Here is a 70,784-nt window from a genome sequence, read left to right as displayed (position 1 = left end):
CTATCAAGCACATTCATCTTGCCTAATCTTCTTTTCCAGGATGCATGCTGACTACCCCTTAAGCAATTACATATATCTAAATGTTCTGTGTACATAATTGCTCTCCATGTATTTTCTGCCACTGAGATCAGATTTACAAGCCTGCAGTATTCTCAATCTTCTTCTAGTCATTCTGCTTCTATTAGATGCTCACTGGTGCCTAATGCTGTACTTTGCCCTTTAATAAATTATCAGTAAAATACACACTTTTTGTGAAGAGAAAGTAAAAATGGCCACCACTAAGGCTCAAGAAGGAAAACTTTCTAAACAATGTGTACCTACTCCCACCCAGCCTAGAGGCTTTTCCTTTCATACAAGCCTGACAATTTGGAAAAGCCAAGCTGAGAGAGCCTTTCTCAGCAGTTCCATGGCTGGGGGGCAGCCGGAGGGGCTGCCCATGGGGCAGTCGAGCAGCTCCTGACCCGCTGGCCACAGCCCCTCTGCACCTGGCTGGGGAGCGGGTGCTGCAGGAGCCGCGGGCAGCCCTGGGGCAGAGGCCCGGGGAGGCTTCCCCAGCGCTCCCCCGCAGAGCCCCTCTGGCCGCTGGACCCCAGAGCGCTCTGCCCTGTGTCAGGGCTGGCCCACGCTGCAGCCAAACCCAGCCAGCGCCAGGGAGAAGGGGCTACAGGGCCAGCGGCACCTCAGGGCTCTGGCATCTGCCTGCAGTGTACCCTGATGATCCAAATCTGTGTGTCTGAGCCTGTCACTCCACTATTAAATACATTCCCTTGCATTTTTCGTATCTGTTGAGTATTTGTTCTGTTTCCTACATTATCCCTAGTAGTTCTTGACCTACTCTTTGCCTTCTGCATTATATCTCTCCTTTGCCTACTGGAAGTCCTCTGAAAAATCAAGCAAAAGAGTTTGCTGACCTTCCATCCAACTCCACACGTATCGCCCCAGAAAGACGAAGAAGTAGGAGTCCTTTGCTCTATGCTGTGAGGGGCCCAGAGCCAGTCTTTCCAGATTTCCCCTCCTTTTGTCTGGACTTCTTGTTTCTACCTCACTCTCTTCCCTTCCTCTGTGTTAGTTTAACATTGACCTTCAGAAGTGAAGCCTCTCGATCTGTGGGGTATGCAGGCACTTACCAGGAATGTCCCCATGGTCAAAGTTTGATGAATCAGGTTTCTAGAAGCTGAAGAAGCTGTCTGTGCTTTTCTCCCACTAGAATAAACTAGAACAGTTCTCAGCAGGAGCGAGGAGGACATTGTGCAAAGCTCCCCACTTAAATGCGATGAGTAGATAATGTAGAGAGGGGATGTCAAAAGTACAAGTGAAGATTCAAATAAGCATTTTGCATCCAGTTCACATTGGCTGGATACATAATATTCCTTCTGTGCTTTTAAAAGTCAGGTTGAAATGAACAGTACCCTTACGAAGTGTGCAGGCTATGTGTAAATTAGAGACAAGCACTGCCTGCTGCAGAATGCTTAGAGACTTAGTGTGCATGATGCATATTTGTGCGTTCTACTCCGTGCCTGGCTCCCAAACAGCCTTGAAGTGCCTTTGTAAAATAAAATTGTGTAACGTATTGAACATTGCTAACATCTCAGTATGATGAAATATGTCTGTAAGACAGAGGTTTGCTCTTATGGTATTGTTATTTCCATCTTATTTGCATAAAGAGATAAGATGGATATTATACATGTTAATATTTTAGTTATTCAGTTAAGTATGTCTTCATTTACACTAATGTTATTTAACTTGTTTTCAGATAGAGGACTTTGTTTATGGATACTGGTTATCTTATACGTTCACTGTGTCTCTTTATGCTTCTTTTGTTCATAGTATTTGTTTCCTTTGTGTATCACTATCATCAGTGTATACAGTTGCATTTATACTGGAGCTAACTATCCACTAAAGACTTGAAACAGTCATGCACAGACTTGGTTCCTTTTGTATTGCCTGTTCTTGCAAGGAACACTAAAACTATGCCAAGACTGTTGATTTTCAATTTATATTAATTATTTTGAGAAAATATACAGGACATCATGCAGAGGAACATGGTTTGCTTTCATTTGGACACTTCTTTTCACAAACTCAAGTCTTCCTACTGTCTTCCTGTGAAAACTGAACTTAGGCAAAGTAAAGCCTAAAGCATGTTTGTTAATTTTCAGTTCTTCAGACCTCCGCTATCTTTGGAAGCTCCACTGCTGCAGAGCATGTGCTGCTCAAAACATTTCTCTTCCCTCTCCTGCTAGAATACCGAAATATATAATTCATCTTGACCTTGTGCCTTGTCATCTTTTAATACTTCTATTTGCCTCTCTGCTCCAGCATAACCATAAAACCTTTTAACATCTCATTCCAGTTTCCAGAATTTGACCTTCTTCAGTCTTTCTCATGAATAACGGGCCAAATAAATTCATTTAGACTACTGACAGTGCCAGCATCATTCATCTTCATCATTTCTTACTGGATTTTCCCCTTGGCTATTTGCTGCTTATAAATATAAAATAATGTTTGACTTATTTCTACATGTTCTTAATTCACTTAACTTTTTTCTCTCATGGGATTGTAGGATAATCCAGGTCAGAAGGGACCACTGGAGTTCTCTAACCTGACCTGCTGCTCTAAGCAGGGTCAGCTCTGTGGTAAGAATAGATGGCTTTACTCCATCTGGTGTTGAAAAATCTCCAACAACAGAGACTGCTTAGCATCTCTGGGCAACCTGTTCCAGTGCTCGACGGTCCTCATGGTGTGAAAGGCTTTCTTTATGTCCAGCCTGAACCACTCATGTTTCAGTTTATGTCCATTGCCTCTTGTTCCACAACTCTTCAACACCTCCCCGTCTGCCAGAACCCCGGAGCCTTTCCTGCAGAGCTGCACCTCAGCCTGGTTCAACTGCAGAACGTTCTTCCTTCCCAGGTACAGCACTTGGCATTTGTCCTTGTTGAATTTCCTAAGGTCTCAGTTGTCCATTCCTGCTGCCTGTTTAGACCCATCTGAATGGCAGCCTTGCCCTTCTGCATACCAGCTGCTCCTTACAATTTGGTGCCATCTGCAGCCTTGCTGAGCACACACTCCATTGCCTCCCCCAGCTCATAGATTCATCCTATTTGTTTCTTCCAGCTGTTACAGAGAAAGAGACCATTTTCTTCACAGTAGAAACGGTGCAGTTGGCATTGTCCTTCCTATATTTGTCTGAGGGCTGGTGTTTGCCTCGGAGATGAGTTCTCCAGGGTTGAACTAATACAAACTTCAATTGTTGAACTGGGATATTTGTGCTACCTCTTTATATCTCCTGAGCCTACAGAACCAAGTGGCTAAGACTGGAATACAAATCCAAGCTTCTTTTTTATTGATTCTTTTCCCTTCGCTCCAGTGAAGCTTTTCCCCCCGTACCTTATTTGCCCATACATCATTCAGGACTTTGCAAACTATTGTCCTGATTTTCCTATATTCTAATAACTCATAACTGGCAAGCTACTCACCACTAGATGATGATTGGTAATTCTGAAAATTAGACCATTTGCTTGTTGACTTAAAAATAAAAATATACTGGTTGAATCAACAGGGAAGAACATAACCTGGTATTTGAAATTATAAAGTACAGGGCTGTTCTGGAAACTTCCCGCACAGGCAATGGCAACAAGCACAAGCTGTGCATCAGACTTATCAGAAAATAATATATACATGCTAATACATAAAATGAGGATCAGAAACTCCAGGCATTTTAATAATTCCTACTGATGTCTAAAATGATTCGTGTGCTGGAGTACTGCTGGAGGGAGGCAGAGGATAGCAGAACATCAGAAAATGTTTTTTTATGTATAACCAGGCATTAAAAGTACATCAGCCTTGAAGGTTCAGAAGAGGCTTTTCCTGGACAAATGGGCCAAATGTGTCTTTTCTATCTTCCGGCAGTGGGCCAACCTGAAGGACCGAGAGCCTTTTACCACAACTGTGAACCACGTAAGCTGTTCCCTCAGCTCAAATGGTAGAGGCCCGTGCATTGATATAAGAGGACGTTCTCCTATAAAATGTTTCTCTAATTTCTCTACTCTACTACTAAGTAGTGTGTGAGTTTTCCCAGATTTCTTTAAAGTAAAATCTACAAGATGTTTAGCTCCTCCTTTGCCTTTTACCAACAAAACAAGCCCATAAAATGCAGTGTGAGCCCTATCTGCGCATATTCTCACTAGTACAGAATTGTCCCTGGGGCTGGGTAGAAGCAGTGGCTTTGGTGATGCGATCAGGTCCATCCCCCTGTGATGGCACTCACTGCCACAACCACCAGTTCCTAGACTGCAATAAAAAAGATTTGGAACTTAACTGCTCCATTCTTTGGTGCTGATATGAATTACAGTAACCCCAACAGGGTACTATCAAAACTTAAAAATACACATAAGGGGACAATCTACATCCTTACCTCTCATCAAGGTACTCCCAGGCATCGATGAAGTTTTATGCCTGTGTTTAAATGTAAGCATAGTAAGGAACCCTACTGAAATCAGTAGAACATGAAGCACAGACAGAAATATTTTCTGTAATAGTTTTCTTAAGGTAATTCCTAATCCCTGCTGTCTTCACACTTTTTCATTCTCTGTAACTATTAAGGACAATTTTTCATGCTGGCAAATGCCCTATAACATTACACAGCAGTCATTATTTTGGAAGCTAGTGTCACTAAACAGCCAATCCTCCTCAGGAGCCCTTTCTCAGGTTTTAAAGAAGCCATTTCAGACAGAAGTCTCATTTCTCTAAGGTTTTAATTAAATACTAATTCAGGCAAATAAGAGTTACAAAGTAAATAAACGACGCTGCAAAGCCACAGGTTCTCTGACCTCAAAGCTACAACTCAAGGTCCCTCAGGACAGTGTTAAGCTTACCATTCCATTTATCTCTGAACTCCAAAATCTCATCAAAACAGTGTATATTGTAGGAGGCTGTATATTTCTATCTTGTTGTACAGTTTATCTAAGATCCTGTTACACTGTAATCCCCTAGATACTCAAGCATTTTTATATATGAGTGACTGGTTGTAAAGTAACACATTAAACCAACAGCTTAAATAAAGATGTGACACTTAAAGAGAATACCCAGTTTTGATTTAACTATAGAGCATGTGGAAACAGAATGGTTAAAAAACTTGGATAATTTGTGTCATTAGTGAGTTAGTGTAAATCAGCCTCACATAAATTAGGTCGGAAATCACTGATATAATTTGAAATTAAGTTATCTGACCTAGAAAAGAACCAAAACATAAAATGCTAATTTAGTTTTACTTTCATTTTGTTTAGGGACAAATCTGTATGGTCTTTATCTGATATTTATGTAGAAATAAATCAGAAGAGACCAGACGATATAAGAAACGTCATTTCATTCATGAAAATCAGTTTTTCGGGTTTAGAAGGCTTGGAAGATAAAAAGTGAAGTCCATCTTTGCAGTCTGAACAGAAAATGAGACTTTAAAACCAGTCACTTTTACTTCTTTATCCCCTTAGCTCATAGAGGGCAATGAACACATGAATATAAAGATCAAGTAACCCTAGAATGAGGATTCAAGCAGGACTGACTCTATATTGCCATACTTTCACAATCACTAAGCTGACAGAAATTGGCACTGCTTCTGAAAAAACAAGCCATTCTTTCCCCTGCATACAAAGATCGTGCGTCACGCAATCACAATGATTTTGACCCTGAACAGTTCCCAGGCTCTTGTTGACCAGATACGTAAAGATCCACGGACCCAGAAAGACAAAGCCAGAGAAGAAAAGACCGATTCTTTCAACAGCAACATAACTTCAAAGTGACCAGACAATTCCAGTACTAGTTCCACTGTCTTGCAATATCGATAGTGCTCTTAGGTATCTATAGCCAAAGGAGGGAAATGTCATGAGGGGTGTCTGTCTAGTAATAAAGGGTCTTGCAGGCTACATTCTCCAGGGCAACTTCAACTACGCTTTACTGGGGGGGGGACGCTGAGGACACAGATCCCCTTTCACAAGTTATAACTGACTGTAGTCTTTTCTTCACAGAAATGACAGCTATAACTACAAAATTTTCATTTGCTGCTGGGACCCTTGAAAGAATGATTCCTCATTCTTGACTTGGTATGGAAAAGGTAAGAGGAACTGTTGTTTCTGTATTTTGGTTTAAACATTTAAGTCAAAGATGACAGACTGTTGCTGATTTTGTAACTTACGTTTACAAGCTACAATTTTCACCTTTTAAGCAATAAGAACATTTATTTTTTTGTCAGGAAAACTATGTACTGAACAGACGTGACATTTAAGAACATACTTGCCTTTTGCCTTTGGAATGTCTCACAGCCTTCAGATTACGCTAATCAAATTAAAAAACGATAGTCGGATGGAGTTTGGCGTTTATTTTTTAAAGACTACATATGGAGCAAGATGGAAAACACATTGCTAAATATAGATTGCTAAATTTTCTCATTAACATGCTGAAATAAGGTCTATATTTATCTGAACAGAATCCATATCTTAACACACATTTATACAAAAGAATTTCGTATCTCAGCTTGGGACCTCACACATTGAATTATGACAGCTCGATGTTCATGATCACTTTGTCAGAATTTAGGCAGAACTACCCCAGAACTCCTGGTTAAGAGGATTAACAAAGTGAAGCTTCAATTTGGGTTATACTTTTGAGCCATGCTGTAAAAGTTAATGCATGAAAGGAGCTGCCCGTTTAATCCAGTTATAGTCAGTGTGACTTACTTCAAAACCTTTTAGGTTGGTTTTACTTACACTTCAAAATAATTTTTGAATTGTCAGAACTGCACCCAAGACATTTTTTAAAGGCACTAGTAAGTAGACCCTTGGACTGCACTCTAGCTGGGAATATAGTTTTCATTGAACATAGCCTTTGAATTTATCTAAACAACTTTTTGTGGAAGGGATGCAGTAGGAGGTGGGAAAACTCATATTGCCTTAACATTTGATTTTTATGTGTCCTGGGTCATCCAACTATTCAAGCATGCAATCACATTTTTTGATACATCTCTTGTCACCTTTGTATCTTCCAGTCATACTGTCATACTTAGAAACTTACTTCGGAGTTACAACACTTAATTGCAACTAGCTCCAGAACCTTCTTTTTCAAATGAATACATTGTCCCTCTTTTCGAAGTGGAAAAATTAAGTATTGGGCTGGGTAACAACATATACAAGGTGCAACACGTACATAAATCCAACACCTTCTAAAGAAACATCTGGAATGCTGCTTTGGAAGCAAGAGTTCTCCAAACCACCCCTTCCTGTTTGAACTGTAAATTTTACAAAACACAAAACCAATTCAACAAATGTAGAATAACTTAGGAAAAAAAAAAAGCCCATACTTACTTTTGTTTGTTTTTTTTGCCTGGGAAGTTCTATGTACCTAGGATGAAATCTAAAGATTAATCCAATTTACGAGTGGGCAAAGTTGAACCACCCCACTTAAGAACCAAAAGCACTTCGAAACTTGGATAGTTCACTCCTATATTGCAGTGCTCCAAAAAAAAATTGATTAACTGCCATTTGTTTTCAGTTTCAAGAGTATCCATCAGCCCTGCAAGGTAAGTGAAGCAGTTATTTGTCTGCCTGTGTTGCCTGCAGCAGTTGCAGTGGTCTTAAGAGACCACTGGCTGCTGTACAAACCAGGGCAGGTGGAGGGGTAAATCATACTTTTATTTGGCATTTCAGTGTTAAAGCACCAAGACTGGGAGTCACTTACTTGCTCAGCGTGAGAGAAATTCAAAATTGCAATTCTCTCCTCCCAGTAAAATGCCCAATTCATCCCTATTAGGCGCTTTACATTTGGGAAACAAGTCGTCCTTTTTCCTCCTTGGTCAAACTGCTCCATTGACAACTATGGATGCAGCACCCATTAGCTTATACCAGCTGAAGGGAATGGATAGTTAGAACACTTTCCTGTAGGAGGAAGAGACAATTTTGCATCACCTTGGGGTAAAAAAAAAAGGGCACTTTCATTAAAAGAAAAAAAGAAAAAAATCATTGGATACTGCCCTAGTTGGTACTGTAACATCCACATTTTTTTTTGCGGATCTAGCAAAACAAGCAATCTGAGAACAGTTTAACAAAAATCATCAGTAAATCTAGAATTGCTTTCCAAATAGTAATGTATTTTGCCACATTTTTAAAATGGAAATGGAATAAAGATAACCACTTAAAGAATTATTTTGCTACTTGACTTTAATAAAATACTGTAACTTGATTATGTATGCCAAGGAAAACAAAATTAAAACAAATGCAATAGCAAGCCTACTGTCCACATCTCAGTGTTCCTCAGTTTTTTTTCTTCTTGTACCTTTTAGCCCCATCTCCAATTTTTCATATGAGTTTTAAATTTACTGTGATTTTTGAAAAAACATGATGTCAAATTTAATAAAAACTTAGCTGCCTGCGAGTGGAGGGGATGTACTCGGAATCTTCCTGATCAAGCACTGAGGCCCAGGATGTTTCAGGCTCTATTTTCGAAACCTTCTGTACCTTTTTTTTTTGTGCGTACATTTATCATATCCCCTAGGCAGCAGCACAGTGACAGCAAAACACCAATCTAATCTAACCCAATCTAAACTAGCTCTGGAAATAGTTCATTGAATTAAGGACGATAAAAGAAACAAAACCAAAACCCATCACTGAAAGGGCACACAGATTTCAAGAAGAATTGCAAATATTTATGATTCAGATGAACAAACCCTAATGACAAAGAAAGAATCAACAACTGTTTCTCATGCTGGCAATAGATATTTATTGTCATTTTGGAGATAGGTTACCATGTGTATATCAGGACTTCAGACTAAAAACAAATGTGGATTATCAAGTCTTAGCATATGCCAGTTGGAAATTAAAGAACTCAATGTAAAGCTGACCTTCAGAAGATCTTCAGTTGGTCTGTGTCCCAGCCCACCTTTTTTTTTTTCCCCATGAAAAGCTAAACATTTCTCTCCTCCCCCACCTTCATTTCAACCTCAGAAAAATAAATTATCATCCAAATGCATCTTTTCCTAGTTTTACTAGTAATCTGCTGGCAAGCTCAGAATATTTGATTCTACAACTTGAACAGGAAGCTAACCTGTACATCATCCACTTTGCCGGGCTACCGAGTCCAACTTTAAGGACTAGAGTTAAGCAGATTAAAGATTTGCTTATATTACACTATTGTGATTCCATTATTACGGTGCAAACCTTCAACATACGTGCTTTGCTGTTCCAGGACAAGCTACATCAGTGCAAGATCTGACAGTCTGTGCAAAAGAAGCCACAGTGCTACGAATTCTTAAAATACCTTTCCTCTCCACCTCACATGTATTGACTAACATACATCTGCCTCCCACTAATTTCAACAATCCTAAGTACTGCCCAAAAAAAAGAGATAGATGAAGACATTTCATGCTTTTATACAAAAAGCAAACAATCTTCAACTCCAATCTCCCCACCCAAAAAAATAACCCAGGTCAAAACTATTTGCTCCCGCTCTCCCAACCCCCTTCTAGCTTTTATATGGCGCCAATAAAACAAATGAATACAACTTACTGTACAAATATGAAGCTGCAGGCATTCAAGTTACAGAACATTCTGAAGATATTTCAAGCATAAAAAGTACACTTGATAATTGCAAAAATAAAGTTTCACTTTTTTAAAAAACATTTTGATCAGAGCTCAAGCAAAACATTTAGCGATACCTAATTCAGTTTAAGTCCATAAGAACACCACCTTCAGAAGTCAAAAACAAAAAAACTCAGATTTTTGGTGATAAAGTAACTGAATATGTCTTTTAATGAAGAGAAATGGTATATACAACAATGGCACAGACCTTAAGCATCAACAACAGAATTCAGCCAAGAGTAAGTCTACAAGTGATCTGAGTCATTCTTAGCAGCAGATGGTACTGATTACTGAGAACCATAATCTGCTAGGAATAGATGTTAAGTTAGATTGGTATGAATGGAAGGAAAGATCCATGACATCAAATAGGCTCAGTTTTTGACACTGAATTTTTTTAGGCTAACAGTTTCACTAGTGCAAGACCATGTGTTTACCTGATTAAATGAAAACTCATAAATGTCACAATTTAAGAACACTCATACAAAACTATTTTTTTTTCTTTTAAAAAAGTGCCACATACCATACTTTTACTAAAAAAAGTTACAAACTAATGGAAGACTGTCTGCCTCCATCTCTTGTCAACAAGGAAAGGCCAAAGCGATTCCTTGATCCCAGCTCGAAATGGTGTTCTCTGACCTATCCCCAGCATCTCCAACTTGGAGCAGTCTAGCTGAGCATTCCTCGGACGAAGAGCACCCACAACTGGACAATCAGTAATCTAGAAAATAAACAGAAAAAAACCAACACGCCGAGTAATCAGAAATGACAGAAAAATATTTCTTCTTATATATGCTCATTTTGAAGTTTCCCTTCATAGCTTTCTATACAGGTGTGTCCCTCTCCACCCCTCCAGCTATTTCGTGCATTGCATATTTTTGTGTGTGTGCTGGTTTTTTGTTTGTTTGGGGGAGGGATTGTTTGTTTGCTTGCTTTATGGTTAAGTTCATTTTGACATAAGAGATATCAGGCAGAGTGACACGACATGTCTAAATTTGAATTCTTCTCACTCAGTTACTGCTTACCATTTATGCTTTTCCATGTTTTATTCCTATTTTCACCCTGTGACTGTAATCACAAGATAAAAAATGCTCTAAAATGTTGACAGAACCATGTCTTCATCAATATACTTGAAGAGAAGTATATTTAGGCAGAAAAAATTCAGACCAACTTAGTGTTCTCCATTCTTTTTCTCTCCATCTTCCAAGCCACATTCCAGTTCCAGAATCCTTGGAATTTATTTTGGATGTATATAAAATCTTACATGTTACAGTCTCACAACATTGTCCGTATGTCTTTTAAGAGCAGTCTTACTTTTAAGTGCCAATAAAACTGCAGGACAGGTGTTTTAAGCAAAGCAAAAATTATTTGAATTTAAGTGAAGGTTTTCAGAAATAAATTTGGACATTGTAAAGTTCTTACAGATTCCTACATTCGAGTTAATGTTTTGTCAAACTGTAAGCTTTTTTAAGGACAAAAATACAATGAAAAATATGGATTTACTTGTGACTAAGGGTAATTGTTCTGCAGAAATACTGTTACACTACAGACTGCAAAACTGGTTACTGACTGACCGGGTAATTTTCATATTTCAGCAGGTCAAAGCAGCTGTTGTTTTTCCCAGTTAGATACCAGACAGCATCCTCGGTAATACATCTGCTGTGCTAGACATACGCAGATCGTCCTGAAGAGGAAGCATATTTCTATAGCTAGTGGGAGACCTACTACTTAAAGTACAACCATCTTTCTATGGGTCAAACAACACATCACTTACTGGTCTCAAGTGGCTGCTGGGGAGGTTGAAAGCATCGGCAATTGCACATGCCATTTCATATTTAGTCATCTGTTCATTGCCAGACCAGTGAAATGTTCCTTTTACTGATGGATCCTACAAAAGAAACAGAAAGCACAGGTGAAAAAAAGCAGCTAGCAAGCTGTCAGACTGATTCCCATGCAAAAATTCTGCAGAACAACCTTCCAGCGGGGTCCTATCCTGAAAGGAATGTTACAGCACCTCACTGATGCTCTAGAAATCTCTTGCGCATTTTCAGAGAACCTGACTAGGGACTGAGACTGAAAATTGGTGTTACATATATCTGACCTGACTTTCCACAAACAGTTTAGAGTCTCTAGAATTAACAGAAGGGAAAGGAGCGAACCAACCAACCAAATACCCAACCAATGCAAATAGCTGGGGAGGAGGAACTCGGCTCTTCTGTACAAATCACTCGAAAACAAATGCAAAAGCCACCACACACATTCTGAATGTCAAACTGCAAACCATGTGGAAGTCCTATCAAACAAATGGATTGTATCACATCCATTGTATGTGCATGGTCCATTTTTTTCCAAGTTACACATATGAAAAATAAAGGTGGTTGGTTGGGTTTGTTACCTTGCAAAGGTGCTAATCTGAAGATGCTGTTGTGAATAAACACATTCAAATCTTTAAATCAGGTGGCTTGTTTTTGCCACTTCAGCGTTCTTAATACAATATTCAAAGGCATCTTTGAGAATTACATTCAACCACCACGGTTTTTTTTTTTAGTCCCAAATGGCAATTTGTAAAAGGTATATTAGAATAAGTTAGGTGTTTGCACTTCTCTCCTGTATACTAGAAGACACATGACAATTTTCAGGGGATCTGTCCCATCAGTTCACTCGCTTTTGTTTCAAATATCAGAATATGCACATACCCATGTAACGATACTGTCATATTACACTAGTTCTTTCTTCCCTCCTAGTGTTCCAGAAATGCAAAGAATAATGCAAGTTATATGCAGTTCTCAGTTGTTCAGAAAGCAAGCCGAGAACTCCAACTGATTTTAGTCTGAAAAGCCTTGATTGTTTAAATTCTTACCAGCATTCTCTTCTCCGCTAGCTGTCTGCAAACAGCTGCCACATCCTTCACGTTAGTAGGAAATCTTTGTTGCCAGTGGTCCATGTTGGCAGATTTATTACTGAACTGAACTTTGTCAAACATAACAGTCACAGCACTTTCCTCCAGTCTTTCTACCTCTCCATACAGGACAGGAATCCTAAGTACCGCAGCACCTAAAAGAAAGAGTATTTTTAAAGTACTAACATTGTTATGAATAAGTATGAATGCTGTAGCATAACTTGAAAAGTGTTAAGAAATATGTTGGTGATATTAAGCATCAACAAAAACCAAAGAAAATACAATTAATGTGTTGGCTCTCAGAATATAATTTTAATTTATACCAACTAAAACCTTTCACAAACACTAAGTTGATATAAACTTATTGCCATTTACGCCACTGATTTCCAGAAAGTTAGCAAGCTTTCATGAACACTGCAAGAGAAAAAAGGAGGCTTGTTTCGGTTAGAACAAAAAATTAAAAAATTAAAAAAACAACTGTAACTATGCAGCTACTCCAGCACTCCACATCCTCCCTGGGTAAGAGCACGAACAAAAATTCCCACCAAACACCATATTCAGGCATCAATTACAAGAATTTTTTTCCCAGAATGTGGAAGCCTCCTGCATAAAGGAGGACATTATTTACCAGAAAAATAGACATGAACCTTGGAATTAACAGAAAGCTTGACAAATAAGGAACAGGCTCACAGAATACAGTAGTAAAGAGTTTCAGATTTCAACATAGAGATATGAGAAATTAACAGTGAAGAAGTGCAAAGAGGAGGATATTTTATGATGGAGTACATCACACTAGTCTATCTCAGTCACGAAGACTCAAAAGGCCTTTTAGAGGGAAAAATCAAAGGCTATGAAAATTAAAAGTAATACAGATATTTTTGCTTAAAGAAAAAAAAATAAAATCAGTCCTGAAATTACAAGCATAAGTCACCGAATCATTGCAATTCTTAGATTTGTAGGGAAATGCTACAGGTATTAGAAAGACAAAATGAAAAAGCTAATACACCAATTATTCTCACAGAAAAGTAAACTGAAAGAAGTCCTTAACAGGAGAAAAACAAATACAAAAAACCCTCCAATATGATGCTGATTTCCTGCTGCTCTAAAAACACTTGTCACTCAGCAAATTTGTTCTTCCTCTCTTTAAATACTGGTTAAAATCTCTTATTTAATATCTTCAGAAGTATTCATCATTTGAGAAAAAGACTACCCTCCTGCTGTTCTCAGGAGCTGAGCCCTGGAGAGCATTAGCTTCAGCCCAATGGTTCTGAGGACCTACTGAAACTTTTTATTTTTATAAGCATGTGTACTGGACAGAACTTGTATCTCCTCCTAACCAAATGTAAAATATATTTTAAAAAAATATGCAGAAAACCCCAAATTATTAGTGGAGATTGTTGCATTACGCAACAGAAACGGATAGGGAAGTTCTTCACGCAACTACAGATATTTGATAGACCGAACTCTACCTATACAATATGACCAAATCAGCAGTTGGAAGACTAATATGTGTAAAATATTTATATTTGTATGAAACAATAGAATTGACATTTTCGAGCATCTTACTCAGCACCATCTCCCAATTCCTTCTGCTAATAATGGCTCTGCTGCAGCCCACGGCTGCCTGACAGATCACGCTCAAAAAGGTTATGAAGCCCAACTGAAGCGCTGAGCTGGGGGAAGGATCTAGCAAGATACCCACACGTACTTGAATGTGCTGCAGTCCCATCTTCATTAGCAATCTAGAAGAGGGAGCAAACAGCATCATGGTCAAATTCAGAGATGATGAATTAAGAGGTGGAGTGAATAACTATTTAAATAGAGGCCTATCATTTTCAAATATAGTATAGATTTACTTACTGAAAAGACCATCATACTATTTTATCAATTGCTCAGTTTGCTGGTTAAGCAGAACTGAATCACAGTGCTTCTCTCCTTAGAATCTGTGAATGGAAGCTGACAGCACACCAACTAGGAACAAGCAAACCTCTCTTTTATACCAGAAATAAGTTTTAAATGGAAGGAAACATGTTAAGTCCCAAGTTTTTTCCCCTATTAAGTACAATTTTAAAAATTACGTTCATATATTTTGAATGCCAATTTTCATTTAAAAATATTTAAATAATAAATTTTAAAAATTAGTTGCTTAAAACCAGAAGTATGTTACTAGCCCTTTAGGAAGCGTTACAAGCAGGAATCTGACGTGTGTGGTAAGAAGTGGGTAAAAATAAAATGGATGGCTTGATGGCTTATGTAATGAAAGCAAAACAGGAAACCAGCAAGAAAACCACAAGAGCGACAACAAAAACTTATGTTGATTTTATCTGCATAGTCATTGAATCTCAAGTCTGATTTTCCCTTGAAGTAAACACACCTTTAGAAGAACTGCAATACACCCCCCTAAATAACAACAGCTATAGATTAAGTGTGGTAGAGCTTGTGCCATTGCAAACATATGATGATGTAATTTTTAATATTTCCTTAGGAATAGTTGATTCACAGTAGACAAAGGCTTGTGGATGTCTGTCAGCAGAGACTAGTAACACAAATGAAGATCAGAACAAGTAAGAAATAAAGCTTTAGCCAACTTATAAGTAATGGAAATCGTTTAAGAGCAAGGAGACTGACTCCTAATCACATTCTTTCCTAAATCTCATTTCCATGGTTTTGCAACTTTACCACTGACTTATGAGTCTATTAAGCTAACACAAAACTAAGTAAAAATAGAAAGCCGCTTTTCAAAATGTGCAAGTGTATTCTTACCTTCATTATTTTCCAGGACTGCTTTTTCACCTTCCAGTTTGGTTTTACCATATAAATTCAGGGGATTTGGTACGTCAGACTCTTTATAAGGAGGGCTTGTTCCATCAAATACATAGTCTGTACTAATGTAGATCAGAAATGCTCCAACTCCAGCTATGAAGAAAATGTTTATACATAGTCTATTTTAATTCATGCCTTGTTTGAAATGCCAACCAACCTTGAAAGGCCCTCATCTTCTATCCCCATTCCTTCCCGCTGCTTGGTCTGTTCACTGATCCTTCACGCAGACATGCACGCTACTCTCACAAAAAATGGAGCAATGGCACACTGATGGCAGAAATTACATTCAGCACTTAGAGTCGTATTTATGTCCCTGGATAAATAAATGCTATATTTTAACAAAAAACCAAATCCGTTAGGTGGTCTCCTTACCTGCCTCTTTAGCCAAGTTCCCTGAAGCAGCCACATTGAGCTGAGAAGCAGCATCTGGTTGACTTTCTACAACATCTGGCCTTCTCTCAGCAGCACAATGCACTATAACATGAGGCTGGAAATTAAAGACTAATTTTAAACAACAAACATTGTCAAGAGATTGCAGCTGCACCCTAACTCCAGCAATGAACTCTCTCGGGCAAAAAGGCATTTCGCTAAGTTGTGAGAAGTAGTAAAAGTAGTAGCCGTATTTTTAATCGTGACATTCTGAGGAGCATGTTTTCCTTAGGAAGTAGAATAGAACCATGCTGCTTCAAGATACCAAAAAACCTGATGATTAATTTTGCAGTCATGATCTTCAGTAGCTTTGATTTTACAGCAAGATCTAAGTGGTTTTCTTTTTATTTCTGTGTAATACTATAAAATACAGTAATAATATATATCTCACACACATAATGGTACTTAAAAAAAACATCCGCTGAACTATTTTTGGATAAACCATTTACACATGGCCTATTTGACATATGCAGACTAACAAGATATTTAAAGTAATCTGATAGAATGGCATCCTGTATAATGTATTTCAGGTTTTATTTATTCCTCCTGCAAATTAGATTGGAAAAAGGGCAAACTTCTTACTGCACGCTAAACATATAGTTACTGCTGTTGGATTCAAGTACTCCTCAACTTCAAAAGAACTGCCTCATATTACTATGTCAATAACTCACAGTTATCTTTTTCTTTCAACTATTTACGCAAGTGTGCTGACATGTACATCTGTTACTTGCAGTCTACAGTGATGACAACAAAGTTCAGAACTATCATATCTACAGAGCCGACCTATGCTCCAGATGCGGCAGAGAAGGCAGCCATCCACTGTTGAGCTCTGCCAAAGCGTTAGCCTCTCCAAAGCCACAAGAACTCGTATCAGAACAGTACTATCAACCGATTACTAGACGCGTGAAGTACCCGATCCATCTACTTCATACTCCAGAAACTTACCTGAAAATCATGGATAATGTCATGAACTGCAATAGAGTCCAGAAGATTAACCTGTTCAAATCTGGGCTGAGCTCTCCTGTATCCACAGCCAACTGCATTCCAATTATTTCCATTGAATTCTTTGAAAACAGCTCTGCCAAGAAGTCCCGTGGCACCAGTAATCAAAACTCGCCTACTGGGAATATCAACGTCTTCCTAGAGAAATGAGAACAGGAAAAGTTGTGTGCCTACTTTCATTTATTGGTTTTTTTTTTTTCCTAAAAAGTATGCAAAGCTGCAGTCAGTGCTACCGTATTAAATAGCTTTCCTTGACACATGAGTGCTCTGCAGCATCTTGTGGAACACAAACAACTGGGAGCACCAATACTGTACCTAGCCAAGTATTTAAACATATTTTTGAGGATAAGGTAAACAGAACTTACATGGGAAAGTCATTTACTTCCACGACAAGAGGGGGAAACAAACCGCTAACAGAGACAGAATTTTAAGTTCACTCAAAATCTACTAACTTTGTGCAATTTGAAATGACGGAAATAACTTCTTTCGAAAATGGACCCCAACTATTTAACACGTAGGGTCCACCTCCTGCAACAAATAATCGTGCACAGACTGTGCCTGCTAGAGGCTGCAGCGATACAACACAGCTCGCTATGGGCCTGCCTACAACAACTGTAAGAATTGAACGCTTGAATTTTATTTAATAGACCAGTAATTCATCATTATTCAACCCAAGTGTCTAATAATGAGTAAAACCAAGACACAGCTCTCTCTTCTCAGTTTTACAAAATGCATCTGAAAGTGATTTGGTAACTTTAACTCTTAATCTACACAACACGCTAAAGCTACCACACGCTTCAGTACTTGAGACAGCTGCGTACATCAATGCACACAAAGTTTGTTCCTCTCCACCGCTCACTAGACCATCAAGTTTTCAAGACAGCAGATCTAAGATTCATGTCTGTCTATGCATTCTTTATTTTCCTTTCCTGCTTTCCATCTATACTTATCACGGAACCAAAGTCCACTAAAAAGAAAAATAAAAACATATGCTCACATGCCTGTACAGAACTGCAGGTGTGCAGAATCCATAAATCTTGGATTTCCTGACAGCTTTGTCCACAAGCACACTTTGTGACAATTGATTATAATTTTGTAAATGCTCTCTACTATGCAATTCAATTAGCCCAGTCACTTCGGAGCATTCTTACATTTTCATCATTGTGACAAATGGCTGCTTTTTGATCGAGATACAGGAAGCAACAGAGATAGTTTTCAAATAACCACCTGTGTTTTACCCTTTAAGTTAAAAAGCTTTTGTTCCATAAAGGTATACGCAGAGGTGCATTATGGAAACAGCCTATCCCCCCAAAAATTGCTTAAAGTTCCCAGCACACTGCATGTGTTTTCCTCAACTCCAAATCTTCAGGCAAAGGATGATTTGTTCCCATCAGTACTGGATGAAAAAACAACAATTCATGTCTGGACAGTTTCCTGAAAATGACAAACTACAGCAAGTCATGTTTTAAAAAGTCACCTTTATCTTTGCAGTCAATTTGACCTCATAACACAAGTTTATTTACAATTTTTTAAGCCTGCCCGTGCTTGTCTGAAAAGCATAAGCGAGAACATACAAGTACTGTTTTCTGTATTTGTTATACACTTTTTATCTTAGCAAAATGTGGATAGAGCATCATAGGACAGATTATTGGTGCTTCTATAGCCAGAGGACAACTGCTAATAAAGGTCAATAAAGAGCTGCCAGTAAAGGTTTTCTTGAAGAAAAAAGAGTTGAAAACTTCTCCAAAAACATCAGACTACCTTTAACAAGTAGAAAGTGCCCAACACAAAACCAAGTCATTTGTAAAATCTGTCATTTTTAAGCATGTTTCATCCAAGGTTTTCTTCTACATATCCTAAAGAGGACATTGCATTAGCAGCACAGCTTGAACTGAATGATCACGGCTTTCACCCAGTTAAGTACAGCTTGCATGCTGTTGCTCTTGTCTGCAAGACAAACTGCTTTCAGTAACTTGTCTCTCAGAAACCAAGAGAAGCCATAAATTCAACACAAAGTAACTACCACTTTAAACATATTTCACCTTGCTTGAAGTTAAACATCCTAGTAATACAAAACCTGCCCAGATTAACTCTTTCCCTACACGCTCCCTTGCTCCTGTGCAGAATGGAGCCAGCCGCAAGAGTATTTCTGTCTCAGACCTCGTAACTGCGGACAATCGAGCCTGGGAGGGTCTGTCATGGCCCCCAGGGGTTTCGCGTTCCCAGCTCTGCCGGTTGCTGATGCTCTCCAGGCTGCAGAAGCTGCTGCTGCTGCCTCTCAGCCGTCCACAGGTACACAAGTCACTCCCGATGAACAGCATCATTTACTTCAGAGCAGCAACCAGGCTGTTCTTAATAGTGAGCAGAGCTAAAAACTTAATTCCTGTTACTGACTTTGTCTAGCAAGGAATTAATCATGGTCCTCTAGAAGACAAGGAGGCAAAAAAACCTATAACTACTATCTAGAAGCATCAGTACTTAACTGAAGCCACGTATGGCGGAGCACGTCCTCTCTAACTTCTGCCAATATACATTTTTTTTTCTTAAATATGGCTGGAATATTAGTAACATAATGCAACTAAAAGACAAGACTGCTCTTAACTTATCCTGACGAGCTAGAAAGTACACTTGGAATTTGCGGTAATTTAGTAGGTACTCTATGTAAAGAATAAACAACATTATACGATTCAAATGTTATCCTTTTGCCTGCAAGTTTTATAGGCTTAAACACACATTCTTGTTCAGGTTAGCCTATCTGCTAACAAATCTTTTACACGTTTCTCAACTAAGCAGCAACCATTTTCAGTCATCCAACGTGCAAAAAGTTCTCCTAGCTACTCATTTTGAATGCTACTTAAATGCACAATTTTGAGCTTGACAATAAAGCATACAATTTGATTTTTTTAATCCGATGTTCAATGCTCACTAAAAAGTTATGTTAGAAAAGGCATTGTCCTCAGCAGTCACATTCACGTAGAAATACACAAACAACAACATCGTAAGACTAAAAAATGGCATTTATTAGAAGATTGCTTTGCAGACACTACCAAAACGCAAAACAAGAGTATAATTTACAAAAACAGTAAAATGTGATGCACTTGCATGTGAAACCAAAGATACAAATATTTTTAAGCTTTATAGAAACAGAACTTGACAAAATCACGATGAACTCAAAAATATGAATTTTAAGAAACACCCACTAAAAACCAGAAGCTGCTGGGATAACACAGATTTGCGATATAAAATGACAAAAAGGTCTGGACAGGGAAGTCGCTCCAAGACCGCCCTCTTTATTCGGCTTTGACGTCACCTACAGCAACGAGGAGCAAAAGCAAAACCCGCAGGCCCCGAAGTGCCGGCCCGGCGAGCGAACACAAGCGAGCGGTGGCAGAAACTTGTCCTCAGACTCCTCAAACTGCACCTGCTCGGCGGCACCAGAGCAGAACGCGACCGGAGAAAACAACGAGCCTACGCGGAAGCACCGCACGGCGCTCCCGTTACAAATACATCTTTTCTATGCAATAAGGCCGCTACGATTAAGCGGCTTAACAACTAAGCGAGCTTCCCAAACCTAACTTCTTCTTGCAAAATACAAAACGCGGTAACTGACATAAAGATCACGTGAGAAGATATAACATTTCTCGGACTTCTCGAGCTGGCGAGTGACGCCGCTCCGGGCGCAGCGGGAACTGACACCGCCGGCCCGCGCGGGGCCGGGCCCGCCGCGCTCCCGATCCCGCCCGCACAACCGGCCCGCGCCCGCCGCACTGCGCCGCCCCAGCGCCCCCGGCACAGCGGCCCGGCCCGGCCCGGCACAGCGGCCCGCCCGCAGCGGCGGCCCTGCCCGGGCTGTGCGGAAAACCCCCGCGGAAAGCCCCCGCCCGCCGCCGTTGCGCAGCGGGCGAAAACCGCCTCGCCGCGGGCTCCCGGCGACGCCGCTCACCTCCACCAGCTCGCAGCGCCCCGGCACGAAGCGGATCTTGAGCTCCTTCTCCCGGCCCACCATGGCGGCGGCGCGGGGGCCGCCGGGGCCGCGGCCTGTGCCTGGGCCTCCGCCTGCTCCGCCGCAGGGCCGGCCGCGCTGCGGGAGGACGGGCCGCTCGCCGCGCGCCCTCATTGGGCCGCGGGGCCACAGCCGGCGCAGGCGCCTCCCGCCGCCGCGCGCCCATTGGCTGAGGAAGGCTAAAGGGGGCGGGGCCCGAGCACGGCCTTAAAGCGGCCGTGGCGGCCGCGGAGCTCCTGGGCGGGGCAGCGCCGCCCCAGCCGCTGCCGGGCCTGCGCGCCGGGCGGAGCGAGCGGGGGGTCCGCCCTGCGCCGGGCCCACAGCCCGGCAGGGACGCCGTTGCTGATGCCGAGGCCCGGGGCCGGGCGCGGCTGGGACGGACCGGTCTCGCCCCGGGGGAAGCCAGGGCGGCTGCGGAAAGTTTGTCATCCCCCAGAACGGGAGGGAGAGGCGGGCCAGGGCCACCCGCCTGGAAACAGCCCTCGGTTCCGCGGGGCTTGTAAAAGCCTTTTATATGAAATAGGTGACCCACGGAACGTGCTTCAGCAGTGCCAGCAGCCCCCTCTTCAAAAAAGAATTTTAACTCAGTTGCAACAGGGCTTACTTTTTAGAAAGACAGTTTAGATACTAATTACTAATTTTCTTTTCCTCATGGGAGAGAGGGGAATAAGTCACCCTTTGCCCACGGACTTTGGACATTTCAGGAGTGTTCAAGAGCAGGAGGGGCAGCTGCTGTCCCTGCAGCACAAGCCCCAGCGCAGCCAGAGCTCCCCGGGCTGCAGGGCTGCATTTGGACTTGGAACCCATCTGGCTGTTAAGAGATACTGTTAATATAGCTCTGGCACATATTCAAGAGGAGTTATTTCACTTTCTTTCTAAAATGTACAAAAACAATGTATGTTTTCTAATTGCCTTTATCCACAGCTTTATATAAAAGCAACTGGTAACTCCCATGGCGAAGGAAAGCAAGCAACCACCACTTGTAGTACTAATGCTATACACAGAATTTTATGCTTACAAGATGACCAAGTTTATTTTTTAAATCCAAGTCCTTGAAGTACCATGAATCTGGATACAGAGCGGTTTACTGTGACGCTCCGACCCCCCCAAGGCAGAGGCTGTGTGCATAACGTCATTGTAACAATAGGACTAAAGTTAAGGAGACATATAAGAACTAATGGGCAAGACACATTCAGTTATGTTCACACTTAAGTCTTCACCTGATGAAGTTATGTCAGCTTGACTTAGTTAAAACAGTATCTAATTGGTAGTCAAGGGAGAAGACCAGCTGATACTGCAGGAGTTAACACACAGAAATCAGTCTACTAAGACTTGAATGGAAACATTTTAAATGACCTTTAAGACAAACAACTGACATTTATAGTTCAATAAAGTACACATAAATAAACCACTCTAGCCAGTTTCTACCTTCTTCGAATGCAGACACCTTATTTTTTCCTTTTAATAAGCTATGGACATATAATTCCCTCTCACTAATCTTGGAATTCTATTAAAAAGAGCAGTTACTCATAACTTGAAATTCAGAAGAAAAATCTACAAATACATATTGAACTCGTGAGCAGCATTGAGGTAACAACTGAACATAGCTCATGTCATACCTCTGCATCCCAACACAGGCTGACCGAGCTCACGATACATCGTAGCAGGAGCAATGGACTGGAAGTTTGCCTTCCAGGCTGACAGCAAGAGGCAAATCGGGAAAGCATGAACACTGGAGTCACAAGTAGGAACCATAAATTGCCCATAAATCTGCACATTTGTCACCAGTATAAGATTCAAAAACTGTGTGTAATTTTTTCATAACAGAATATAGTCCATTTTTTCCCTTAAATATTTACGTTGAATTCAGTACCATTCTAGCTTATATTTTAAATCTATTATTATTATGTTCACTTTGAAACACTACGATTTCATGGGATAAACAAAAATTTTATTGTAGTCCGTATCACAGCCATTTAAGCATAATGCATCAGTGGGTGACTAAATGCAATGCTCATTAAATTAACACCACAGACTGCAATTCACAGAGGCTCAAGTGTCTGCTCCTGTTTGCTTTTCCCCAGATTCTGTAATCAAAGTGAAGCAGCAATCTATTAATGCAAATATCCAGAGCCTTACCTGCTCCCGTGTCGCCAGCATTTCAGGCATTGCCACAAACTGTGGCAGGAATTATCAGCCTAGGAAGATACTGCACTTCAACTGTGCATTTCCCTCTTTGCCTGCAGAGAACACATGGGCTGGAAGCAGCAACAGCTCAGTTGACCTTTCAAACCAGAAATGCTAATCCAAGCCCTGTATCACATGTGGCTCTGAATCCTGTTAAGCATTTGGTTTATTCACAGTAGTACCATTTAAGCAGCTCCGTATTAACTTAAATTGCAGCCATTGTGTGTCTAAAATCTTTTCAAAGCACTGGCACCAAGTCTTTGGCAGTTTTCCTTTCATGGAAACAGGAGGAGGGCTCTAACTAGGTCAGCCAGGTTGAGGATTCCAGCAGCTCTTCATTTTATATCTACATTAAGTACAACCCAGAACTTGCTACAATACAGCCAGGTGGATGATGAGAGAAATATTTTGTTAAATTATATATTTTTTTCAGTAAAAAGGTATGTTCCACAACACAGAAGTAATTGATTCCTGCAGTGAATACTCAAGTCCATTGGGCTACCAGTATCAATGTTCCAGTTTTTAATACTTATTTCATAGAAGTTGACACAAAGCACTCCAAGTTTCCCCTTCCACTCTTTACTTCTCTCCTCAATCTGCTCTACATTACTTACCTATATTTTCAAGTTAAAACAAAAATCAACATTGCCATAAGGCTTGCATAGTTATTTGTGAGAGTTTCCCTATTCTTTTTGTCAATATGCTCTCCTGATAAGTCTCTAAAAAGGATTTAAAATGACACCTAGGCAAAACTGCCAATTAAGTAGCAAACTTTAAGAATTAAGACTATACAAAAAAAACCAAACACACCACACACCAACCCCAAAAGTACATAGCCATCATATAAGCACAGTCCTGTAATGCCTGCAATGTTTAGCTTCACTTGGTATACTTTCATCCTTTCACAAACTTGCTTCTTTGATGTAGGACATGTAGAACACCAAAAGTGAGGTTCAGTTAAAAATGTACCTTAACTCAGTGTCCTTGTTTCCATGTTTGAGTTTTAGGGAACTTCCTGTTAACATTCACTTGCCTTAATCTCTTGAAATAAAAGGCTCATTTACCTTTTAAAAGAACACATTAAACTTCCATCTGTTTTGGCATGAAGGCTTCTCATCCAGTGTTGACACTCTGACTTATGAATAGTGATTTTGCCTTTAAAATCCCCCATGAGTAGAACATCACAGAAAACGAGCAACTTTCAGCAATGCTGCATGAAAGATTAACCCCATCTTATGAGAAAGTCTTCAGTATAATAGCTGTGGAGTGGTACTTGTATTATTCTGTTTCAGGTTGTGTGTAGGTTTTACTCCCCACCAACCAGCCCGTTGCTCTGTCCCTGCTGCTCATTAGATGGACTCTGGTTCAACCACCTGCTCACTTCACATCCACCAACTCATGGATATACAGGCCGGGTAACACCAGGATCAAACCCATGTTCTCGTCAAATGGGTCAGACTAATGCACATTTCCTCCACAATTTTGTTTTACTCCATTTAAATATTTTAGACAAAAGTTTCATCACTTTCTCCAGAAGAAGAACTCCAGCATGAAATTACTTCAGCAACTTCCTGATTAAGATCTCTCTCAACACTCTAGGCAAACTGGTAAATGAACACTGAACATTTCTCAGTTCAAATGCCTGAAGTTAATCCTCATCCTCCATCTTCACAGGTTCAAGTAATCCATCAAATACACAAAAATGACATTAACAGACAAGACCTGGCAGTTTCTTTCCTTAGACTTAATACCTAGGAAAGGAGATACCAAAAATGCATAATATGAATTCTCCATAAGCCTGTAATGTCAGTACAAATGGCAATATATTCAACATACTAATCTTTGTATATATATGGCAATATATTTGTGTATATATGTATATATGGCAATATATTCAACATACTAATCTCTCTGCAGCATCCATATGCAGGGTATTAGTAGAGGCACTAACAAGAACAGAGTTCTTCCTTTCACTTAAGTTCCAGTATTTACTTACATATTAAGAGAATTTTACAGGAAATGAGAGGATAAGGAAATTATAGGTTGTACATAATGTACAGTTCAGCTTAATTATTTCTTCTTGAACACTAGAGAATACATAGGCTTTGAGGCAAGACTGACATTGGGCTTTGTTATGAAGATTTATGACTAGAAAAAAAGAACACTAAGTCAATTACACTACGTAATTAGATTTGGGGTTTTATCTCTGGTTTATGAAGGAAATAGACAAATTATTTCATTTAAAACTTTTATTGGGATAAAAATTCCTTATTTTAGATGCAGTCAAACAGGTTCTTTCCACCTTGCCAAAATTCAATTCTGTACAATTGGTGCACATACAGTGGATTCCTCCTATCCAATTAAAACAAGTTCTGTTGTTATTCACCATCACATAGCATTGATCAATTACAACAGCTGCCTATAAAAATATTATGACAATTTAGTAGTCCAGTGAGCAAAGCATGCATAAAATAGACATTTCTGTTAAGACACTAATCTTAGCCACAGTATGCCAACCTGTAGGTAAATGCAGTCAATTTGAGTTCGACCTGAAAATCCTCTCCTAAAGATCAACAGTTCCAATAATATCTAGCCCCTGGATTTAAATTAGCACATCCTGGATACAGATCCCATTAATAATATCAAAACTGACTGTACAGTGCAATTTTCTACATTCATTCTGTATTATGTAGACCACAGAAGAGGGGTCTTGGCAGCATTCCTGCCATTGGTATTAAAACAACCATAAATGGCAAAAGTAATTTAACATAAAATTGCAAACATGAGATAGATGCAAAAAACCATCTTTCATTAAATCAGATTTCATTTGTCATCCTCATTCTCCAGCGCTTATTCACCTTTTCTGAACTGAAGCTGCTCTGTCAAAAACAAGCTAAGCAGTTTCAGGATGAAAAAAGAGTGGAACAGTGAACAGTTCTCAGTTCAAGAGTGCAACGATGTTACCAGGAATCTGGAACAGTCACCTATGGCTTCCCAGTATCACTGCAACCATAGTTTTCTAAGAATATATTGTTTTACACCATTCTCTAGTACTCCTACTAATTGGCAGTATATACAGCATCCAAGTTCACCTTGAACAAGTAGTCTGTTGAAGTTTTCTGTAGTACATGGATTTATTAGCAATTTATATTTCTTAATAACAAGAAATTAACTTCTGATTTTATTACCTGCAATAGAAAAAAGACTACTAAGTTTGGGTTTTTCCGCTATTGCTCCCACCACATCAAATAATTATTTGTTTGCTGGGGGGGAAGGAAGGCATCACATTCCACATAAACATGCAAGCCAGAATTTCAGACCCTGAAGTATACTGTAAAATGAAGGTCTGGCTGATATCTATACCTTTCCACACTCTCTGCTACACTGCTTCCCTTTGTGCACCCCTACGCTCTTGCCGCCTTTCACTCCACATCCTCCTGCGGGTCTTTTGCATCTTACTTTTCCACCTATGGAGTACAAGGATGGAGTACAAGGTCCTGCCAGACAGCAGCTCAAGGACCAGGGCTCAGACCTCTGGAGCAACTTGACCCCCACCAGCCACGCAGGAGACCCTGCCCAGGGCAGGGGGACAAGGACCCGTGCTGGGAAACACACCAGCAAGTTGGAAGTGCCCCGTGGATGCAGCCTTCCCACATCTGCTGGGAAGCACACATGAAATGGCACTCTCCTTGCTTCTCCAAATGCAGCACTCTGCAAGACTGTCATACAACCTTCCATTAGGTTTAAGAGGTACAAGAACATGGTTACATGAATATTGAAGCTTACCTTCTTTAAAAGGAGTTTTTGGAGGAACATTTTCCTTGCTGTCATGCTGAAAAGCTTTGGAAGGATCAAAACGCTTGATACCCTGAATTGTACATAGCTGCTGCTGAAGACTCTTGTTGGTTTGCTTTTCTTTAGCTAGCAATGCACGCAATTTTGAAACATCCTGAAGAAAACAAAATTTAGAAGTAAATTTAATAACAGAAGAGACTGTTGCATCATTTACTGCAGTGGCCTTTTTAACTAATGCTAAACACAAACATACCCAATTTTTGGCAATGTACACCAAACATATAGGTGTAGAGAACCCAGCACCATTGTAGAAATGCTGTGTACCACCACTAAGCAGTAAGGTGGCCTGAAACTTTGAGGTGCTGCTTTCAGTTTTTAGTTTACTAATCTAGAACCTCCAAAAGAGAAAAGAAAAATCAAGCAAGCTAAGACTAGGGGTAGTTATTTGCACTGGTGATCCCTCTGTATATGATATAGTCAGCTGAAACTAGAACAGATTCTCTTGCTGCTTCTGGAGGCCGGTGGTTTGTTCTAATCTAGCTTTTGCAGGGAATTGAAGAACCCTAGAAAGGAAGTAGTTTGCAAGATTCGTGTATAAATATTTAGAGCAAAGGAATCAGGCAAATGATTAACTTAGAAATTTCCAACTTTTCACTTCACAAACCTGCTTCAGGTGGGTATTCTCTTCCTTCAACTTCATAACATGCTTGATTTTTTGCTTCTGGTTCTGGTGGCCAAGTAGTTTAGCATATGCATCACTTAGTTTACTCAGTTCTTCTTGGGCTGCACCGTGCTCATTTAAGAGTGCATTCTTCTCTGCTTCAAATGCATCTAGTTGTTGCTGAAATACATATTGAATCCTTAAAAATCTCCAAATTAAACACAGCTTGTTACTGAACTGAAATCTACAAAGAAAGATTGGTTTGGGAAGGGGAATAGCTGGCTTGAGGCATAGTAACTTAGGAAACCATCGCAGGATAAATGCCTTAGAATAGGAAAAAGCACTACTATTTCTCAAGAGCAGAACTTGAGTCAGCTGTACAAGTCTAAAATCAGATATGCATAAACTTTTACTTCATAACACACCTGAAAAGGCTTAGTTTTGTTACGTAAATCTTCATAGAGATTACGCCAGGTCTTTATCTCTTCTTTTAAGCTAGAGGTTACATCTTCATTTATGTTTTTCCTAAAAAGAAGTAGAGTTTCATTATGTTAATTGTTAGCTTTCAGCACTTCACACTAAAACTTCGTGCTGTAATATGAAGGTTTAGTTTGATACAAGTCACCTTGATCTTTCCGCTTCAAGTTTTCTTTTCAGATCTTCAGTTTGCTCTTCCAGCTTTTCCTGAAGTTTAGCCATTTGTGCAAGGCAAGACTCTCTTGTTCTCTCTGTTTCTGCTTCTTTCAGTGCAAGCTTTGTCTGGACTTCTAAAAGCATCCTGAGGAAAATATAACCCATCCTTAATGAACTCTATTTTTTTATTTAAACACTGCTCTAAATCTGAAAGCACAAGTAACCATGATTGAAAAACCTATTAATAGAAGAACTGAAATAAAGGTTTGCACAAATAGTGCTACACGAGAAGAACAACAATACAAAAAGCAATCAAGTTCAAGACACAGTATTTGAAATTTCTCCTACAAGGAAGCAAGCAGTGTTTTCGAAGAACACAAAAGATGTTTCTTATTTATGACTGTTTAATGCAGCAGCTTTCAGTGGAAGACACTTCAGTAGTTAGACTTCACATGCAGATGTTCACTCAGAAACTAGTCAAGATTGTTCAGTGTGGATGTATTCAAGGGTTCCAAAACTCTACACCTAAAGCATAGTCTTCCCTCTCTAACCTCAACTACTTGTTACATCATTTAGATGGAGACTGAGAATCCCTTCCCTGCCACACTCAACCTGCAAATTGAACAGGAAAAACACTCTTCAGCTGTTTTTCTTTTACCAGCTCTAATGGAAACTGGAAGCAATATTAAGTAGGTGCGAAAGAAAGAATGGGCAAATTCTTAAGCAGCACAGGTGTTTTAAAATAAGCTAAGATATGCTGTAATTGCCCTTCAGACTATCTTAATGTACTGGCTGTGGGTGAAGACAACAGCAGAAGCATTACAAAACTTTGAGGCATTTTATAAATCAAAGAGACAGAGTAGGGAAGATGATAAATGCCCAACTCAGTTTGGCTAAAACAGCATTTTAATTTATCCACATGCAACAGTTCAAAAGATTAGAGCACCCTTGTTGACTTAAAGCCAGCTTCAACTTCAGAAGCCAGCTACAAACCACATTGTAACAAGTGGGGCGGGAAATCTTCCAGCACATACACACTATGTTCCACAATGCAACTCCCACCCCCAGTAACCACAGTTGCCTAAGGCAGGTGATCACACACCAGGACCTCCGAACAGCGAACTCCCACTCTTCCTCAAATAGTCATTACTTGCCCAGAGCAAGGGATTGCTCGTGCCCTGCACAGTGAACTGTGAGGAAAACACAGACCACTAAGCTGCTGCCAGACAGTCACAGGAACATATCTTCAGCTGGCAGACTACAACAACTGCTTGGCTGTCACTACTTAGCTGCACTGCTGTGCTTTCTCTTAGGCAGAGAGAAGGTCTTTGTTTACCTCCCTGCAGTGTGGTAATTCATGGGTAGTTAATTGGCACCTGCTTGTGAGCAGAATTTGGGTGACCCCTGCATTAAGTATGTTTTTCTGCCCCTGTGGATCTTATTTGTGGAACAGTGACTGTAACTTATATTTCTGATGAAGACAATATCCCAACATATTTCAGTTAAATATTTTCCTTTTCCTGTATGTTGCACATAAAGGAAAAATTCAAAGCAACTGACCAGTTTTCTAATGCATATAAAGGTAATGAATTTTACCAATTGATACTTTCAACCCTCACCACTGGAAAAAGGAAGAACCTTCAGCTTACACCAAATATTCATTTCATTTGATAGAGTACCATGTTAAGTTCTAGTTAAGAAGGCAAGCCTTAGTTGGCATTCTTTAGCTTAAGGAAAAGTTAGTCTGTCTAGTACCTTGCACATTCTTCTTTCGCTTTGTTTTTAGTGTTCTCAGCTTCCTGAAGCAGCTGTAGATTATCTCGGCCTATTTTTTTTTGGTTGTTAACTTCTTCTTGCAGAGAGGTGTTCTCCAGTTTAAGACTGCATATTTCTTCAGCTATTGTCTTCTTATAGCTGGTATTCCAATGCAAATAAGAAAAATCTTGTTACTTTAGACAGAATACAGATGGACATGTTCAAGCCTTACAAGAGCAACACAAGGTCATGCTAACAAGAGATTTTATAATCTGGAGATATGGCAGTGTTCTGGCACTGATAAATCCAGAGTTAAAACAACCCACATTTCCTTAGAGCCATAAGCAGTAACACTGACAAATTCTGTGATACAGATATTTTCATATTTTGGTGTATATTTTAACACACAGACAACCTACTATCTGCAGCTTACATTGGCAAATAACCCACTGGATCCTTCCTGAATGCCTTGCATACTCAGCAATAACAGTATCACTTCCACAACCTGAATATTTTGGGAGGAAAAACATGAAGAGCTGTAGGAGAATCCTCTCAATTCAGTACAAGTTTTGAGTCTAAACAAGGTCTTTTTGCAAGAGGTTTTAGTGCAAAGAGAAAACCGTCGTAGTTGCAACTCTCACTGAGATTAAAGAGCACTCGAGTATTCTAACTGGTTATACTTTGGATGAAGAAACATCCAGTTTCCTGAACTAGATCCTGAGCATGTCATTACACCTGACTAGTACTCAAAAGGAATAAGTGAATTTCTTCATGTCAAGTAGTCCTTCACAAAATCCTCTGCTCTAATGCTGTACCAAAACTCGTACACAGTTTTAAGTACCAAGGCACATGAACAAACAGCATATTTTATTGTAATCTTTGAGACAATCCCTATGCTAGGTCTTAATGAAACTTAAATACCTTTCAAACTCAGCAACAGTCTCTCCAAGTTTACGCAGTGTATTGCTGTGCTCTTCCTGGATTTGCAAAATAGCATTGCTCTGCATTTCTTTGATTTGCTCCAGCTCAGCATTCTTCCTGAAATAAAAATGCAACATTCCACTCTGGAGATAAAGATGTCTGAACACATTCCCAAATACTGTTATCAGTTACAGAAAGCTTGCAGTGGCAGCAATAAGTTGTGACAAATCAGTTACTTTTCTGCCACAACTTGTCACATATTAGAACACAATAATCACGGCAGATTTCATTAAGCATTTCCCCTTCCCTTATTTTCAAATATAGCTATAGAACAGATCAGACACCTAATAGCAAACTTTCAATAAGTGACAGGAAGAAACAACTTGCTTGAAAGTCTTTCCTAGTCATTGACCTCTCCAGGGCAGTAACACCCAGCACAACACATATGGCTTACCCTTCACAGCACTATTACCACAGTCCTGGCATTTTGAGCAACTCTCAGCTCACTAATGAAACAGTTTTAAGACAATATTAAACTGATTTGAGTCTATCAGATTCATTAGGTCCTATCAATCATCAACCACCAGCAAGAATTATATTTAGATCTGTTCAGGTCTCTAAAACCCAAATTAGGCTCAGAAGCCTTGTTTATGGTACTGATGTAACATTTTTCCTTTGAAAGCTTTAGAATCAGAAAGTTTATTTCACAAACCCTTTCAACTTTACTTCCATCTGTGCAAGTTCAAGAGCTTGGGATTTGATTTCTTGCTCCAACTGCTTCACCAACTTCTCAGCTTTCTTCTCCTTAGCATGCAATTTATTCAGCTCATTCATTGTATCATTCAGCTCTTCTTCCAGAAGACGTCTCTCATGTGTTACTTCATCTTGAAACTCTCGTAGCTTCTCCTGCAATGATGCAGATGACTCCTGCATGCCAGAGTGTGACAGATTTTAAAGCTACCCGTACTTTCCTAGATAAAGACTCATTTGCAGTGTTTGAACTTTAAAGCACAAGAATAAGGTCAAACCTACAGGAAAAACCAAAACACCCATCATACCAGCTACGATTCTTCAAGGTACGGGACCACACACAGTTTCTGCTGGCTAGCACCCACTTGTGCATTCCACAGGTAAGACCATTATTAATACAGCAATCTCATGCATACTGAAATCAGAGCCTTTAGTGCCAGTCAGTGGGGTCAGAGTCTATTTTTAGACTGATCTGCAGACTGCATTTACCTTTTCTTGCTGCAGCTGAGAAACCATCTCCTCATGTTTCTGCAGCAGTTTTTGGTGTTCTTGTTCTTCTAAGCCAATTTTTTTTTTGAGATCTTCTATTTCAGCATTCATACTCAGGAATTTTCCTCTGCTCTCAGACAGCTCTTTCTCTGCATAGAGGGAATCGTCAGTATAACGCAAATTCCCTTCTCTATCTTCTAAGAACTACAACACCTATTCTTCATCATACTTCCGTCCTAGCCTTGAAGTTAGTTAGGCAAGGGCGAAAAACCAACCAACCAAAAACCAGCCAATAAAACCCCCAACCCGACCAACATAAACAAAAACCAAAATCACATCTTAAACCTATCTGGAAACTCTTCTTTGGATCAAGCAATTCAGAACAGCAGCATGGCTGGGGAAAAACAACTCAATGATTTCCCCAAAGCTTCTTCCACATAATGCTAGTGCATACAAGCCACCTGGTAAAGAGTCATTTGTGTTCAGCTTTCAGATTAAAGGCATTCCTACTATGTAAACTATTTTCATTCTGTATTATCTACCTCAGTAACCCCCTCCACAGGAATAGAAAATTTAGACTTAACATGTCAGATTGAAGGTAGTTTCCATAACTTAGAAATACGCTCTGCTCTTTTCAGCTGGAGCCCAGAGACATGACTTTTAACTTAGAACAAACCAGTCTAAATTGACATTTTAGAACAAACCTATTTGAGATGCTTTAAGACATCAGTGATCCCATGTAAGTGAAGAGCACACAAGCACTAACGGTTACCTTTTTCTTGTTCAAGCAATTTACACCTTTCATTAAGTTCATTTATCAGCTTAAATGATTCTTCCTCTTTCCTTGTGAGGGTATGCCTCAAGATCTTGATGTCTTGGTCTTTCTTTATCAGTGTCTCCTCCATCTGGGCAACATTGAGTTTGTATTTCTCAACTGTTTCTGCAACAGTGCTATAGGAGAAAATTCAGGTACTTGTTATCACTGTATTTGATTTGTAAGCTTACACTTCAGCACAATGGAAAAAGGCTTAGAACTATTGTTTTCCAATAGGAAAACTGCCTTCACCTGTTTTATCAGCAACACTTTCTGCACATTAAGACAGGTTAATTAAAATAAAAAGTAATTTACTTCAACATTGATGTTTTGTTTTAAAATAAACTTATGCAGTCACAGATAAAATATAAAGGTTCAATTAAAATAGAATTAGTTACTATAATTGATATATAGATAACTGTTACATCCAGGTTGTGGTGTGTTTTTTTTTTTTTTTTTCTTAACAAAGCTGAGTTTTGTCAGAAAAGCATACACATTAATAAACCAGATTTTACAAGAATAAGCAGAACCTGGAGATATACAGCCACTTAATGAGGAATCTCTTAATGAGTAAATTGACAGGGGGAGGGCAAAGAATGAACTACTTGTATTTAAATACTTTTTATTTTCACCGTGTTCTAAGCTAGGGACACATTATTATGTTTTGATAGAGTTTTGATCACTTACAAAGCACTGGATTAGTGAGTTTTACAATCAGAATGATGCTCATACACACATAATTCACCACAACTCTTGGATGCAAATCAGAGTGCTGCAAAACTCACTGGAAGCCAAGATTGAGAGTTTTTCTTTTTCCCTATTGTACATAGTTTTACAAGTGATGACAAAAGACATTTCTGCCAGTACCTTAGAGGGAAAGGTTTTCTTTATGGCTCAGGCTAAAAACATGATTTCAGGACCCTAATACAAAACTCTTCTGTATTCTTAGCCCAGAAAAACAGAAGCATTTAGAAAAATAAAATATCTTACAACTCCTTTCCATTGTGTAGAAAAATAACAGATTTATTTTCCTTCTCAATTTTAATACTGTTAAACAGAATTGTTGCCAAGGTTCTACTTCAGTCACAAGTGAGGCTTGGTTTTACTGCCTTTTAATTTGCCCAGTCATATTCAAGAACAATTCATTACCTGAGCTCTGTGATATATTCCAGGAGTTTTTCAGTGTCAGACTTTTTTTCAACTTTCTCTCTCTCAGTAGCAGACCTAAAACCAGGAAATTTTCATGAAGAATGTATCTAAACAAATTCAGTGATACTTTTAAGTTATTTGTTTACAGATAAGAAAATATAAATAAACCATTGACTCATGACTTATTGTAATGCATCCTTTACATAATCCATTTGGGCTGACAAACTGGTATTGGCTCTAAGAAGTGATTCTACCCTTTTTTTGATACTTATTCCATACGGTCTTCTCATTTGTAGTAAAGATGCTGAGCCACATACTGCTGCAAACAAGTATGCTAGAACAGCTGCATTAGCTAAACAAATTATCATTGCCTCCCTTGGTGAATTGCACTATCTGCATTATTAGCTTTATTACTACTCTAATGTGAAGTATAAAAATTCTGCTCATATTTGAGCACTTGGATGTTAGGTAAATGAACAAAACATAAGGATGCTGCAGTGCCAATCATGCAAAATTGAGATAAAACCTTAAAAGTTCATCCTTCTTAGGTCACCAACCTATATATTAGAACACTGTTCCTCTGCAGCAAATGATATTCGGGCAGAACAGTTAATTTGGAATTCTCCCTTCCTACGTGCAGCTGCTTCAGCCAAGACACTTGGCATTTGCCTTTCTTCAGAGAATGCAGCTCCTAAGAAGCAAATTTGAAGGCACCACAACTGCTCTTCACTACGCTTAGCTGGAGAACACACACATGTTCATCCAATCTGCACCAAATACCTGGCTGCTGGATTAAGATCTCAACTCCTGATCCAAAGCTTTTTCACTCTTCCTTATTCCTAACTTACCAGTCTAAAGGGCCAGACACTGAAATATCCAATCCACATGAATGTCTTGCTCCAAGGTGAACAGCAATTCTTTTCTCAAGATACATCTCTTCCCTCCCTACCCCTTATCCAAGAAAACTCCACCCCTACCATAGTGAAAGACAAAGGGTTGAGACGATACAGTTCGACTTTCGGGAAAAAAATTAGATACACTAAAGGAACAACATTTGGTATGTTCATTTTATAAGAATACAGCAGTTCCTAAAATCCATCAAATTTATTCCATGTCACAAATACTAATAACTTATGTTCCTTCTCAGTAGGGAGATAGCCTGTATTTTCCCTAAGCTACATGCTTTCTATACAGTATGAGCATGTAAGCACAGCTAGATGACAATGTCAATTCCCTTCCTTACTACTTACAGTTTTTCTTCTAACTGTGCTACTTTTCCTCTTGAATGCTCTAGATTCCTTTGCACTTCCTGCAGCTTCATTTCCATGTCTTCCTGCTTTGCAAGTGCAGTCTTAAAGAAAAAGACAAATATTACCACTGAAAAAAGATTTAGCAAAAAAAATCCATTGTCTAAGAGGCAGTGGTAAACTGAAATCAATTCATAACTACAGCTTAATGATAGCACTTGGTACCAAGATAAATGTGATTCTAAGTATACCTCTGTAGAGGTATTGGCCATTTGTTAAAACAGCCACCACCACCATCCGAAAAATGCAAAGATTTAAGAGAGCTTCAAACTATACTTGGGACTACTGGTTTTCAAAGACATTAATAGTCTGACCAACACATTTATATTGTTGCAGAGCTATTTCTAGTCTTGCTTTTTTGAACTCAGATTTACTCTGCACATCAATAGCAAAATCAAGAACATTGATTGTTTGATCTTTATTTTCACTCTACAGAAATTAGAGGAAACTACCGCCTTGAGGACAGAAACAAAACATGATCTGCAGTTGTGTTGTAAGCCATTCATTGTCTGTTCCGCAACAGCTCAGAATTACTATTCATGCAGTGCAAACAGTCATACCTTTTCCTTAGCATCCCTCATGTTTCTGAGCTTCATTAACTCCATGCATAGGCTGCTCATTTTCTTCTGCACATCATCTTCAGACAGCTTATTAGAGATGAACGTAAAACCACTAAGTGTAACTCCTTCATACAGCTCTTCAGACAAGCTTTTAAAAATGCTCCCCTCCCACCCTCAACACTGATCTCTGCCCACCCTTGAGACAGATGTTCGCAGGTCTGGCTCTGTCTTTAGACAGAAAAGCATGAGATCACAAACCAGACACGCTCTGTCCCTGTGCCAACGAAGGGGCACGGGGAATGTAAAAGACAGACACTGATCAGCAGCTAAAATTACCTCTTGCTGAGGAAGCTTAATAACAGCAAAGGCAAAGCAAATACAAAGGCAAAGCAAATATGTGCTTATTCGTCTGAGTACCTTCGACTTTAGTAGTTCATTGGCTCTTGTTAGCTCCAGAAGCTGTTTTTTTAGACATGCAACATTTGCCAAAAGAGAAGTTTTCTCCTGAACTGCAGCACTCAGCTTTGCTTCAGTCTTAACCAAATCCTCATCCAGAGCCTGAAGTTTTTTATCCTGCTCTCCACGCTCTCGCACCAATGCACGGATCTAAAACAAGAGGTATCTTCTTTATTTCCTATTATTGTGCTTCTTCAATAAGTTTGTGTGTGTGGTTTTCTTGACTGTATTAACTTTCATTCAGAATACATATCTTCAACTCTGTCATTCACAGGAAAGGAGATAACAGAATCACCACAGTTCTCTGTGATTACACACCACAGATTTGCAATCCTAGCATTTCACCTGACTTATTTTATGCTACTGAGGCAGTACAACATGTTAAAGTTAGAAGAGTTTCTGCTTCAATTTGCAACAGAAGCAAACTCTCCTCTTTGGTTGTGGAATATAAAACCAGAATGTGACACTGAGACAAACAAGGCATAGATTAGTACACAGAAGAGGACTGAAAATGTAAAACTCTGTCAACTTTGAAAATATGTCGATTATTAAGCAAAAATCTCAAACAGTTAAATAGAACCTTTTTGTGGTACAGAACATAAGACTTGGGCTTGTTTTTTTTAAAAAAGAACTTGCATAGCTATTCATAATTTGTAGGAATTAATGTAATTCCATTAACAAAGCCCATGTTTTCTACACACCATAACAGCTGATAATCTCTGCTTTGCACAGAGCTGTTTGCAAACTACTTTTATGCTATGGTATGCAAAAAGAGACTAATTTTACTGACATGTATTTTTTATGGTAACTGAGAAACACTATGGGATTGTACTCACATAATGTATACATACCTCCTTCTCCAGTGTCTTCTGTTTCTTTTTCTCTTTCATAAGGATAAAGTCTTTTTTAGGCTTCAGAGTCACATTAGCTGGCTTTTGAAAACAGATGTATAACAAATATTTAAACTGATCTCTAGCTGCATACTAGTTTACCACCACAGTTAAATGTAAGAGTGGCTGCCTTCATACAGACAATATTACTAAAAATACACATAAACAAAATAACAAGCAAGCATCTCTCTCCACACACGGGGCAGACAACTATCAGGTTAGGATGGATTTTAGCATTGTACTTTCTCTCAAACATTATGCTGAGTGGACAGCTCATAACATTGTGACAGGAAGAATATTATTAAAGTTCAACATATTAACATCCACTGAACTCCATTAAAAAAATAAAACCAGCACTTTAACTACAGGTTTGCCTGCAGAATTTTATCCTACATGATGAATACTAATAGACTAAATAAGTCAAAGCTACATTTTTTCAACTTGTTAACCTGTGCATCCTGAAATCTGTATCTTCACAGACTGCACTGAGAACCTGTATATACAGTATCTTCCCCTCTTTGTTTCTTTTACCGCTAGGTTTCTGCTCTGCTCTGGCCACCACATGAAGGCAGAAACACTGTTTTGTTAAAAAAAAAAGAAGCAGTCACACTATTAATTACATGGTCAGTGAGTCAGTGAAAGGCAAAAAAATCCCAGCATTATAACAACAAAGACAACAAGCCACTCCATAGCACCAAGTAATGATCACATGATCTCCAAAGACACTGCAATTTTATTTTTCCTTCTTAGTTCCTAAGGAAGAGAGGCACAATAATGTTTCATAGCCTACTCAGGTAGGTTAACAGTAACTGTATAGAGGGGCTACATGATTTAGCTAGTCACAGTGAGATTTAATGGAATTTAGCAGTGCCACAACCACCACAGAACAATCTTACTGTTGATCTAAGAGATGCAAATCTCCTTCCAGTTACAGGAGTAGGTGCAGTGTTCTCACTGTGCAGACTTGACTCACCTGCAGGAGGATGCAGAAAAGAACGGTGAAGGAAGAGGGTGTGGATGCACATGGTGAGGGAAATTTAACCAAACTAGACAAGGTTAATTGACTTTTTATACAAAAGACAGAATGCCACCTGATTATTAAACTATCCACTTCACAACACAGTGCCAGCTGTTTTCTTACTGCAATCAGGCAGTTCAGTATTAGTCATGTGGGCACTTAACAGACTTTTTGAGCCAGTTTTGAGAATTCTGCTTTTGCCAAGTTTCCCCCACCACCCTAGATCCATGTAATCAATTTTCAGCTGAGGGATGCTTTATATCTGAAAAACCCATCACTAAAAACAAGGTTAACAAAGTAGTTAAGTAATTTATTTGGTCTCCATAGGTCTCCCTAACTAGCAGAGGTCACATACAGAGCAATTTTTGGAAGATTCCGTTAGACATGTTTTTACAGCTGCTGCCCCCTAGAGCTGAAGGTGGGCAGTGAGCCCCTGCAACTGAAAACAACTTCTAAACAAGAAGCAAGCAGCAACAGCCTGTAAGCACTAACAATTGCAGCATTCAATAGTATTCTGTGCAACTTTCAGGACTACTTACTCTTCTGCTTCCTAACCCGTTGAGATGTTTCAGAGGTCAGAGAACTTTTCAGCGCATCTGAAGATTTAACATCTCTGGATCCTTGTGATGGGGTATATACTAGAAATGAGATTTTCAGAACAGCAGAAAACTATTAATGTAAATGATAAGGCTTTCAACTTCAATGAGTTGATGCTGGTAACACATCTAAGTTAAATCTGTTTAAAAAAAGGAAAAATCAAAACCAACCAACAACTCCAGTTTCAGTTCTCCTCATCTTCCCTATAAACACAAAGGAACTATACAGCACACGTGGTGGGGAAAAGGGCTCTTTCTTACACCACTAATAAAATTAGAAACTGTGATGTACATATACAATATTGCAATGCATCTTATTAGTGATAGCAGTGCATTAACTTCCATAAAGAAAAAAGCCAAACGATTAGAGGACCCTAATGCTAATTGATGAAAAAGCCAGTCTAAAGTGGTAAAGTAAAAAATGCAAACTTAACTGTTTTTAAAGTGTCCTCCAGTTTTGAAGATGTTGTTGAATCCCAAACTTTTCCTCCAAAGAACTAAGTTACTTATAACTCTTATAAAATAGTGTTTTGAAAAGGTAAACAGCTTGAAGGAAAACAGCGGACAGAAACAAGATAGCTAGAAATTCTTATTGTTATAGTCAGGTGGTCTCAAGACCAGTAAACACTTATCCACTTGCTTCAGCTTTCTGCAAATGAGAGCAACATCATTGAACACGATAAGAGGTGACAGCAGCAGAGAGGCATTTAGCTACAGCCAAAACCACATTGTAACGCACTTTTACATTAGCAAGCTCTCTGAGGGGCAGCACTGCAGTGCCACTCGTTCTGTAGGTTTCTGTGGTAGTTTTGCAGCACGATATTCGACAGCTAGTACATCGTTGTTTGTCACTGCTCTGTTTACTACACACATATATATATATTCACGCTTATATTTAGTAGCCGTTTACCTATGACCGAGATTCGACCTGAGGCCGCAATATTTTTCCTCAGGAGGAGCCTCCCGCGGGGATTCGGACAAGACGCCTCACACAGGCCGTTACGGGCAGGACCGGGACACGCCGAGGTAACCGCCGGCCGCTCCGCCCGCACTCGGGCCCCCGTCCCCGCCGCCCCCCACTCCCAGGGCACCGCCGCGCACGTACCGGAGCTCTCGTTGAAGCGCCGGAGCGGAGCCCGAGCAAAGGCCATGACCGCGGACAGGACCCGCACACCCAGCCCGCAGCGCCACCGGCCGCCCGCGTTCAAAGGGACCAACGGCCCCCACGCGCCCTGGCCAGCCAATCACCTCCTCCCGTTCGGTGCTCGCTGAGCCAATCAGCGCCCCGCACACGGAGCACGCGCACCGTGGGTGGGCGGTACCGGGAGGCTGCACGCATGCGCAGAGCGGGCCGCCCAGCGCCGGGGCCGCCGTCGCCCATGTCGGCTCCGTTCGAGGAGCGCAGCGGGGTGGTGCCCTGCGGGACGCCCTGGGGCCGCTGGTACCAGACGCTGGAGGAGGTGTTCATCGAGGTGCGGGTGCCGCCGGGCACCCGGGCCAAGGACGTGCGCTGCAGCCTGCAGAGCCGCCACATCGCGCTGTCCGTGCGGGGCCAGGAGCTGCTGCAGGTACCGGCCGCGGCCGCCGCGCGGGGAGGGCGGGAGCGCGGCCCTTGCCGGGGCTCCGCTGCGGCCTTGAGCATCCCCGCCTTGTGTAAATATCCAGATTTCCATCAAGTCAACGTGAAATTTATTAGAAGCAATTCTGTCGAACTGCGCGCTCTTTCAACGGCGCCAGGAAAAATAAAGACAACGTGGCTTTTCATTCTTTTGTAGTGATTTGGGCAGTGCTTCTGTGCATGGCTTCACCCACTGCTGAAACCCAGAAAGCCCAGATCAAAGGCAGATTTGCTTTCACCCTGGTGATCAGCAGTCCTTTGCACCACAGCCGGCCCTTCCCCTGGCAGAAACACTGACACGTTCATGGCAAGTTGATAAAAATGGCATTGCCCCCAGAAACACAACCCCTTTCAGTGAACTGACATACCGAAACAGTGCCGAGCATTTTTACTGTATTAAACGCTTCGTTAAAAAAATGTGTAACGGAAGATAATTCTTTGATCATCTGTGTGCGAGTCTGTACTTATAGGGCCAGCTCACTCTATTCATTTTCAGTAAAAACCAAGAAGGTAAGTTGGGAGTAAAACTTCAGAATTCAACTTGAACTGGACACTGACCAGGTTTTCCGGTTTTGTAATATTGTACATGTCTTTTGCAGGGTAAACTTTTTGACTCTACAATAACTGATGAAGGAACGTGGACGTTAGGTAATAACCTACACCTGAAATGACATTATGAGGGCAGCAGAACTTCTCAAAATATGCTGCAGAAGAGTTTACTCCATTTTTTAATGGAAAAGATTAGTTCCTTCCCTATTCATAGCTTTGTAAAAAAGACAGTCATTATTGCCAGACTGAGGAACTGAGGTAGTACAAAAGCCCTAGAGAGTAAAGTTAATGGAAAAATGTGGTATTTGGAAGGCAGCAGTCAGTGGATTACAAACACTTCCATAGAGTGAGAAGTTTTTTGCAAACCCTTAATAAAGCTAGACAATTGCGGTACAGTTTTGTGGTCTGTGCCTCTCCATAATTGTTACTTTTTTTGTTTTTTCTCATGCATTATATTTTTGGGGTAGGTGACATATGCATTATATTTTTGGGATGGGTGACAAAACCTGCAGTCCAAGACAATAAAAAAGCAATCTAAAAATCACACTACCTACAGATAATGAACAATAAAAAGTTTCTCTGATCGTTACATCATAAATATTGTAAAGTGTTCAGAATATTTTGGGTTTTGGCAATTGTATTTGTGGACTGTGCCTCTCACTTGATGTTTTCCTATAATGGATTTTGTTTTCCATTCAATATTTATTCTAAATATTGATTAATAATTTAGTAACTTGAACATGAAAACCAGAAGTGTAAACAAACATTGTGAAGCCTACTCTTTTCCAGTATGCAAATAATCTTCAAAATACACTTAATAGTGCTGTATTTATTCAATTAACTAAATATCCTACATGTTAACTTCGAAATGTACTTCCAACATGTTGTCTTTAGGCATACTCTCTGTGTTTAAATAAATTGATTATACCTCCATATGTCACTAAAACTTAGTTCTGGCTTTATTGATGATAACTCTGTAAAGCCTGACCTCCAGTCCTTCATTATTGCCTTAGCTGAGGTGTATATATTAATAGATTAAATATTTTATGTTGTGAACCTCTGTAAAAGGTTAGTTTATGTTTGCAGCAGAAGTACCTATGGACTGTGTTTTAATCCCTTAAAACAGCTTCAGCATTTTACAGGCCAGAAAGGGAGAGATGGCTGTATAGGCTACCTTTGCTTCAGTCTTTTGGTTTATTTATTTATCAATAACCCTGTTGGCATTGGCATTCAGAATTTAAATTACATCGCTAAAAAATTCCTGTGCTTGTTAATGGTGAATTCACCAAAACAACAAAAAAAGCTTGTACATAGGGGTGAGTTGAATGGTGGTTTCACATGTCTGTTATTATTCAACAGAAGACAGGAAGCTGATACGAATTGTTCTGATGAAGACGAATCGAGATGCTGGAAATTGCTGGACATCTCTGTTAGAAAATGAATATGCTGCTGACCCTTGGGTACAGGACCAGATGCAAAGGAAACTTACACTGGAGCGATTCCAAAGAGAGGCAAGTTAAAGGACCATCGTTACTCCTTACGTTTGGTGTTTACACACAGAGGTTATGGCCACGGATGCTGACCACAATTGTTCTGCTGTCCAGTGCCACAGAAACATATAGTGTAGCTCAGTACATATGGAATGCTCATGAGACTTCGATTATTCTGTCTGTAGTTTGTCTGAAGGTTTTGTGAAAAGTTGAGTTTGGGGTGGATATTGCTGGTTTAGGGTTTGTTACATAATACTAACAACTTGTAACTGTAGGTTAGGCTACGCACAATTTCTATCACTATCTAGAATTATGACATAGCCATATTTACAACAAACTTCTAACACCAAGTGCTATTGAATATGTTTGTTAAGAACATCAGGTGATGTAGAATAGTTAGCTGGAAAATATTTTCCTTGCCCTTTTGTGTAAATTGCTTTGGTAGACCTTTAGTGCACAACTATTCCTATGCAAGTCTGCAGAGTTGTAGAATTACAACTTCTTATCAGCTCAATCAGCACACCGCATACTGCAACAGAGAACATCATTTCTATGGAACCCGTTATCCAGCATGGCAGGTACTTAAACTTTCAACTAGTAACTTCAGAGGACACCAGAAGCCAGAATTTCTTCTTGAGACTTTTCTTAGTAGTTCTTTACTGGGAGATCTAACTGCTAGCTAAATTGAGAACAACATCACTTCAAGTAGTAGGCAGCCAAACTATGACAATTCGAGGTTTATCGTTGGTGCGTTTTTCAAGAACTTCAGTGCCATCACAAATGGATGACAAGTTGATCATTATATGTCCTTGTTAGAATAGCAGAATATTAACAGAAAGGGTTTCGCGCTTGTTGGTTGTGGTGTTTTTAACATTTTTATTAGAATAATCTATCGATTAAACTTTTTTCTTATTTCCATCAGAACCCTGGATTTGACTTCAGTGGGGCAGAAATTTCTGGAAATTACAGCAAAGGAGGACCAGACTTTTCTAGTCTTGAAAAGTAAACTGTTTTTATCTGCGTTCCTGGAGAGGAATTACACATTACACTTAAAAATTGACATCAAGTAACTGGTGAAAACTACAGCAATCTCTTCAGTGGATTGTTGTCAAGTAATTACTTCAGTGAAGAGAAAGGAGGTCTCTTCCAGTAGAATGAAGACAAAGTGTTACCAGCTGATTTATAAGCTGAAATAACTTTCCAATACTAAGGGGCAAACTATAGAGAAAAGTCCACACCGAGAAGTAAAATCTCTGAGCAGAATGTTGGTTTGGTTTTGTTTGTTCGTTTTTAGAAACACCATAGTAAACTAGTCAGTTATAAACACATCACTTGTCTTTATGCAAGAATATCTTATTCACTGCCGAAGAATAGATCTTATAAGCAAGATATTTTCTCTTAAATTGCAACAGGAAGGCTACTAGGATGGCTACGGTTACACTTTCCCTCTGTAAATTCATAAATGTCATTCTAAAACAGTGGTTTAAATAAATAAACTACTGCATCTTGCTGCAAATAAGGTTTTACAATCCACTGTGCTGTCAAATATAGCACTAATGATTAATACTTGCTACCAGGTAAGTGATACTAGAAAACTGAAAGGTCAGGTGAAAGTCTGGATATAAATAATTTTATGTGTTAATGTAATATCACCTTTCAGTATATTTAAGATTTTCCACAGTAAGAGAATATAATGACTTTTGAAAGGAATATGAAGCACCTGAGTAGGAAACGGTATCTTGCCTCTATTCATTACCAACATACAGCACAAGTTGTTCGTAGTGTATCCAAGAAGCTCTAGATTTTTGTAGATAGTTTTAAATTTAATAGCCACATTATAAACTTGGCTATTGCATGATCTGTTTTGCATGAGCCAATTATAGATCAGGCATTTCCTACTCATTGTTGAAGATGCAGCTGAGCAGCACTCCAACCACAGCATCACACAGAATGAATGCCGTGTCAGACTAAGGGAGGATGAAAACGTGATTGCCAAATCCTATTGTATTCTGAACTCTGAAACTACTGCCTATACTTCAGTCCTAAGCAGAGGTTTCACTGGAGATAAATTGCCAGCAGCTGTCTGTCATACTGCTTATTTCTAAAAGCATATCATTATTTCAGTTGGCATGTGGCAAAAATAAAGCAATAGTTGAGGAAGAATGCTTTCATTGTGATTATAGCAAATGCTTGCTTGTTGTACAAGCAAGCAAGCCTTAGTACCCCTGAAATAATCAAATGTGCTCCTCCTACCCATGTCATCTTTACAGACTGTTACTTAAGTCCAGACACTATACCTGGGTTGCAGAGAACTTGCCTTACTATACAAAGGAAAATAGCGCCGTATCAAATGCTGACTTATGGCTATGAAGTTTTGTGTCTTTACTGTGATCCTAGTAAAGAAGGTGGACGTTACAGTTAAAAAATGAACGAGATTGCTGCAAAAGTAATTGCATCAAAATACTTGGGTACTATCCAGTGAAATAGTATTTTTTGTTACAGCAGTTGGATTGCACACGACAGTTTTGTACATCTTTTGCTTATTGCAGAAGTTTAGAATGGCATCTGACAATCCAGTGCATGAACTTATATGTACTATATGCACTTTCAAAGCTTAACTTTATTCCCATATTTTCTGCTTTATGATGTAGCATGAGAGTCATCCTCTAGTTAAGTCCAAGGCTGATGTCAAGGGGAGAGGACAACAGTGAAGTATGTATTCAGGCATCATGGCTCTGAATTGTTTTAAGAAGAAATGTTTGAACTACTTGGTTAGCTACTTAATAATGTCTACTGTAAGTTACAGACCTCCAATTTTGGAAGAATCTAGATCAAAATAAAAAGATACTGATGCTATGATTTTGTTTAATCAGTATCTACTCAGTTCTCAGTCTAACAAATGGTGGTTTGTGTTCCAGCTCACAGCAGTCTCACTGGGATTCAATCCCTTGCTTCTTAGAAAAAGTGATAGGTATTTGACAGATGCATAAATTTGGGTATGTAATACAGTATCCGGAGCAACCCACTCTATAGGAAATAATCCTGTGCATTTATTCAGAGTGCAACTCTGCTCTGTGAATGGGTGGAGGACAGCCTACTGGCATTTTTTCAAGCATCTGGTTCAAGATCTGTGCAGAGTAATGCCACGGCATTGCTCTCTTTATTAAAAGGACCACAGCTGTTCCCAATCATTGTTGGGCATAGAAATGTATGGGTAAATTCATACCTGGTCAAACCAGGATTCTCAGATCCATGCAAAAGCTCAAATCTTGGGATTAGATAGAAATGTGAGTGACAGGTTCCCTTAAGCGAGCACTACCCATGTATTTACTGCAGTGTATAGAAACAGTGATATGTACTATTAGATCAATGATTGAAGAGGGTTGAAGTCAACTGAAGAGTCTAAGCTACTTAAGTCAGTATTTTCAGTCTTGACACTTCCACATCTTAAAGGATTCAGAGTAATCATGGGCCAAGTTAAAATAATTGTAATCAAGAACCTTGAGTTTTTCTTGGTGCTTCTCTAGCCTTTCCCATGCAGCCTCAACTTCTTAAAAAAACCCCAAACAACTCCATAATCTCTTTCCTTCTGCGTGGAAGTTTTCCAGGTAGTGTTCAAATATAAGTCACTTCGTAGGCTTCCTACTAACATGTTCTATAACAAACAGGACAAGAGTTACTCAGTTAACCACATTTCAATGTTTAATTGAAAGGCACGTATCTTAATATTGAGACATGACAATTATCATTGCACATTGCATCTTCTCCATCTCTCCCAGCAGGCTGACCACACCTTGGTCTGAATTACTTGTATGCTTTTCAGAGGCCAGCATAATGCATGGCTAGCACTGGCAGATGATGTCATGCAGTGCAATCAGACCCATGAGTTCATGAGAAGGCTTGATTTGTCCAGTATAGAGCTTTGGTATGAAGTCTTCTGTGAAAGATTTATCTAGTTTGAGATACGCAAAGAGTGGTTTCCCCCTCAGCTATAACCATAAAGGAGGAAGGGCTGGCTCGCTAACATCTAAGCCCACACCGTATTCAGAACATTCTGATCTCTCCTTCTCCACCAGGTCGGTTCATATGGCCATGAGTTACAAACATCCTATCGCTAACAGCCTCTGCTCCACAGTGACGCAGGACTCAAGAGGTCATTAGCAACATTCCCCCAACACCTCTGTTCGTCTCACATACAATAATACATTCTTATTATTCACTTCCTTGTTAGCACCAGAAGCCTGATATGCCTCAAGTACTGATCCGGTATTCAGAAAGAACAGTTGTATTTTATGGATCTTACCCTGAAAGAGATCAGAGTTGAAGCAGTCTTCAATGTTTCTCAAACAGATTGCTCCCACATACAGGCCAAGATGGGCCTTCAGCCCTGCTCCTACTGTGCCTGTAAAAGTGCACCTGTTCAGCAGCAGCATTTACCTCTTATACAGTGACACTTTGTAAAACAGACGTCATATTTGGGGCAGGTGACCCAGTACTTTAACGCAACCTTCATTAGATATCATGAAGTTTTTACGCTCTATTAAATAATTTGTAATCTCACTAAACTACACCGCTTACAAAATACTGGAGTTACTGATGCTGTTTTAGTGACTACCTTTTACAGGGCAATGAACTAAGGTTTGTCTTTCCTCCTGCTCTAGCTACTTGACATGTTCAGTGAGTATCACAGAGCCTGGTTGGTAACGTGTGTCTGCCCTGCCCAGCAGGAACGTGCAGACACATGATGCTGCCCAAACAGCACGACAGGTGGACTGACAGGCATTTGCTATTGTCATCAATGTCTTTAGTTTGATTGAGACACTGCAGCACTGTGCTACTGCACATGATGTTTTCCTTGTGTCAGATAATCTTTGGAATGCAAACCAGATTTAAAAATTATATAATTCAGCACCTACAGTTATAGTAAATCAAGCTGAGACTACACAGGCTGCTCTACAAACTATAAAGTGTTTAAATTCCTTATATTGGTACTGTGGTATTTCACTGAACAGTAACCAGTCTAATAAGACTGAAAACGGACACTAAATATTGTTGTGGTCATCATGAAAATAACTTATTTGCTGGAAGGATATTTAGTCTGAAATGTTACTTTTTTTTTTTCCACGAGTTGAGTTCTTCATTATTAAGACCATGTTTCAGACTTTGTTTCTCAAATATTCACGTGTCTGTTGACAAGGTCACAGAATGGTTCTCTCCTTATTTTATTGTAGCACTGTAAAAAAAAAAAACCACAACAAACCACCAGTCAACTGAAGGGCTTTCTACAAGAGCCAAACAAAGCATCAGATTTTAATATAGCAAGACAGTTGCTAGAGACAATATGCAGCCTTTGGAACTGAAGTCTAGATGAGGAAGTAGTTCAAAACTTCTACACAGTAAAAAAAAAATAGTAATGTGAATAATGAATTACAGTGGTTAGACTTCACTTAATGGACAGTTATACAAGTAAAACTGTATAAAACTGGCTTCCTTTTAAGTGGCTTAAGTGAATAATTACAAGAAAGTCATTCTACTAGGCAACTGTTTCCTCCTCTTAGCCAATTCTTCTTAGGATAGGAGCAAGCCAAGTTTTTTCTCTGCCTTTTTACCAGCTTTACTCCACATTTTAGTTTGAATGAGGTCCCGATGTCTGTAGAACACATTTCTGCTCTCACAGGACACCAGAGGATCAGTTCTTTCTCCAGTGTTCATGTATTAGGTTGCCACTCCTTTAGGTACAGCACTCGCTCAAGCATGAACACAAGAATACACCAGCCTCTATGACAGGCCTACTATGTTTATGTTACACGTCTTCAAGAGGTTACCTATGCAGAATAAGAAACTCTGAGATAATTAACAGCTAATTACTTCTACATTATCAGAAGTTGATTTTTACTAGGAGTTACCTATTATGAGCTGGTCTCTGGAATTGTAGGGAGATGCGTTATTCTGTAGTAGCTATGTTTAAGCTGCCGTGCTGTACGTCCAGACACAATCCATTTTAATTTCTGGACATTTGGTTTGGAACACTTGCTTGAGGAATATTCTGTAAGGCACTTTAACACCAGTTCCTTCCAGAAGGTCAAATCTCTGTTACTTATCTAGCAAGATAGAAACTCATATGTTAGTAATTCATTAAATCCTTACTTCATACATGTTCTTTCAGCTTCTTCACAAATGATAGAAAGCCAAAGTTCCCAAGCCAAATGGAAAACAAAAACCAAACAACAAACCACAAACCAAAAAACCCCAATAAAACCAGTACGCCAATGGACCTCCCCATTCCCCACTGTGTAGGCTCTTGCATAGGTTTTTCTTTCTTATTCCCCAGAAACTTTCTCTGCACATACCTTGGAATGCAACTGCAGAAATTCCAATGCCTCTGTCAAGTCCGGTAGTTTTTGTTCTTCTATTTCTAGTGCCACAATAGACAGTGCCAAGACAGAAGGCTGGAGAGAGGAAAAACAATCTTTTTCAACACTGCTTTGTCAAGTTTCAGTAGTCTCATTGTCTTTGAGATTTCAAGACGTTTACCTTGGCTTTAGAAAACATGATTCTGCAGTGACATGCCTTAAGCTGCGTCTCGAGTCTCTCAAAATTAAGGTATTTTCTCCTATTAAAAAACCAGATGAGTGAATGTAGAAAAATGAAACCTTGATCAAGGCAGCACCACCCTGGGAACTCAGAGAAGCGGAGAGAATGTTCGTTATCTAAACAAAGGCCTCATTTATTCCAGAAGTGCTATGGTTACAGTCAAAGAGGTGTTCAGTTTTGGCAGTCCTAATGCCAAAAATAAACCACGTGTTACATTGGAGAGAAATGCATTATCAATATAGGCTTACCAACAAGGAATTTTAATGCTTACTATCAAAAGAAATCTCTTTTTGAGCCAGATTTTGAAATCTTTACAATGAGGCAATACTTACTGCAGCATAAGCAGAGATTTATTATACCATCAATATTGAGCAAGTTTAGTTTTCGGCTCAGAGAGCAATACTCTCTAGATCACTTTATGCAAATAACATTTAAAAATTAAAGTAAAAATAAACCAGAGATATTCACATTTATGATATTTACCAATAAAGGGGAAAGTCTGTTGGGTTTTCAAGTATAGAAAGGACAATTACTTGAGTAATTTCCCTGCTTACTTTTCTACATAGCCTTCCTGATCATATGCAATCATAGCAAAATATGTATTAGATATTTTACCTTTCACTGCTTAAATTCTCATGAATGAGTGAATGATACAGTTGTAGAAATTGCAAGGCTGTTGTAGCTTTGACTTTCCAACACAGCTTCTCCAACACTATTTTCTCCATTCTCATCATATCAGAAACAGTGAACCTATACTGGCTTATTCGAATTAAGTCGGTGGCTAAGGGAACATTTCTCTCTTCTTCTGATGCCTTCACAGCCAAGTAGAAGCAGCTGAGTCCAACACAGCCCAAGTGTTTAGGCTGTACCTAAAGAAAAGTAAATCATTGTTACTTTCAAAGAGGAAGGCCTTTGATCAGTCATTTCTAAGTGTAAGTAACAAACTCTGTAGGCAGCAGTGTATTTTAGGAAAAAATTATGGGGAGAGTGTGTGGGAGGGTATGCGTTCTGTTTTATGAAGATCGAGAAATGTCTTTTAGGTACTTATATTTGTATCTTTATTTAACTCAATGAAAAGACTGTTGCATACTACAAGTTCTGCCTCATTCTTCTAAAAAGCAAGACTGCAGAACAATATATTTTGATTGACGTAGAATTGGTTTCTTAATGAGGTTCTATAATAGCCTAATTGGAAGCTTTTAGAACTTAAAATGTTGTACATATTGGCTTATGCAAAAAAGGGGTTTTTACTCTTTTAAAATAAATACACACATATATATGTACATATGTATAAACTGACTTATTTTGTTCCATAGGCATTACAGTCCCCATTTTTACTGCTTATTTTGAATTCCTAAGTCTTTCCAATCATCATTTTCCTGTCTAGTCCATCTAGCTTTCTCATTTTTGTTTTAACACACAAAGAAAACAAGCTTTTGTTCTTGACCACATAGTATAGTGGTAATCCCATCTGTTTAGACAATTAAAAACAACCCAGGTCAGCATGGTACATATGCACGGTAGAACAGAGTGCTAACTAAATATTTTACTAGATTCTGAGTGCTGAACAGCATCAAGCCTCTTGATATACACAAGCCCTATGTGTAGGTTGAAATAGCAGTAAAATAAGTAGTAATTTAAGGTGTTCTTGTATATGTGCAAAAAGCAAGACAACCTGTCTTGATCTAACTCATTAATATGGCTTGCATTTCCAAGCCTATGGGCATCCTCAAGGTGAAACTAAGGCCCTCTTCCTTCTCTTCTCATGAGGAAACAGCTTTCTTAACAATACTAAAATGTGAACAGGGAAAGCCATTTTTTAGCTCTTGTGCAATCAGAATCTCTGGAAGGAGCTTAACCTTTCGCCATCTAAAACCAAGATATAATGGGAACAGGTTGCAATGAGCAGAAGCTAATGACTAAGAGCTTATACTTTAAGAAGCCTTACCTTCATTTTTGACAAGAACCTATCTAAGAAATTCACAGCTAGTGAAAACGTCTCTGTATGGAAGCCAAAGAACTGAGTTAAGCTGAGGAGATCTTTCACTTCAAAGTCTCGCAGCCTTGCAGTCATTCGGAGGCCATTATCGTGAGCAGATTCAATGAGTCTCAGGCCAGAGGCCTTCGGCTGACATCTTAACTCCTGTTCCAACAGGGCTGTGAGCTGGTACAGCAGTTCCTGAGCCTCAGTAGTTACAAGCGTTTCAATCATCTGTAATAAGTAACAAATGTAAGCCTATCAAACAGCTAAAAGGGGAAAAACTTAGAGTTGTCTCCAAAGTAAAGATAGAAACTTCCCTTTCTCTATAGGTATGTGAATTACTCATTTGTAAGTCAAAGTACTTCTGCCAGCCAGCAACACGCGTGGAACACTCGGAAGGGATTCGCTGGGGCACATGCCGGTGGCACCGGGCAGTGCCGAGCAGGTCACAGGCAGCAGAGCCCCGCACAGCGCTGTGGGCCCGACCAGGCCCGTGAGCCCGCGGGCCGGGCTGGGGCTGTGACCCGTCCCCGTGCGGCTGTGCCGGGGACATCCCGCCGCTGCCCACACTTCAGAGCTGCACCGCCCGGCACCGGGCCCCAGAACCGGGGCCCACCGGACCACAGGCAATCCCCCCAGAGCTGCCCGCAGCCGTGCCCGGCACCCCCAAACCCCGACACCCCCAAACCCCGGCACCCCCCCAAACCCCGACACCCCCCCCTAAAAGCCCGGCGAGCTCCCGCCGTTCCCCGGCCCAGCGGGCCCGCGCAGGCGCTGCCTCCCCGGGACATGCCCGGGCCTGCCCTTCACCGCCGCGGGGGCTCCGCCGGCGGACGAACGACCTGCCAGCCCCGGCAGCGGGGCGGAGGGGCCGCGCCCGCCCCGCCGTGCAGCCCGGGCACGGCACACAAGAACCCAGACCCGCCGCTGGTGGGGCCCGACCCCCGCCCCACGCCCTTACCTTGTCGCTGTTGCCTCGCTCCCTTCTCTTGTGAGGAGGGCCCCAGCCGATGTGACCCGCAGCGACAGCCGCAACAGCGCCGAGGGCTCACTCCGAAGCGCTGCCCGGCTCCTCGGGCACCAGGGACTGCCGCGATGCCGCCATCCAGGAGCCGCCGCTCGGCCCGCACCACCCTGGGCTCCGCTCCGCCTGCCCCGGGGGCGGGGCTGCGGCGTGATAGACTTCCAGGCAGACCAATCACGGGGCGCAGCCGCGGGAAGGGGCGGGGCGCTGCCGCTTATTGCAGGCCCTTGCTGGCCTTCCCCCTCACAGGGGCTGAAGCCGGTTTCCCTTTGGGGTTGGGTAAGCACCTGTCTCCTACAAGGCTGGAATCCATTAGGTGTAAATCACTAAGGATTATCTTTTTTTTGGTTATTTTTAACACCTTCCAGTTGCTCAAAAATATTTTTGTATATTTATGAAAGGTCCAGATTGACAAAGATTTGATCAACCTCTTGCTTAAAACGGCCTGAGCTGGCCGCTTAGTTTGGGGTTCAGGCGGCTGTTTGCAAAGCACAGACCTCGGTCTGCCTTGTTTGGGTGTGTTTGGCTGAGTGAAATACCAAATATTCCTTCTGCCCACAAAACCCATTGGAGTTACTCCAGGTTACGTTAAGGTGAACGTGTTACTGGTGAAAGTTAATTGCAGTTTGTTGTAGGTATCAGGTCAAGTTGTGTATAAACTTTGTTTGTTTGTTTGTTTGAGATAAGCAGTTATGTTACAAGATCTGGAGAAGATACAGTATTATTGAAAAACACTTAAACCAGCGTTTAAAACTATTACAGGAGCGGGAAATATTCCACTTCTGAACTGACTTTAAGCAAGGGAGTTGCTAACTACAGGGAGCTGGTTGGGGTATGTTTAAGGCCCACCACTTACTTATTTATTTAATGTTCTGTTATCTGTTGTTTTATCAAAGGTCTCTTATAAAGGCTGGAAAATGGCTGCAAGAGGTACTTTGCAGACCTGTAGTGTGTTCCATGTCTTTTAAATGGGTCAAAGGTGCTTAAGTACTTGCTTTCCTGAAACTGTTGGGGTGTTATTTCTACTTCAGTCTAAAATGTTCAAGCTGTTTTGTGGTGATTACGATGAATCGATTGAAAGGCTTTAAATTTTCTGAAGGAGTGAGCTGACATGTTCTGTAACACAGGATTTTCGGGAAGGCAAACCTCTTAGCTATATTTGAACTTCTGATTCTTCGAGGTTTCTTTGATTTGAGAGATTGTGAGTGTAAAACAGAGGGATTGTTTCACACATCAGTGAGCTTTATCATCTTATTTACTCAGTATACTCATCAGAAGCTGTATTCATCCTACTTTATCCCGTTGTACTTCTCACTGGTTTGTTATGGATTTGTTTCATTCTCCCTATGGCTTACCATTGGAAATTAATTAAAGTTTATTACAGGAGTCTTTATACTTCAGAAGGCTGGAATGAAGGACCAGAAAAGTAAGACCAGAAAGAAGTGTGGTTAGAGATGTAGAGATTTTTAAGAAAAATGTGTTATGTGTGTAAAATACTTGGTTTTCCGGAAGGTTCAGTGGAAGTCAGCATGAGGGAACTTGAGGGAGCCTGTGGGTGCGAAGGTGGAATGACCAAGTACTGTGTCTGTCTTTCCCCTCTAAAGCACCATTCGCTTCCACAGAATATAACTTTCAGGTTTCCACTTGATATCTGTTTAACTTTCTTCCTCAGAGCTTTGCTAACTATTGGTAGAGCGAATGCATCTAAAAATCACTGTTTTGACCCTCGTTATAAAGACCTTGAATTGTTTGTGTACTGGACAAGTTGAGAGTAATTTGTTCAAATGTAAGAAATGAAAACAAGGATGGAAGCATCAATCCCAAAACATGTGCCACAGCCCTTCTGGAAGAAAATGAATTGGCTTTCTGTGCCACAAACTCCTAACTATGAATCAATCTTGCCACTCTCTGAAATTCATGTATAATTGCCCATGAATGCAAACTCAAGTACTTCGAGTATTCACAGATGTAGAACGTCAGAAGTAAAGATTATAGTAAATCAGATCTCATGAATATGCATATTTTTGTTGCCAGTAAATAATCTGAGTTATCTAAATTAAAATTCCAAATTATATATTGCAAAGGAAGTGTTATTTTTTTTAAGATTTAGAAAACATTTGCAGTAGTCTTCCTGTCATTACTATGCACATAATAATAATGTGAAGCAAATGATACTTCTTTTTATGCTACTTGTTTTAAATAGCTTGTATTTCTTAAATTGCTGTTAAAAATAGACTGAACTCTAAAATTCAGTGGGCCATGTAGCTGGTTGGAAACCACTGACACCAGCTGAAGCCACTGGCCTATTTTGTGTTCTTGCAGTAAGGATTCTGGAGTGAAGCGACGCTAAGGAAAACCAGTTCATGTCAATTAAATGTAATGTACAGGTTAAAATTTAAAACCATTCCTAGGGCTTAGACACTTGGCACATGGAGGCCCCAGACGCTTTCATCATTGTATGTAGTTCCCATCCCTGGTGCAGCGTCTGGGCTGCTGTCAGCTGTTCGGGCAGTGGCTGTGGGAAGTGTCTTGCTCTAAGGTGCCAGACTTTGTGCTGCAGTGGCTGGAACGAGTGCACACACTCCATCTGCTCTGCAGTCTGCTGCGTGTGGGCACAGGCTCTTCAAGAGGGTGGCAGCAAACATGAGGCCACCAGTAGCTTCTTACATGTGCTGCAGCAGTTTCCTAGTAGCTCTGGCAGATGCGAGACAGAGGATTAAGACTGGATAGCTAAAGATGTTGCGTATTCTCTGCTAAATGTCTGTTCTACCTCTTTTGTGGTTCTTGGCCTGAGGCAAGACCATGCAGTTTTCTTGTGGATGGGTCTGGTGGCTGAAGGCACGTTGATCCCAGTGCACATGACTGTGTCAAGCTGAGGAGCGTGCTAGTCCTGGGACTGCTGCAGGGACAGGTGGTGACCCTGCTATAGAAGAAGAGTGGATAGTTGCAGGAGTGACATCTTCACCTCTGTTTTATTTAATCCATGTCTGTGTGTCTTTCAGAGGTTTGTGTGTCAGTGTCTGCTTAATCCCTACTGCCAGAGCCAGACAGCACCAGTAGGTCATAATTAGCCTCACCTGGGACTTCACCCACACTCCCTACCCAAGGTCCAGGAGCCTCACTTAAGCTCAGAGCTATGGTCTGGGAAGGACTGTACTCAGCCTGCTCCTTTGCTTGTCCAGACTTGTTGATTGGACTTCCCGGTCTGACCTTGTACTTGACCTTGTACATGACCTTGTTGCCTCATGTGTCTCGCAATCTCAGGACTGTCAGCACAGCCTGCAGCTGTCACCAGGCCGGCTTTGCTGTGAGGTGGTGTCTCTGTTGGTGAGGTCCAACCCTGCCTTTGTCAGAGTTGTGCTCTGCTTTTGGCTAGTCTCCTTGCAGGAGCGATGCTTCTCCCTGGCTCTTTAATCTTCATGAACTGGTCCTCCAAACTTTTGTCGGATTCTATAGGAAATCCCATGTCGTTTTCACTTGGTCTAGAAATGCTTTGTATTAAAGGGAAAAATCCTGTATGTGTCTAGCTGTACGTAGTACCATTGCAAAAAAAAGAGCTTTAATCTAAATCAGGTTTTCTTTGGGAAGTCTTAGTACTTTTTAGTATATAGTGTTCTTGTTATCCTTCTGCTGTGATTATGGTAAGTAACATTCATGATTCCTCCTACATGTTTATATAAGAATTTTAGAAATGCTTCTCTAAGGATACTTGCTGAAATGAATGGGCCTTCCTTTTCTGTGAGCTGTTCTGAGTTTATGGTTAATAGGCAGAGGACATATCCTGCAGGTAAGTCCTTTGGAGACTATAAACCTGTTGTTATCTGCTAGAGGAATTTCTGCTGTTGCAGAAATATGATTGTTTTGTGATGGGTTTCAAACAGATACCTACTTGCCTGAACAGCATCATAAGTGCTGCAACGTGGTTGTCTTAACTGGAGAAATGTCTTTGCAGTCTGAGTCCTCAAGACTGGGAAATACTTTTTTTTTTTTTTTTCCCCCCCTCCCCCCCTGCTGTGGAAAGAGATCTGTGTTTCTAATATCACCCTGTTCTCAAGACAACTACTGGTGTTAATGCTGGCCTTTCACACTTGACCATATAATGTTTTATGACTATAGCATCAGAATTAAGGTTATGCTTCCTGAAACTATTTTTGCTGGGATTTAATTAAAAAAAAATTACTTGAAGAGCTGGAAAGGTTTCTTCCGTGCACGTTCTCTTGGATTTCATACATGATTCAGGTAGACCTACACACAGAAGGAGAATCAGGGTTTCGATTACAGTTGTCAGTAGTTGTCATGCTTGTTCCCTTATAGTAATAATTGTCTTGAGTTATTTCGTTAACATAATTGTAAAGAAGTTCACGTGAGAAAGAAAGGGAAATAAAAGGGAAAAAGGTAAAGCTTCCCAAGTAAATCTGAGGCCCTGTAAGACATTTGCTCTGTCTGGTGTTACTCCTTTACTCAAGCTCATTATATCAAATATGCCAGAGGAGAGAGTGAAGACCTCTTGGATGGATTTAAATACAAGCGCTTGTGAATACAGCCTGGAGGTCTATGGAGACAAGTCTCTAAGCAATTTGGACCTGCTTCTAGGAAAGCCTGTTCACAATTTAAAGTCCAGCATAGGTGCAGGAGAACTGTGGGGTTCTGATTTCGAAGGCCTCATTTAAGCTTATAGAGATCCAAGTTCTCAAAGGTGTTTATGCATTTAAGTCCCACTGTCTTTAATGTAAAGGATTTAGATGTCTAAACTTCACTGGAGAAGTAAGGTCATGGAGATCAGAGGAGACATCAGTTAGCCCTGACATTGAGTGATTTGACTGAAACTTAGATTAAATGATTTCAGAAGTTTCTTGTGACATTTGCTTTCCATTGTGTTCTTCAGCTTTTAAACAGAAAGAACTTCACATGCCAAAAGGAAAGGCAATGAGCTCTGCCTTTCCTTGTTATAAATCAGTTGGGGGAAGGACACTTTGTCGGACTGAATGTGGAGACTGTAGCACTTTCCACAATACCAAAACCTGGGATGGATCTAGAAGTTGTAATAAACTGTTACTTGATGTTCTTATACTGATCTTAGTCAAACATGTGCTCTGTGTTTTATTCTCCCATCGTAATAAAGAAAAACTAAAAGGTAATAGCAGGTTATTGTTTCAAACTGGAAAACTTTATTACTGTGTACTTATGTGAAATTATTGAGCTAAGAAGACTATTGCATGTTTCTCCACCTTGAGTGGAATGATAATGCACGAACCCTGATTTGGATAGGGATAGTAGCAAGCCATTAGCTCTTTTATTTGTGTTTTTGAATAATGTGATCTAAATGCCTCAGCCTCTTCTATGTATCTGATCTGTATGCTTGCTTAAGTTTATAGTTCTCTGAGTTGTTTTTAGCGATCCATTTATTTTAAAAATAAACTCCTTTTACCCCAAATGTATTTAAATGGAAAGTAATCCAGGAAAAGTCTTTGCTGTTTCACACCCTTTTCCCCCAACCTTCGTTAAAACAGTCAACAAGCCTCATGAATAGGGGTAGTGTGTAGTTAACTGCCCTGGAAGAAAAGGACATGGGGTATGGAATCTTAGATGCTGTGGTTCAAACTTTAAAAAATACAATAGCAGCAGTCCAGAGCTCTTCTCTGCCCTTAATTTTCAGTTAGATATTTCTTTCTGCTTTCAGAAGATTGAAACTGCATTTCTGGGAAGAGTAGTGTCAGCTGGATTCAGAACACAGAGTAAATTCCTGAATAGGGAAAGCTGAGACCAGGGACTTCTGATTACTAATAAGCCTGCAAAGGTGTGTGTGTTCTTTGTTAATCACCCTGTGAGGAGCAGTTTGGGGACAGTGTCAGTTTTCTTCAGAAAGAACTGTTTGAAATACTTCAGTCATTACAGGGCTGTAAAAAGTAATCTTTAAATATTTTTTTTTCCTTGTACACTAAATGTTTCCAATGCTTGTGTGGGTGCTGCACAATTGCTGTAGGCACACTGATAATGTGCTATTGTGTGAACTGGGTGGTTAGCGCACAGCCCAGAACACGAAGCATTAGGATATTTCAGTTCATGTGCAGAGCTACATCCTTCTTTTTCAAAAGCTGTTTTAGGAGAAAAATGGTTTTCACAAAGGCAGAGCTGTGATTAAAGGACAGTCTGCTTCCCTGATGGACCCCGTTGGTTTAGCAGGGGAGATAGTCAGATAACCTAATGAAGCAAATTTTGTTCTTGCAGTGGGAAACCATAGCAACCTGCCACTTTGGAATGCATGGTATATAATCTGTCTGTCCTTCAGATAGTATTTTGCAGTCCAGAAATAGTCATCGTTTCCTAATGTGTGAATGTAAAATGTTAGACAAATGTAGCTGGCGTGACAGTGTTGTCTCTGAGGTAAACATGAGCCCTGTTGTGCTGCTGGTCTGGTGCTGCGCATTTGGAAAGCAGGTTTCAGAGGAGGGCAAAGGTAGTCTGGTGGGTTTTTTGTTGATTTTTTTTTTTTTTTTTTTTAAATAAATAGCTTACAGATATACTGTGAAAATTGGTAATCCAAAGGTCTTACTGCAGTCCCTTCAGTGCCACCCTTACCTTGTCCTTCAACCTACATGTCCCTGCTTAATTTTGGCACAGTTTTCTTAAATTACAGTATTTGGAGTTTGAAACATTTTGGTCACTGTTCTCTGATGTCACTTTGTTCAGGCTCAAATAACCACAGAAGTTATGATGATGTAGTGGAGTAAGTGCCCTGCAACTTGAGCGCAGCTGGCCAAAGCTGCTGGCTGTGCTTGCTGAAAACTCAGCAAGTGTTCTTCCTTGGTTAAATAAATAAAATGCGTGTGAGCAGTCTCACTGACTTCTCTCTTTGTGTCTCCTTTCCCCTAACAAGTTCTGAAACAAAGCTGAAAGAAGTGTGTTCTGTTGAAACCAGCAGTGATTATTAAACAGATAAAACTTAGCTTGCCGGTCTTAGGATCTACTGCCGGTTTTAGAGACTGGGCTACCAGTCTGAAAAGGAATGATTTAGTCAGCTTTTGTGTGAAGAGGACTGAATGAGTAGCAGATTGAAGGAGTAAATGGCAAATATTTAATGATATTTCTAGGGATTGGTTTAGCCTCAACATACTGTATTTACTTTAAAAATATTAGAATGGTTCCAGCTTGTTTAGGAGTGTTTAGAAGTCAACTTTAATAGCACAGAATACTCTTTATGAATATACATTTTGTGGAATAGGACCATTTAAAGTGTTGTGTTTTTTTTTCTATAAACCACATGTTAGTAGCAGAAATGTATTATTTAAAATGCAAAATTATTTTGATAGAGCTGTGATTTATTTTTGCTTAGGAGGAGAGCAGAACAATATTTGGTGAGGAGAGCAGAACAATATTTCATAAGTGTTGCCTCTGATAATTTTACTGTTTCTGTGTCATAGTGGGTCAAGGCTATTAGATTCCTTCTGCTCCTTTAAACTGATCTGGCTGCTTATTGTTTCACACCTCAATTTCTTTAAAATCACAGTTAACAAATTTTTCGTGTCACTTCTGCCACCATTTCACTGCCTCTTCTGACACATTTTATAAAAATGATGTCTGTTCAATAGCAGTTTTTATTGCTCTACCTGCTTTAGGTTTTTTTTTTCATCCACCCTTGAGTAATTATGCCTTTATGAACAACAGTGGAACATAAACTATTCCCATCGTCATACATTTTTGTTTTAATATCTCATTTGATGTGTTCCTAGTCCAAGTAGTTTTCAGCTTTTGAAATTTTTTTTTAGTGTATATTTGTTACTTGCATTTTTATGTGAATGGATTCAGCACTGAAGTCACTTGTTATCACTTGTGTCTAAACAAATGCTCTGGATTTGTTTTGGTTTTGGTTTAGTGCACTGGCAGGTTTTTATCTCTGTCTTGTTTGGGGATCTAATAGAAATCCCTCTTGTTGGGACAGGACACTTCAAGTTGAAAGGAAATGTAAATGACAGTACCTATGCTCAGATCTAGAATATCAAAACTAATAATAAAAAATAGTGTGGAAAACTATAGTCTTTTAAGGAAGAGGAATGTCAGATTCTGAGTTCTACCGAATGAGGGCAGTAGTGGCACATGACTTGAATTGTCTTGTTCATGTTTAATGGCACACTCATTACAGACTGTGAGCTTTGGTATATTTATATTAGGTGTTTCAGTGAATGTGTTGTGGAATTACTTTTATAAATTCAGAGCTGAGAAATACGAGAAAAGACTGTGAAGGGAGATATTTTTATGAGGAGGACTTTCAACTTAACCTCCCACTAGAATGATTTTTTTCAAGTTCTGAAGAAAAACAAGACAACTTGCTGAAGGGAAGAAAATGCTATCACTTGACAAGTAGAGTTGGCAAATCTGCATTTAAAGTTTTCTAGGTTTTTGGGAGATGGTCAAGTTTTACAGGAATGAAGCTTAATTTTTACTGAAGGATTCTTTTCTATATACAATGTTTAATTTTACTGTTTTGTTCAATGCCCACCAAGTCTATTTACATGTACTTAAGTCGTGTACTTCTAATTGTTCTATCCTCATGTGGCTGCTTTGCAGCAGCAGTTATGAAAATATTAGATAAATTATCCCTCCCTCTGCCTTAACATGAGACCTGTCATATTTTCTTAATTGGCTTTCAGTATTGAGTAGCATGAGTAGATTTTTTAAGAAAACAGTATATGTTATTGTAGATGTTTTAAGGAGTGTCCTGAAGTATGACTTCTCTACCAATTTAGGACTTCTTGATATGTCACGTAGTGACATGATTTGTGGGGTAGCTAATATAGCTGTGAAGGTTATACCTGGACAGGTATATTGTTAAGGTGGCACAAGGACTGGCTAGTGGACTGAGGAGTATGATTCATCATGTAATTGGTATTATAGTTTTAAGAAACAGTTGCAATGGTGTCCAGTCTGCTTTTGCTTGTTCTCTGTGCCTGCTCAGCTCTACATCAGCTTGTTGTGCTTGTGCTTCACTGAGTCTGGAAACTCTGCAATTGCAAGGCAATAATCATGCTGAACAGTGAATTGAGGTCTCTCTGCAGAAGACTCTGTAGATCTATTAAATGAAGGGGAAAGACTAACTCCACCCAAGCAGAACTGCTATGGACTTGTCAATGGTGGGGTGTTTGTATTTACATGCCTGCTGACACCAGTGCAGATTTTGAGTTTTTCCTGAAGGCGGTGTGGAAGATGTATGTCTAATCCTTGGATGACAATAAGTAGTCAAGTGGAGTTACTGGCTTTGGCATGCCAGGGGGCACAAACCACAGCTCTGTGTGGTTTACACAGTGTTAGCAGTTATGCAGAGCTTTTATTTTGGGCTGAAGAAAAATAAAAATGCAAGTTTTGCTTGCACATAATTTTAACTATAATGTAAGAAGTTTTTGTAGCTAAATTTTCTGTCGTTGGATTCATCTGTCAGTATGCCAATGGAGTCTTAAAATGCCATAGAATAATGCTTCCTGTGCATGGTAAGCAATGGAATGGATGGAGCTTGGAGTCGAGAATCTAAACTAAATCTGCATAAAAACGAACTGTCAAATATAACATCATGTTTACAAAGGTGGGTAGGCAGCAAACTTCTGATGGGATGAGGAAAACGTCGGGGGTGCCTGTAGGCTGTCGAGGGGGTAAGTGCGGGCTGTGTCTTGTGCTCTGTGTGTGGCTGCTGCCTTCGCGACGTGTTCAAGGAGAAGTGGCTCTTTTTAATTGAACTTTGCGCTCTTGTGTGAGAATTTATTCCTGGTACAGATACACCTTGTGTTCTGAAGCTGCCATTTTGGCACCTGTATGTCCTCAGACACTCTGTAGACCTCCTCTTCATAAGGAATGTGAGGTTTATAGCATCCTTGCTGGTCGCTTCTTGTGCCTGCAGTGGAGTGCAAGGCACCATCCGCCACACGTGTGTGGGGGCCAGGAGGGACTGGCTTGTTCTTTGAGGCCATGTACTGGTGCATGGGGAGGACAGGGTGGTCAGTCACAGGAGTATGGGAATCTTTTCTTAGAAGGCAGACAGAGAAAACACCCCTCCTCTGTTTTACAGAGCTTTGTGGCTGCCTGGACAATCTGTGCTTCATTAAGCATACCAGCTGAAAATCATCAAGCCAGCTGAAACAGAACTGGAATTGATTAAATATTTGCAGACTCCTGACTGGATGTTTGTTACATTGTAACATAATGTGGTTTTCTGGTTAAAACAGTGAAATAGAATTTAACTTTCTCTTTCCTTGGGAAGCCCTTCCAAGTAGGCATTTACACAGACCTAGTGGCTGATTGGAGTTTTGCACAAGCGTAGATCCAAGGCATGGCTGTAAACATGGAGAAACTAGGAAAGCTGCACTCCTGTGTGTGCCTGAGTTGCTTTTCTTTGAATTGCGGTGAGGAGAAGTGGTTGATTGGTTTACAGGAGGTTTGGCTCGACCTTGCTTTGTATTACCATGACTAAAGTAGTCTTTTGCTTGCAGACCTTTGGTTTAACATTTATCATGAGGCATGTGAATATGTCTAGTGGCCAGTAAGCCTTGTTCCATGTGCAGTGGGGGTTTGTGGGAGGGGAGCCTGCATTTTGGAGCTTTGACAGGTTATCTATGTGCTGTGGACTCAGAACCAAGGGGTAATACTCTTTTGTGTCATTTTGGTTCATCTTTGTTATCTCTGGGAAGCACAATTTGCAAATTAAAAGGCTGTTTATCAAATACCTGCTTTAAATGGAGTTTTCCATAAGGTTAAATTTCCATGATGCTATCTATTTCAACAAAATTACTGTTGCTTCTATCAGTTTTTTGTGTCACTTCTCCCTTTTCGATTTGTTCCTTGCTTCCTGTAAATGAGCTTATACATTATGCATGTAAAAGCTATTTTCCTAGTGTTCCCATTCAGAATAACTTAAAATACATGGCAATCAATGCTGTCCAGGAAAACCATCATATTTGCATTTCTAGACATCTTGCAAGGTTAAAACCCTGAATCTAGCTCGAAGGTGATAGCATTCACTGTAATGGCTTGCACAGAAAATCAATAGGAAAGAACTATTGTTTGAAAATGTTATTTCAAGCTAATATCAGATTTAAAAATGTATATCAATAAAGCCTCTTGTATTGGCTGGTGACATGAGAACGTTTGGTTTATTCAGTTACTCTGTATGCAGTTTCATTTTTCTTTCAGAGTAATGAGCATCTTTAAGCTTCTGCGTCTCTAGCCTCTGCTCTTCTTGTATCTGATTTAATTTAATTGTAACATGGAACTTTTTTTCAGTTTGACAGAAGGAGACCTGTAGAGGCTCTCTTTATGATGATTGCCATGAGATAAAGGCCTGCAGCATGTTGGAAGGAGTCTTTGCTTTTCTTCCCTTCTGTGCTCACACATTGAGTGTCCCAATTCCTATCGAGGAAAAAAGATCGTGTTAGGAAGAGGTAAACTACCCATAACTGTTTTCTTTTTCCCAGTAGATAAGCAGATAAAATGTATTTCCAGCTTGTCTTGTAGAAGAAAGAATTAACTTTGCAAAGTATAAACAGTAAGACAAGATCAACAGCTACTTCCATAAACTTGGTAGCAACTTGTGTCTCAAAATTAATCTAAGGAAGGGATAAGGTGGAAAAACAGGCTGATGGAAATAATCTGAAGGATTTTAATGAATGTGATCCACAGACAACATAGCCTCTAATTTCTTGTGTCTTATGGTGCTGAGTGTTTGTTTCCCTGTTTTTGGCAGTACCAAGTCGCTGAGGCCTTTGCCTCTCCTGGTCCAACACTTCTTGTCAACCTCTTGCCTATACTTGTGATTTCATACTTGTGATTTCCAGTGCTTCTTATGCTGATAAATCTGCGTGGACCGATATGCCTCAATGAAGAGCCACTTTGCACGGTAGTGCAGGCCCATCCTGCTATTGGGAATGTGACAAGGATTTCTGCTTTGACAGAGATTTTCAGCTCTCCCTTTTTATTTCCTTTCACCCAGAGCTTTACTCAAAAGCAGTATTGCTGCTTTTCTGCTAAGCAGAAGCAGCATGTCATTGTGCCGATGGCACACAGTTTGTAACAGGTAAATTAACTCCAGATAATGGAGCGTTTACTGAAGTGAAACCATTTTGGACATATGTATTCAATTCTTCCCTGTGTATGGAAAGTTCTGAACATCCCAGTATCAAGGCAGGAAATAAGATACTTAGTTTGCATTCCCATCCTTCTAACAGTACCCATAGTCACTGCACCTGGCATTGACTAAACATAATGCAAGAATTCCCATCTTTAAGAGCTGGTAACTAGTCAAAACTTAAGTATGGAACTATGGGCAAAGTAAAATGGCAGCTTTTTTTTGTGAATCCTTAAATCCTTTTCAGTGTGTTTGATCAGAAACAAGCTTTGCACTTTTTTTTAACCATTGCTTCTACTTAGCAATCATTCGACTGATATCCTAGTTTACGTGAACTCTTGGTATGTTGAAGAAATCTGAAGTGGTTTCCTTATGTCATAGAAATCACATATTTACAATACATAGTTATCGGAACTATTTTTCCTAATGGGTCCAGAAAACTCAATTCTGTGCTTATCCACTCACCCCTTGAAAGTTGTGCCTTGAGGTGTTGGGTTACCTTAACAATTAAACAAAACAAACACACACGAAACAAAAACCAAACCAAATGCAACCCAAAAAAACCCCCAAAACCCCGACGACAAACCACAACAAAAAGCCCCACTTGCTATGGTACCTCTCATGTTCTAAATGGTCTTCTACATGTTTTCATGTAAATTCTCATGTAATAAAAATAATATTTTAAGGGAAGAAACTGACATGGTGGTCACTGTATTGCGGATATATGCAAACCAAATGCTGCAGAAGTACCTTTCAAGTACCTAAGTGCCTTTTGTGTGTTTTAATGGAAACAACAATTCCAACAGGAGGCAGCCATCTTTGAATGCAGAAGAAACTGTAAGTCCTGAGTTACTTGACCCATAAGCCAGGAATAAAAAAAAAAAAGAGAGAATATTTTGCCGCAAGCCATTCAGAACTACATTGGCTTTTAAGGTCAGCATGTTAAATTTCACATCTCCCCATTCATAATGTGCTTCAGTTTATAGAGAAGAACTTCGTTGGATGTACAATTATATTTTGAAACCTCTGACAGAAACCAATAAATGTGAGCTGCCTTCCTGTAACCCTACAGTCTGCACTTAGTCTTCCTGACTGCTTTGTTAAAATGTTCTTGGGCACCGTGCTTCTCTAGGCTATATTCCATGTTAAAGTAGTTCTGTGCTTCTGTGAGGTGGGAATGTGACCAGTACAGAGCTGTTTCACGTGTGAAGGACTTGCTCTTCCAGATGTGTGTTACTGAGCAATCATGAGGACAGCTGAAGTCAACGCACATCCAGTGTGTCTTAGACTTCAGCCCTGAGGCCCAATCAGCCTCTTGCTGAATTTGGTGAAAAGGCTGGCAGCAGTGGGAGCTGGACTGAGGACAAAAACTCTTTTGAGGCAAGATATTGTGAAATGCTGGGTTCCTGCCCAGCTCCAGTGCTGGCTGTTGTCCAGAGTTAGTCTGCACTTGCCTGCCTGCCCTCTGTCCCTCTGTTTCTTTGAACAATCCTCTTAGCACTTTCAAATGTAACATTTGAGCGCTCCCTCTGGCACAAGCACTGTCAAGTGCCCGTGTGACAATGTTTTGTTTGTGTCTTTTTGATGTTCTTCTGCAAAAAATGATAAAACTTAAATGTGCTGTTTATTGGTTTAAGAACTATGGACTTCATAGGATTTTTCCCTGAGAGACACAAGCAGACAGGCCCTTGCTATAAAGTGGGTGAATATATAATCACATGGAGACTGTTTTGCATTTCTTCCCCTCTGCAGTTATTCCAGGTCTCTCTTTGTCCTGTTCAGTCCACTGTGTCTGAGCCGGGCTTGCTGGTTAGTGTTCAAAAGAAGCAATTACAGGAGGAGAACCGGAGGGACTTCTCCTCAGTAGTCTCAGACCTTTGAGTAGATGAGTACTCTAATGCCACTTCTGAATGCAAAGCAGCAGGGAAGGGGTTTTGCTGCAGGCAGTAAATATTCCACTGGAAGTCTGGGGTTCTTTTAAATAGTAAACAGCTCCTGTTTCATATGCCGGGGAGCCGAGTTGCAATGAGACTCCAGTCACTCGTAGGCACAAGGTGTTGTGTGTGTTGTGTTTTGTTTTGGGTTTTATTTTGGTCTGTGTTTTACTACAATATCTGATCTGGATACTTCCAGAGCCCCAAACCATAACAGCTGTCTAACTTTGAAGAGATATTTGGCCAGTATGATCCAATTGTCAGTATTGGTTCCTTCTGCTTATTTAGTGATGTTTAAACTTTCGAATCTATGCTGCTTTATGTTTTTGTCAGCTATCAAGATGAAATTTTGTGTGTTGTATATATGAACAGCAACTACCAGGTTCTTATTTCACATACTTTGGTGTGAAAATGCTTTGTGCTCAAATGTGTGTGCTGAGTTACTAGGCCGTTGTACAAAGGCATGCTACTGGTAAGTGAATCTTGAGCTACTTGAGTGAAAAAGGGGAATTCTTACTGAAGCTGTATGGAGTAGCAACACCATCAACAAGTCTGCTTTTATGAAACTAAGTGCATAACTTGTGGGAGCTGCTTAAGAAAATTTTGACAAAACTTTTCATAGGATAGGCTAATTGAGCTCTTTAAAAGCTAGATTTGAAGAGGTCAAGATGTTTCTTCTGGTCAGAACTGAGAGACCCCTACCATGAGCAGCTCATATGCTGTACTTATGGGGAACTTGGAATGAACCCCACGCTATTTGGACACTTCTCAAGTAGAGGCTTGAATTTGTCTTTTCTACATCCCTGGTGGGGTGTACATACCAGAAGAATGTACTAATACTGAGTCCTTCTGGACCTTCAGAATCAAATTCCATCACTGTTTTTTAAATGTCTCAGCTTTAATGATATGAAGTCTACGCTGGCCAAATATAGATGTCAAAAATTCTCCCCCTTGACTGCTGTACTATCTGTGAATATCAAGAGCCATGAAGCAGTACTGCCTCCTGGCACTTGAGTGCCGGATCCTTCCCTGGAGCACTAGCGGAACTGGGTGGTGTGTTGGCACTGTGCTGTTCTGTTCTTCTTTCTTCCTCATGAGCTTTTTGAGTACCAGAAGCAAATGTAAGTAAGAACTAGTGCTGCTTTAAAGCACCAAGTCACGTTAATTTTCCGCTGAAGTCTGGTTGTGTGCTCTCCAACTAGATGACGGATCTTTCAACAGAAAAGATGTTCCTTGTTAGCTCATTATCAGTTTAACTGCTGGATCTTGTGGAATTCAGTGACCATAGGGATAATGTGTCTGTGTCAGGGAATAGCTTACTGCTTCTTATAGAACTTGTTTTAGAAATTATTTATATGGAACTTGCTTAGCATAAGTAACTTAGGCCGCAAACTGAAGTTTTGAACTTTCTTCCTCGTTAAGCCAAAAAGGGTACTAGAACTTCTTCAAGCAAGAAGATAAATGAGCTTTTGATCACCAGCAGGAGCTACATCCCTAGAGATAAGTTAAGGAATGGGAAGGCATGATGAGAAACAGAAGAATGTTTTGATTATTTCCAAGGATTTATTTTTTCCCCAGCTGCAAGTGCAAAATAGCAACTGAAGGACAGGACTTGGATCTGTGGTCTGGTTGCTAACAGACAGACTACTACCTGCTGAGTTAAGAAATGGGCTCTCTGAAAATGAAGGGATCCAATGAAGAATGGAGAGACCCCAGACTCTAAGACTAATTTTACAGTTGGCCTGAACTGACGTTTGAAGGATGGGAAGCTTAGATTGTAAGGCTGCAATTGCCCGAAGTTATCTTGATTTGAGGTCCCTCTTCAGGAGGCACCCAGCTTGAGCTGCTCCATGCTGTACCTTAGAAATAATCATATAAGGAGAATTTTTGGAATCCATGCATGAGTCTCTACTTCAAGAACCCTGGAAAGAGAAACTTTCTTAACAATCTGCAAGATAAATACTATTCAGGAGCTTAGCTTATGCTTGTTAAAGGGGAATATAGTCCTCCTAAAGATATTCTAAGTGCCTGAATTACTTGTTCTGCTTTGTTGAGCATTTTACACAATCTGGAAGCATGAGTAAAGCTATTAGAAGAAACTGCCATACAAATGACAAAGTCACTGAGATGAAAGTGAAGATAACAAAGAATAGTGGAAGGTAGAAGCATGCGAATAATATTCACAGTACTCTGCGGTACTGCAGCTCAACTGAGGTAGGATATGTGTTTATGTGGGCTAGACAAAACAAAGTGATAAATACTGATTTAAAGGGTGGTAATGATATAACCATAGCTTGACCAAATTCTGCTTAGAGTTTGCAATGGACTATAAGTAGGCATGTAACTACTAAACTGACCAAAATTAAGTCACTGAACTGTAGAAACGCTACTTGTCTGTAGCTTTTCTTGACCATGCAGTAGATCTTAATGTTGCTAAGTGTTACCCTGCAGTATTTTGAACTTCCCCAAATTCAAGTAATCCATGTCGTCCTAATCTACAGAAAAATAAGGTTTCAACGTGCAGGCTTCCTCTCTCTAGTATTAGAGTTGTTAACAAATTAGACCTGTATTTCAAATACCATAGAGTAAAACAAAGATATTATTTTAAGCCTTCCAACAGCTTCTGCTTAAAAAATCAGAATATGATGCTAAGTGGCATCTTGTGTAATTCGCCGCCAAATATCAATTTGCCTCATAGAATTTGAATCCACTCAAGTGGTGTGAAAGCAAAATTAAAAATCAGCCTACTGCTGTTACTTGGAAGCTTTCAAGTGTACTTGGAAAACTGAGATCAATGGAAACCTGTACTGAAATATCAAATTAAAAACAGGGATTATATCACTTGTGTAAAAGCTAAATTAAAATAAACTATGTGCAGTAGGGATTCCTGTCCTATAGTGGACTTAAAGTTCAGTTCATGTCGTTTCTGGTGAAGTTTTTGTGCTTTCATTTTTGAAAAATGAGTATGATTGTGGAATAAAGTCTTCCATGTTGATAAATACAGTAATACAGACTGAAGAGCTGGATACAACTGCAACCTGTTTTATTTTCTTACTGCTAAATTTAGGTGAACAGATTTAAATTCCTTTAGAAATACAATGTAGGAACTCTAAAAACTCCTCAAATTAACTTGCATATGGTAACAACAAATATTCTGTTGTTGCATATGCATAAAACTGATTCTATAATGAATAGTGTCATTGTCTGATAAAATTCTTTGTGTGGGAAGAAAAATATTTCTCTAAGGTATAGAAATCTCTAAACCAGTGGACGGAATTGCAGGGAAGGGGATCTGTGTGCTCAGGGTTGCCACAGAGTGCTCTGGAAGGTGAGAGAGCTTTCAGCAAGGAAAAATGATGGATACTGCCATGTATCTGACAGCAGCTTTTGTTTTATGTGGTTGTGTGTGGATGGGAGTGGGGATCGTTACTACACAGGTGTCCAGCTGAGGCCACTCTGTCTATCTCCAAATGTGCATCAGAGTGTAAATTGGGAGGTATGTAACACTACCAGCAGGAACCATTGCTGTCATGCTGTACATAAGACCAGTGTCTTATTTTTGTACATACGTGGGTCAGATGAGGAGGAGGCTTGTGCCAAAGGAGTTGGAGAGTTTACCTTTGGGAAGGTGGGACGGGCAGAACGCTTTCCTAACTTCATGTTAGTTCAAAGTTTTCTTCTGTTGTGTGGCAAGTCCAACACTTGATGCTCGTGGTGTTTGATCAGCTGAGTGTCCCTGGTACTGACACAGGGAGTCATCAGACTTCAACATTAAAAAAGAGGAGCTCTTACCAAAGCCACAAATGGTGTTCAGTTCATGTTGGGACAATGTGGTATTTTCCAGAAGGACAGAATTCCTTGCAGATGGAGAGTGTGTATTTTTCAAAGCTATGAAACCAGTGCAGAACTGTTGACTTCTTAAAAGGCATGACAATTTAAAAAATAATCTACTTCACTGACTACCTCTGCTTGCTGAAAAAAAAAAGCTTACAATTTGTTGCCAGAGTGTTATATAAACTTAGGCTTATAGTTGTCTTAAGTGGAGAAAGAGCACATTAGCACCTCTTTCTGTATTGTGGAAGAGTGTGTGTGGGGAAATGTATTCAGAAGAGCTTGCACAGAGGGATGACTTTCCGGAAGGTAAAACTTCCTCTGGGAAGTTCACGTTCCTGTGCTGTCTTCAGTTTTTGTTGAACTTCAGTGTTACCATAAAGGTTTTACAGTCCTTGAAAAAGAACTTGTTTCTTAATTGTTTTCACAATTAAGAGAAAGATAGTCCCAAGTGAGATGTGGACACTGGGAGGACCTCATGCCCCATCTTGAATGTGACACTTGTTCGATGAGTAGGTTTGGATTTCAGTTATTACCTTTTTTTTCCTCTCCTCCTTCCCCCACTGCTGCCTTCTACCCTTAACAGTCTACAGATACCCTGAAGTGTGGCTGACAGATCAAAAGGGAGTAGCCATTTAATGTTAGAATCAGATATTGGGTTTCTCTGAACACCTCCTACCACTGCGCAGTTCAGAAGTCTCTCTTTGCTTTTCTTAAAACTGAAAGTTGAAATGCTTATTCTACCAGTGTCTTTGATTACTTCTTTTGATATTTCTATTTTTGCTCTTACTTCTCTTGTGCAGATCCGTATTGTCTACCAAATGACTTCACCTTTGTCCATCTGTGAACCAGTATTAGAAACAACCTTTAGGAAAAAAAAAATTAGGTATTCTGTCCGAGTAA

General features: G+C 40.0%; 4 protein-coding genes across 6 annotated transcripts; 1 reads left to right on the top strand and 3 right to left on the bottom strand.

Moving 5' to 3' along the window:
- Positions 1 to 8,739: 8,739 nt before the first annotated feature.
- MAT2B (methionine adenosyltransferase 2 non-catalytic beta subunit) lies at positions 8,740 to 20,892 on the bottom strand. The gene is made up of 7 exons (XM_065644428.1): positions 20,714 to 20,892; positions 16,714 to 16,908; positions 15,712 to 15,826; positions 15,280 to 15,432; positions 12,478 to 12,671; positions 11,392 to 11,505; positions 8,740 to 10,338 (listed from the first exon to the last, which is right to left on the bottom strand). The coding sequence occupies exons 1-7, from the start codon at positions 20,885 to 20,887 to the stop codon at positions 10,168 to 10,170; spliced, it is 1,116 nt and encodes a 371-aa protein (XP_065500500.1). The 5' UTR covers positions 20,888 to 20,892; the 3' UTR covers positions 8,740 to 10,167.
- Positions 20,893 to 26,081: 5,189 nt separating this feature from the next.
- HMMR (hyaluronan mediated motility receptor) lies at positions 26,082 to 39,939 on the bottom strand. 2 transcript variants are annotated; one of them, XM_065644133.1, is made up of 18 exons: positions 39,860 to 39,939; positions 38,698 to 38,796; positions 38,037 to 38,113; positions 37,102 to 37,182; positions 36,212 to 36,400; positions 35,795 to 35,881; positions 35,178 to 35,278; positions 33,928 to 34,002; positions 32,737 to 32,915; positions 31,965 to 32,113; positions 31,438 to 31,631; positions 30,726 to 30,842; positions 29,805 to 29,963; positions 28,042 to 28,194; positions 27,842 to 27,941; positions 27,420 to 27,596; positions 26,747 to 26,909; positions 26,082 to 26,148 (listed from the first exon to the last, which is right to left on the bottom strand). In XM_065644133.1, the coding sequence occupies exons 1-18, from the start codon at positions 39,903 to 39,905 to the stop codon at positions 26,129 to 26,131; spliced, it is 2,166 nt and encodes a 721-aa protein (XP_065500205.1). In that variant the 5' UTR covers positions 39,906 to 39,939; the 3' UTR covers positions 26,082 to 26,128. The 2 variants fall into 2 exon arrangements, with proteins under 2 accessions (XP_065500205.1, XP_065500206.1); XM_065644134.1 differs by having other exon boundaries at positions 31,438 to 31,652; positions 39,860 to 39,920.
- Positions 39,940 to 40,103: 164 nt separating this feature from the next.
- NUDCD2 (NudC domain containing 2) lies at positions 40,104 to 45,304 on the top strand. Of its 2 annotated transcripts, none has more exons than XM_065643941.1 (4): positions 40,104 to 40,322; positions 40,972 to 41,020; positions 42,284 to 42,432; positions 43,334 to 45,304. In XM_065643941.1, the coding sequence occupies exons 1-4, from the start codon at positions 40,134 to 40,136 to the stop codon at positions 43,415 to 43,417; spliced, it is 471 nt and encodes a 156-aa protein (XP_065500013.1). In that variant the 5' UTR covers positions 40,104 to 40,133; the 3' UTR covers positions 43,418 to 45,304. The 2 variants fall into 2 exon arrangements, with proteins under 2 accessions (XP_065500013.1, XP_065500012.1); XM_065643940.1 differs by having other exon boundaries at positions 42,281 to 42,432; positions 43,334 to 45,286.
- Positions 45,305 to 46,076: 772 nt separating this feature from the next.
- Positions 46,077 to 52,140, bottom strand: CCNG1 (cyclin G1). The gene is made up of 7 exons (XM_065643939.1): positions 51,948 to 52,140; positions 50,954 to 51,217; positions 49,621 to 49,874; positions 48,946 to 49,024; positions 48,762 to 48,860; positions 48,318 to 48,512; positions 46,077 to 47,644 (listed from the first exon to the last, which is right to left on the bottom strand). Exons 2-6 carry the CDS (start codon positions 51,215 to 51,217, stop codon positions 48,321 to 48,323), a joined length of 888 nt encoding a protein of 295 aa, XP_065500011.1. The 5' UTR covers positions 51,948 to 52,140; the 3' UTR covers positions 46,077 to 47,644; positions 48,318 to 48,320.
- Between the last annotated feature and the right edge of the window lie 18,644 nt (positions 52,141 to 70,784).

The sequence above is a fragment of the Caloenas nicobarica genome, chromosome 13 (genome assembly GCF_036013445.1).
Source record: "Caloenas nicobarica isolate bCalNic1 chromosome 13, bCalNic1.hap1, whole genome shotgun sequence".
NCBI lineage: Eukaryota > Metazoa > Chordata > Aves > Columbiformes > Columbidae > Caloenas > Caloenas nicobarica.
This window is presented reverse-complemented; position numbering and strand designations above follow the sequence as displayed.

Coding starts and splice junctions, on each gene's coding strand:
- CCNG1 (XM_065643939.1), bottom strand. CDS start 51,217: ATGATTGAAACGCTTGTAACTACTGAGGCTCAGGAACTGCTGTACCAG. Junction 49,025..49,620: donor GAGAATTTAAGCAGTGAAAG/GTAAAATATCTA, acceptor GTTTTTTAATAG/GAGAAAATACCTTAATTTTG. Junction 48,861..48,945: donor TCATGTTTTCTAAAGCCAAG/GTAAACGTCTTG, acceptor TCCTCTCTCCAG/CCTTCTGTCTTGGCACTGTC.
- NUDCD2 (XM_065643940.1), top strand. CDS start 40,134: ATGTCGGCTCCGTTCGAGGAGCGCAGCGGGGTGGTGCCCTGCGGGACG. Junction 41,021..42,280: donor TGAAGGAACGTGGACGTTAG/GTAATAACCTAC, acceptor ATTATTCAACAG/AAGACAGGAAGCTGATACGA. Junction 42,433..43,333: donor TGGAGCGATTCCAAAGAGAG/GCAAGTTAAAGG, acceptor TATTTCCATCAG/AACCCTGGATTTGACTTCAG.
- MAT2B (XM_065644428.1), bottom strand. CDS start 20,887: ATGAGGGCGCGCGGCGAGCGGCCCGTCCTCCCGCAGCGCGGCCGGCCC. Junction 15,827..16,713: donor ACATTATCCATGATTTTCAG/GTAAGTTTCTGG, acceptor TTTAATTTCCAG/CCTCATGTTATAGTGCATTG. Junction 10,339..11,391: donor CCAGCAGCCACTTGAGACCA/GTAAGTGATGTG, acceptor TTTATTTTCTAG/ATTACTGATTGTCCAGTTGT.
- HMMR (XM_065644134.1), bottom strand. CDS start 39,905: ATGGCCTTTGCTCGGGCTCCGCTCCGGCGCTTCAACGAGAGCTCCG. Junction 32,114..32,736: donor ATTGCTTGAACAAGAAAAAG/GTAACCGTTAGT, acceptor CCCTCTATGCAG/AGAAAGAGCTGTCTGAGAGC. Junction 31,653..31,964: donor CTCAGCTGCAGCAAGAAAAG/GTAAATGCAGTC, acceptor TCTGGCATGCAG/GAGTCATCTGCATCATTGCA.